At 41.5% G+C, this 72,089-nt stretch overlaps 1 protein-coding gene and 1 long non-coding RNA gene across 29 annotated transcripts; one reads left to right on the forward strand and one right to left on the reverse strand.

Moving 5' to 3' along the window:
* The first annotated feature begins 2,407 nt into the window (after window positions 1–2,407).
* LOC103345893 (zinc finger protein 809) lies at window positions 2,408–58,251 on the forward strand. Of its 28 annotated transcripts, XM_089315107.1 has the most exons (10): window positions 2,410–2,734; window positions 3,785–3,844; window positions 4,863–4,960; window positions 14,077–14,190; window positions 19,920–19,988; window positions 27,077–27,129; window positions 52,583–52,709; window positions 52,940–53,032; window positions 56,224–56,284; window positions 56,425–58,251. In XM_089315107.1, exons 7-10 carry the CDS (start codon window positions 52,583–52,585, stop codon window positions 56,510–56,512), a joined length of 369 nt encoding a protein of 122 aa, XP_089171233.1. In that variant the 5' UTR covers window positions 2,410–2,734; window positions 3,785–3,844; window positions 4,863–4,960; window positions 14,077–14,190; window positions 19,920–19,988; window positions 27,077–27,129; the 3' UTR covers window positions 56,513–58,251. The 28 variants fall into 28 exon arrangements, 18 of the variants coding, with proteins under 18 accessions (XP_089171232.1, XP_069915635.2, XP_089171233.1 ...); XM_089315109.1 differs by lacking the exon at window positions 27,077–27,129 and having other exon boundaries at window positions 2,411–2,734; XM_089315110.1 differs by lacking the exon at window positions 14,077–14,190 and having other exon boundaries at window positions 2,412–2,734.
* Window positions 5,681–8,320, reverse strand: LOC149121675 (uncharacterized). The gene is made up of 2 exons (XR_016222349.1): window positions 7,589–8,320; window positions 5,681–7,504 (listed from the first exon to the last, which is right to left on the reverse strand). It is a non-coding gene; the product is annotated as an uncharacterized LOC149121675 (long non-coding RNA).
* Window positions 58,252–72,089: the final 13,838 nt, after the last annotated feature.

Genomic DNA, 72,089 nt, shown 5'->3' on the forward strand with positions numbered 1-72,089 from the left:
ATCCTCCACTGCACTCCCGGGCCACAGCAGAGAGCTGGCCTGGAAGAGGGGCAACCAAGACAGAATCTGGCGCCCCGACTGGGACTAGAACCCAGGGTGTCGGCGGCACCGCAAGGCGGAGGATTAGCCTATTGAGCCACGGCGCCGGCCCACCTTTTATATCATTATTTATTCACTCAACTAAGAATCTAACTCTTTCAGGTGTTGAGGTTTTAATGTCAAATAAAGTAAACTTAGTTCTTACCCTCATGAAGTTCACAATTTGACAGAAAAGAGCAATGTCATCAATGAATGTTGCCTAACAAAGTAAATGCATAGTGTAAAGTGAATGGATAAAGATTTAAACATCCTTAATCAAGCAACTGTAATCCAAGGAACTGTAAGACACAGAAGTAGTCATATACACAGAATCCATTTGATCCAGTTAATCATTTATTTAGGGGCCTGTACTGAGGCATAGTAGGTAAAGCCACCATCTGCAATGCCAGTATCCTATATGGGCACTGGTTCTAGTCCTGGCTGCTTCATTTCTGATCCAATTCCCTGTTAATAGCCTGGGAAAAGCCATGGAAGATGGCCCAAGTACTTGGCTTTCTGCCACCCATGTGGGGGACTTGGATGAAGCTCCTGGCTCCTGGCTTCATCATGGCTCAGTGCTGGCCATTGTGGCCATCTGGGGAGTGAATCAATGGATTGAAGATCTCAATCTCTCTCTCACTCTCTCTCTCGATCTCTGTCACTGTAGCTCTGACTTTCAAATAAATAAATAATTTATTGAAAGTTTCTAAATAAAATTTAAAACACAAACAACACACATATACCTAAGAATTAATAATATTTAAATGTTACCTTAATATTAAACATATGAAAAATGATCATGGAATAATACCAAGAATGAGATTTTGAGTCTCGTTCTCTTTTTAGACAGTTTGTAACCCTACATAGTTCTCTGCAGTGTGGATTATTGTTATGGGTACTGTTCTTTCCAGATGAGAAATCTGAAGTGTTAGAACTTGGACCTCAAAAGATTAATTTTGGTTCCTTTTTTAAAAATATTTCATTTATTTTAGTGACAAAAGACTGATTTCCTTTTTTAAAAAAGATAGTTTCTTTTGAAAGGCAGTATTACAGAGACAGAGACACACCAAGAGGTCTTCCATCTGCTGGGCCATCCTCACCTACTTCACCAGGTGCATTAGCAGGGAGCTGGATAGGAATTGGAGCAGCTAGGACTAGAACTGGCACTCATATGGGATGTAGGCATTGCAGGCTCGGGCTTTACCCCTCTGAGCCAGAGCACTGGCCTCAAAATGATTGTTTTGTTAAATGAGGATTTTTATTTTGGTTGGCCTTTTTCCTAACCTTTTCAATGATATTTCCTAATAATAAAACCCTTTCCACCTCAGTTTTCTCTGTTTAAAGTAGTGATAATATTGTCTCCAGAATTAATCTGAGGGTTAAATGAAATGCAAGGCATTTAGTCCCTTAAACTGGTTCTTAGAAGATACACAGAAATATTAGTTCTCCATTCAATTCCCCTGTTAATCTTTCCATACTTGGTGAATTAAAGGATGAAGCAGAACAAACATCAATAAAACACGAATAAAATTTTTATTGTCAAATTCGTATGCTAAACTATGTCTTCTGCGCCGCCTCTAAAAATTATATTGTATTCACACTCATTTATTATTTGATTCTTATAGGCAAAAACCACAGAAGCCTTCCAGGAACAAAGGAGCATGTAAGATCTTATCTGTAAGAAGGCAGAGCTTATGAAGAAGCCAGGACTTGGGGATTAATTAGCAGCACTGAGTGTCACTCTTAAGAATTTGGGTTCTGGGGTCAGCGCTGTGGCACAGTGGGTTAACGCCCTGGCCTGCAGTGCCGGCATCCCATATGGGCGCTGGTTCGAGTCCCGGCTGCTTTATTTCCGATCCAGCTCTCTGCTTTGTCCTGGGAAAGCAGAAGATGGCCAAGTGCTTGGGCTCCTGCACCCGTGTGGGAGACCCAGAAGAAGCTCCTGGCTCCTGGTTTCGGATTGGAGCAGCTCCAGCCATTGTGGCCAATTGGGGAGTGAAACAGCAGATGGAAGACCTCTCTCTCTCTCTTTCTCTCTCTCTCTGTGGGTAACTCTGGCTTTCAAATAAATAAAATAAATCTTTTTTATAAAAAAGAATGTGGGCTCAAGAAAGGAAGAAGACTGCCAGCTGATGCTTGAGACTTTTTATTTTATTTCATTAATTTTATTTGAGGGATGTAAACAAGAGCAAAGACTCTGTGTTGCCACTTACCCTCAACCTGACCTAGACTTTCAAGCCCTCAGGGAGGGCCAGCAGATCTGCTCTCCAGGAATGCCATGACCTTGGACTCCATTTCCCAGAGTCCCTAGGTGCAGGAACGTGTTCCTAGCTGAGCGGGGCTGAGCGTGAGAGAATACGTGCGTGGGCGGGAACCCTCGGCTCAGAGTGAGTTCCCGGGCGGCTGGGTGCAGTGAGCCAAGCTGCAGCCTAGCGACACGTGTTCAGGCTGCCCACTCCTTGTCTCTTGCGCTGTTCCCTGCAGCCTCCTTGTGCGAGCGAGTTCCTGCCCGGTCTCAAGCTGCTTCCGCATTCGCTGCTGCTGCGGCGTCTGCCGCCCGGATCGCCGCGGGTTTTTTCCTGCCCCACACTCTCCACCTTGCTCCTTGCGTGTCCTGAGCAAGAGCTGCCGCGCTTCCCGGGAATTTCCAGGGCAGGTACGGAGCCGTGTGCGCATGGGACAGGGAAGGGTGCGCTTGCGGCTGTTGGCTCGGCTCACTTTCTGGGCGCACTTGCAGGCGATCCAGGTGGCGTCTCCGACCGCCGCCTCCCAACGCCCCGGCGGGCCCATGCACTACCTCGCTCCAGCTTTTCTTAATGGGTTTCGGGGGGGTGGGCACAGTGCAGGGACCAGGCGTGAGGACTGGAAAAGTTAGGACAGCGAAGGAAGGCAGCAGGGCTCTTGTTCTCCATGTTTTCCTCAGTTCCGTTCCCAACTTCGCAGGTGTCTAATGAGTGCCCTGTGCGGGACATCCCTGTGTATCCAGCGGTGGTTCCGGGGCGGGGTAGTGCTGAGCGGCTGTCAGCGGGGAGCCAGAGCCGGAGGCGGAAGGCGTGCAGATCTGCCTCTCTGCACCCACAACCCATACAGCAGGCTGGAGGGTTCCCGCGGACACACCGGACTCCTGGGGCCTGGCGTGCTCGGGGCTGTTTATTTTCCCAGCGGGAGCTGCAGGGAGAGTGTGCAGTGGCTTTGTGGATTGATTCCTTCTCTGGTTAATAGATTTTTGCGATCTGGAGTTTGAGGCTGTTTGTTAGTAAAATGGCGCAGTCTAATCTATGGCGCGATCTACACCCTGACACCATCCTAGCCTCTATACCCCCTCTCTGCGCGCCGCCATTGCTGGAAGCCCGGTAACCGCTTGGGCCCAACCACTGGTGTCAGCTCCATCCCCATCCTAATGGGATTCACGCTCCTACTTTCCTGCCGGCCCCCTGGCAAAGTTTTAAAGGACCTTTTCCGGAACACGTGTCTCTCTCTCTTTCTCTCCTGACCGCTGTCTCTGCCCCACTCTCTTACCCTCTCCTCCTTCTCTTTTTTTCTTAACCCCTTCCCTCCTGTCTGTCAGGTTTCCCCCAATAAGCCCTTTCCCTTACTCTGGTTTTTGGTGTGTTTTGTGGCGGCCTTACACTGTTTAAAAGTAGCTCAGGATTTATCTGGGTGCTTTTCCACTTCTGTCTTCAACCCTTGTTTCTTCTCCTTTTAGGAGTGATGTCAACTGCTGTACTTGCTACTGATCACTTTGCAAAATGAGAAGTGAACTGAGGTGAATGCAAGTCTACTGCTTGGGTCAATAACTGGAGCTATTTCCATGTGGATTTTCATGAAGTGCTCAGCTACACAACCATGCAGGCAGAAAAGCAACACGTTCTCCAAGCCAGATTCTTTGTAGTCACCGAAATGCTCCATCCAACTGATTATTTTATAGTCCATCTTGTTTGAATTAAGAAAGGCAATTAGTTTTCTTACTTTGGGTTCTGTGTTTAAGTCCATCACATTTTTCAGATTGGGAAATACAGTGTATAGATTTTCATAACGACTGTGGTCTGTAGAAGCTCCATAGAAGTTGTGAGTGTAAGGAGCCGTAAGAAAATGAAAAAGAAAACAGTGCCCTGCTACCTCCAAAGATGCCCACACAGTGTAGTGAACGAGATGTGGCCTTGAAAACTGTTGCTGACAATTTTCACTATATTGATGATTTCATATGAATAACCATGTTTGAGTGAATCACATGTTCTGTTAGCATGGTGCTGTCACTAGATTACTAATTTAGGAAACTCATTGAACATAATGAGGTCATCTAGGAAGTAAAAATAGAAAATGAATCTTAGGTAGTAGGGATCCAGTAAGTAGCAGCATTTCTCCTTTCAACCCCTGTATGTTATTTTTGCCCTTTTTTCCAGGATACTTCCTCTCATAGTGTTGTTGATAGAGAGGCAGTTATGTATTTTTTCTGTGAAGAGCTGTTTTAAACACTCTGTGAGCTGTAAGCTCACTTTCTGAGTAACCATGTTATGTGCCCATTTATCTGACTTGGAAACAGCCAAGAACAGGATTCTCAGACTTGTCAGGATGGGTGATTCTCCTCTATAGATAATTCCCTGCACTGCTATAAGTTATAAGCAAGTTATTTAAAATGGAGAAAAGAGAATTTCTAAAAAATATGAGATACATAACCTGGTAACTTAGCAATGATGTATTTAAGGAAAGGTCCCAGATGAGGTAGCAGTCTGATGGTGTCCATTCATCTTCCCTTTATTGAAAGTCATTGACGTCTTCTACAGGATGGGAGAAGGAAATCCTCTCTTTGAACTGCTTTAAGCCAGGGGAATTTATCTGCAGTGAATACTTCAGTGCATTTGTGGGGCTTTTAAAGAAGGAGGTAAGTTTTTTCCTCATATGACTCTCAATGTAAATTGTAATTTGAAGCAGGTGAGGATTTTTGCCAGCCCATCAGTGTATGTTTTGAAATGGAATCAGTGGCTGTTGAAATGTACAATCTAAATTTATAAAGGAAACAGAAGACTCAGAATTCTACCTCCAGTTGGTTTCAGGGGCATTTATTGGACATCAACTCTGGTCGAATAAGCAAAGCAAAAGAAGTAGAAATTGTGTTAATATTTTGCTGTAAGTCAGGGGTGGGAAACTTTCAGCCTGTGTGCCATGAACAGTCCATGAAATCGTTTGGTCTGGCCCTGCCAAGGCAACTGTAGGTGGAACTCAATATTCAATGACTCTATTTAATGATTCATTTATTTAAAAGATTCATTTTATTTATTTGAAAGGCAGAGTTACAGAGAAAGAGGGAGAGACACACAAAGAGATCTTCCACCCACTGGTTCCCTCCCCACATGGCTGCAATGTCCAGGGCTGGGCCAAATGGAAGCCAGGATCCAGGAGCTTCTTCGGGGTCTCCTATGTAGGTACAGGGAACCAAACACTTGGGCTATCTTTTGCTGTATTCTTAGGTGCATTAACAGGGAGCTGGATTGGAAGTGGAGCAGCCAGGACTTGAACTAGTATGCATATGGGATGCCTGCATCTCAGGCAGCAGATTTACCTGTTACGCCACAACACCAGCCCCAGCAAACTAATTTTTAAGTTGATAATTTTATATGGCCTATGAATGATATTATAAATATCCAGATAGACCTTGGCAGAACAAAGGTTCTCACTCTGCAAAATATTAATGGGAAACATGAGGCAGTTTAAGAATGAGTGAATTGGTAACTACAATTACCAAACTTCCAAGATAGATACTTCTAGAGAACACATCTGAAAGGCACCCATTATTTTATTTATTTATTTATTTATCTTTTTGACAGGCAGAGTTAGACAGTGAGAGAGAGAGACAGAGAGAAAGGTCTTCCTTCCGTTGGTTCGCTCCCCAAATGGCCGCTACAGCCAACGTGCTGCGCCGATCCGAAGCCAGGAGCCAGGTGCTTCCTCTTGGTCTCCCATGCTGGTGCAGGGCCCAAGCAGTTGGGCCATCCTCCACTGCCTTCCTGGGCCACTGCAGAGAGCTGGACTGGAAGAGGAGCAACTGGGACAGAACCAGCACCCCAGCCGGGACTAGAACCCAGGGTCCCTGTGCCACAGGCGGAGGATTAGCCAAGTGAGCCGTGGCGCAGATTAGCCAAGTAAGCCAAGGCGCCAGCCCCCATTATGTTTTTAAAATACTGTCAGAGGCCGGCGCCGCGGCTCACTAGGCTAATCCTCCGCCTAGCGGCGCCTGCACACCGGGTTCTAGTCCCGGTCGGGGCGCCGGATTCTGTCCCGGTTGCCCCTCTTCCAGGCCAGCCCTCTGCTGTGGCCAGGGAGTGCAGTGGAGGATGGCCCAGGTGCTTGGGCCCTGCACCCCATGGGAGACCAGGAAAAGCACCTGGCTCCTGGCTCCTGCCATCGGATCAGCGCGATGCGCCGGTTGCAGCGCGCCGGCCGCGGCGGCCAATGGAGGGTGAACCAATGGCAAAAGGAAGACCTTTCTCTCTGTCTCTCTCTCACTGTCCACTCTGTCAAAAAAAAAAAAATACTGTCAGAGATGCCAACTGTTTTGTTAAAAAGGCTTTATTCCTTAAATAGGAAATAATGAGAGAATGTGTATCAGAAATAATGTTGCTGTTGTTGGCTCACATAGAACCTGTTTCTGAAAACATGTGTCCTAGATGGCACAGGAAGATGAGTGTTTATGTCTATGTCAATGTGTATGAGGTATCCATGTGTATAGTTTGTACCAACTCATATATACAGATGTGAGAACATGTACAGATGCTCTTTTTCTAGATGTGCACAAGTGAGGATTTCTCAGTGTTTGGACTTTGTTAGGTGTGATGAAGAAAGAATGCATGTGAGGGGAACTTTCATAGCTGGAAACTGGTCTCTGAATATCAGGACCACCATGAATGATACCTTACGAAATTATTGACTTCCACCTGTTCTGCTGGGTGATTTGTCCTTACAAAACTTATTTTCTCAAAAAATAGTGTATTTGAATTTTTTTGTTGTTTTTGTTTGTTTTTTCTTTTCTTGGATTTGGTACATTTCACTGAGAATATATACAGACCCAAGTCAGTAATGTATAGATCGTGGAAAGTTGTCTGTGGATTTTCCTAAATGACAGTGGTCTGCTGCTGCTGCCCACTAGCTCCTAAAGCCTATGGTTGTTCTTAGCTGAGCATCTGTAAGCCAGAAACGTGGAGTCTAAACCACTTGGGGTTTCTGTTTTTCTCCCTCTGTCTTTGTTCTCCCCCTTTTTTTTTTTTTTTTTGTTTCTGCTGGTCTGCCAAGGAGTTGATTTCCCAGGAATACTCACTGCCTTAATCCACAATTCTGTTCAGCCTCGTTCCCTGGGAAGACTACTGTGACACTGGCCATTGACGAAGATGGACTTACACTGGGCACCTTCAAGATGGACAGTTTGTCCTACCTTCCAACCCTTTGGCTTTCATAGCCCAGATGGTTTTGGTATCCACGGTTCCCAGGGAACGAGGCGATGGACAGTTTGTCCTACCTTCCAACCCTTTGGCTTTCATAGCCCAGATGGTTTTGGTATCCACAGTTGAAGTCAGCTGTGATGCTCCCATCCTTTGTCAGCAGCCATGAGCCGTTGTTGTATCTGTCTTGGTAGATGGAGATGTGCATATTCTATTCACCAGTGGTTCCTACACCTTTGCTCCTTTGTACTATCAGCAAGGTGAGGTGCCAGGTACTTTTAGCACTTGTCATTTCCTACTTTATTACTGTACTTCTGCCCTCAGTTTGCTCCCCCAAATGTATACTGGCCTGCAGTCAGGATGCTGAGTCACAGTATAGGGGACTTCTATCTTTTCTTCCATTGAGGATCAGAATATCCATCTGCCAGCCTAGCTGCTTAAGATCTGCCATGATGGGGCTGGTGCTATAGCATAGCAGGTTAAGCCAGCCCTGTGCTGGCATTCCTTGTGGGTGCCAGTTCAAGTCCTTGCTTCTCCACTTCCCATGCAGCTCTCTGCTGGTGTATCTGGGAAAGCAGCGGAGGATGGCCCAGGTCTTAGGCTGCTGTACCACAGGAAGCTAGCTCCTGGCTCCTGGCTTCAGGTTGGCCCAGCTGCGGCCATTGCTGTCATTTGCAGAGTGAACCAGCAGATGGAAGATCTGTCTCTGTTTCTGTCTCTCTCTCTCTCTAACTGTGCCTTTCAAATACATAACTAAATCTTTAAAAACAAACTGCAATGACAGATTCTCCCATTTGTACTTCACAGATGCAGATGGCAAGGGATATGATTTGTGGTCACAGCTGCCATTTAGCTCCCTCTATTCACTTAACGTTGATGACACTGGGAAGATGATTCTTGCTGTTTTTTGGCCTGATTTTTAATGGGAAATCTTCATCTGGCTTAGAGGATTGGAATGTCAAATGTAAGAACCTTAGTTTGAGTGTTCTCTTTCTTCAAGTAAGCTTTGCCTAGCTGTCAGTTTGTCTCCCTCTGTTCCTCCCTCCCTCCCTCCCTTCCTTTCTTTTTTCTTTTAAAGATTTTGTTTATTTGAGAGGTGGAGTTACAGAGAGAGGGAGGAGACAGAGAGAAAGGTCCACTGGTTTAGTCCCCAAATGGCTGCAACTGCCAGAGTTGAGCTGATCCAAAGCCAGGAGCTTCTTACAGGTCTCCCACATGGATGCAGGGACCCAAGCACTTGGGCCATCTCCTGCTTTCCCAGGCCATGAGCAGGGAGCTTGGTTGGAAGAAGAGCAGTGGGACTTGAACCAGCGCCCATGTGGGATGCTGGCACCACAGGTGGAGGCTTAGCCTAATATGCCACAGCACTGGCCCCTGGCAGTCATTTTCAACATGTGAGTGTCATTGTGCATGTTCCTCGTCATGGGAAGGGCTAACTCCTTCCCTCCCAATAGCTATAGAATATTGACATTCACTTGTCTCTCATCAGTGAGCTTTGCTAGTTTTTCCAGGAAGTATTTTTCTAAAGATGGCCAAAGGCAAATTGGCTTCAGTGCTTTCTCCAAGGACATAGTTGGTTTATTCTCTGAGGACTCTGGTGTTAGAGGGGTATAGAGATGTCCTGGAGTGAATGCTACTGCATTAACAAGTATAGGTTCCTAGGGAATTTGGTAGGAGAGAAGGGATAAAGAAACTCACCCATCCCTCATTTCTTTTCTTCCTTTATTATTTTCTCTTACCTTTATATTATTTTCTAACTTTAGTCATTGGTTCACACTCAGAAGACTATATGATTCTGTTGTCCCAATTCTCAGCTGTTGTCCACATCAGGTTGTTTTTCAGAGAAGGACAAAAGTATCAGCGCATTTCAAGTAGCTGTGTTTTTCTTGTGACCACAAGGCTACAAAGCTGACTTCTCTTCAGACCTCACTTATTTGGTGGATGCTTATGTTGGGGCTCACTTGGAGGACTAGACGCAGCTGTTCTATGTTTCATGTTCACAACTATTATTAATTCCTGCGTATGAAATGGCCTTTTTAATGTTTTCTAACTCCATGGTTTGGTTCTGGGGACACCCACCTGTAATGGGAATGACACCTTTACTTGGCACTAGCAGTCTGGGAATGCTGATCCCTGAAATCTGCTTATTTTAATCAGAAAATAGTTCTTTTTGGAAATGATTGGGCTGTGGGTGACAGGGCACTTTTCTTCAACCCTGTTGAAAACTTATGGACTGAGGGTGTTTTTCCTTTTTTATAACCACCAGCATGAATACCCCTCTTTTTCTTCTCTTTATGATAAGGAGAAGAGTAATAGAGATGTTGTAGCTGCCTTCCTTCTCACTTGCTCAGTCAGTCTCCTGGAATTAGGCACTGTGTTAACTTTGTGCAGTAAAGGGCATCTGCCTAAACCCAATGTTACTTTTCAGTAAAACCCAACAAACCTTTTCAATAAGTCCTCGTAAAATCAGCTTACCTTGTGAGTCTCCCATCTTTGGTCTGAAATATGTTGTGAATGGGCCTTTTACGTCAGTGTCCATTAGCTCGAGACCTTCCCACTTAAGGCAGAAGGCTGCAGAGGGACAGCACAAATGCTACCATTGTCTGTCACTTTTGCTATGTCTCCTTTTTCACCCTTTTCATATGTATGTATGTATGTATATATATGTGTGTATATATAGGTAGATATAGATAGATATATATATATTTGAAAGGCAGAGTTACAGAAAGAGAGGGAAATGGTGAGAATGGTGAGAGGGGGAAGAGGGGAGATATTCCAACCATTGATTCACTCCCCAAATGGCTGCAATGAATAGGACTGAGCCAAGCCTAAACCAGGACACTGGAAGTCTAACTAGGTCTTCCATGTGGGTGTAGGGGCCCAAGTACTTGGGCCATCTTCCACTGTTTAGTAGGAAGCTGGATAAGATGTGGAGCAGCTGTGATTCGAACTGGCACTCATAAGGAATGCCAGCACCTTAGGTGGCAATAGCTTAACCCACTGCCACAGTGCCTGCTCTACCCTTTTTCTTTCTGATGAGTTGTATTTGTTCTGATCTTACTTCTTGGAGATAATGGTTGAACAGGTCTTGACATTCTGTTGGACTGTTCTGTTTTGTTTTGGTCATCATTTTTTGAGTGATGTAATAAGTAATCAAGCTGTACTATAGAAGTAGCCCAAGTCCTTGGGCCCCTGCACCCACGTGGGAGACCTGGAAGAAGCTCCTGGCTCCTGGCTTCGGATCGGTGCAGCCCGATTGTTGCAGCCAATTGGGTAGTGAACCATCAGATGGAAGACCTCTCTCTCTCTCTGCCTCTCCTTTCTCTGTGTAACTCTGACTTTCAAATAAATAAATAAATAAATCTTTAAAAAAAAGGGGGGGGGGCGTAGCTGTGATCTGGCAGGTGGTTAAAGCTGCCATGCATTAGGGTGGGACTGATTTTGCCTTTTTATTTCTCCAAATACAAGTGGAAAATGAAATCCTTTCAAAACTACAAAGTAACAACTAGAGATGAAGATTCTTTTCTTCTCATCTAACAAATCCAGCTTGTTTGTGTATTTCCATCTTTTTTTTTTAAGATTTAATTTATTTGAAAGACAGAGTTACAGAGAGAGGTAGAAACAGAGAGAGAGGTCTTCCATCCACTGGTTCACTCCCCAGATGGCTGCAATGGCCGGAGCTGCACTGACTCAAAGCTGGGAGCCAGCAGCTTCTTCCAGGTCTCCCACATGGGTGCAGGGGTCCAAGGACTTGGGCCATCTTCCACTGCCTTCCCAAGACATAGCAGAGAGCTGGATTGGAAGAGGAGCAGCCAGGACTAGAACTGGTACCCATATGGGATGCCAGCACTTCAGGCCAGGGCTTTAGCCTGCTGTGCCACAGCAGCCAGCCCCTGTATTTCCATTTTTTAACCCAAACGTGTCAGACTGCATTCTCTTCAGAGTGTCATGGCATATCTGCTATTTACATGGTTTGCATTATGTGGTGGCATCATCCCCCATGGAGATGGATCACTCACACAGGAATACAGCTGGCTGGAGAGAAATTCAGTGAGTCTGTCTACCAAAGTAAAATGGAATTCTGACCTGGAAATTCATGAAAATCTTAACAGAAGGGTGGGAAAAATTCTTTGTTTCAAGTTGCATGCTCTGTAAATTGGCATCCTTTCTTCTTTTGTTCCATGTATTCCTTTCTTATAGAGCTGTCTGTTCTCCTAGTGCATACACAGGGAGCCTGTGGCCGAGGGTGTTTGTGCATGGCCACAGTATCTGGAGTTGCCTTTGTAGGAAATAAGTCCACCACAGACCACTTTACTCATCAAAGGATGTACTCTGACAGATGAAGTCAGGGATAAGCGAGGCTTAGTTCACAGCCTTGCAAAGAAGGGGGACTGTTGACTAGACACATTCGTGATAGAAGAAATGATGCGTATATACCCTAGTGCACTGGTCCCTCCCCTCCTTTCCTCATTGGCTGAGTACTCAGAAATTCAGTCTCATGCTCAAGCTGACTTACCTCAAACGGTAGAGTTAGAAACATACCAGGGGATTCCAATTCAATCCCATCAAGGTGGCATGTACCAATGCCATCTCACTAGTCCCAGTGATCAATTTCTGTTCACAATTGATCATAATGATAGGACTAAGAACCAAAGGGATCACATAAACAAGACTAGTGTCTGCAAATACTAGCTGATAGAATAAAAAAGGGAGAGAATGATCTAACATGGGAAGTGAGATACACAGCAGACCCATAGAATGGCAGATGTCCTAAACAGCACTCTGGCCTCAGAATCAGCCCTTAAGGCATGCAGATCCGGCTGAAAAGCCCATGAGAGTATTTCAGGCATGGAAAGCCAAGACACTCTGGGGAAAAAAAAAAAAAAAACCTAAATGAAAGATCTCCACGAGTGAGATCCCAGTGGAAAGAACAGGTCATCAAAGAAGGAGGTACCTTTCTCTGAAGGGAGGAGAGAACTTCCACTTTGACCATGGCCTTGTCTAAATATGATCAGAGTCAGTGAACTCAGGGGGCTTCCATAGCCTTGGCAGCTCATGACAAGAGCCTAGGGTGATTACTGATGCCATAAACAAGAGTGTCAATTTGTTAAGTCAACAACAGGAGTCACTGTGCACTTACTCCTCATGTAGGATCTCTATCCTTAGTGTGCTGTACATTGAGATTTAATGCTGTAACTAGTACTCAAACAGTATTTTTCACTTTATGTTTCTGTGTGGGAGCAAACTGTTGAAATCTTTACTTAATGTATGCTAAACTGATCTTCTGTATATAAAGAGAATCGAAAATGAATCTTGATGTGAATGGAAGGGGAGAGGGAGTGGGAAAGGGGAGGTTTGCGGGTGGGAGGGACGTTATGGTGGGGAAGCCATTGTAATCCATAAGCTGTACTTTGGAAATTTATATTCATTAAATTAAAGTTTAAAAAAAAAAAAAAAGAAATTCAGTCTCCCCAGTGCCACCTAAAGAAGGCAAACCCCAGCTTTTCTACCTGTCTCCCTAAGTGTTTTTGTTTCTCAGAAATGGGCTGTTTGCTCTGCCAAGTCAGCGCTATTCCATTTTAACACACCAATTTCTGCCTCACTATAACTTCCTGTTCATATATGAGCTCTGCATTTGTAGCCAAATCTGCCAGTTAACTGTTAGTAATTTTCCAGTCAGAGCTAAGCACTTTATTCTTGTTTTAACAGAGAAGGGAAAGGCTAAAGCAGTATTAAAAATTATTTGTTTAAAAATGCTGGTTTAAAACAACTAGTTCAAAAACAGCCTGCTAACATGTATGAAATAAAGACCAACCTAGGCTCAACAGATGGAGAGGCAGCTAAAACTAATCTTGAGATGTCCAGGATTCTGGTGGGCTCTTCTTAATAATGATTCCCCATCACTTTTCTAAGCACTTTTTCTTTGAAAACGAACCATACATTTTTACTTCTTGTGCCTCTTACTCATTTCTGATTTTTTTTTAATTAATTTTTTTTTTTTGACAGGCAGAGTTAGACAGTGAGAGAGAGAGACAGAGAGAAAGGTCTTCCTTCCGTTGGTTCACCGCCCAAATGGCTGTTACGGCCGGCGCACTGCGCCAATCCGAAGCCAGGAGCCAGGTGCTTCCTCCTGGTCTCCCGTGCAGGTGCAGGGCCCAAGCACTTGGGCCATCCTCCACTGCCTTCCCAGGCCACAGCAAAGAACTGGACAGGAAGAGGAGCAACTGGGACAGAACCAGCACCCCAACCGGGACTAGAACCCGGAGTGCTTGTGCTGCGAGTGGAGGATTAGCCTAGTGTGGCGATGGCCCCATTTCTGTTTTAATTTCTTAACCATGTCAATAACTTTTACAAGAAGGACTTGGATAAAACTGTTTAGTCTTTGCTGTAACCATTGTTGTAGAAGGACCATCTGTGGTTAGGCTAAATATATATGAGCCCCTCAAGACTGAACACAATATCCTGTATGTGTTATCTGAATTCTGTGAGATGATGGATTGATAGAAGATGGAGTTACTCTGGTTACTTTTTTATTTATTTATTTTTATTTTTATTGTTTTGACAGGCAGAGTGGACAGCGAGAGAGAGAGAGAGAGAGAAAGGTCTTCCTTTACCATTGGTTCACCCTCCAATGGCCGCTGCGGTCGGCGCACCGCGCTGACCCAAAGCTGGAAGCCAGGTGCGTCTCCTGGTCTCCCATGCAGGTGCAGGGCCCAAGCACTTGGGCCATCCTCCACTGCACTCCCGAGCCACAGCAGAGAGCTGGACTGGGGCAACTGGGACAGAATCTGGTGCCCTGACCGGGACTAGAACCCGGTGTGCCGGCGCCGCAAGGCGGAGGATTAGCCTATTGAGCCGCGGCGCCGGCCTCTGGTTACTTTTTACGATCTGAAAGAGAATCAGTAAATATCTTCCCACACCTTTGTGTCCAGTCTCTAAGCAGAAGCAAAGGTGTAAAGTAAGGAGGAGACTGTCACTCTGTGGGCACCCTGTGTTTGTGGTCCTTGCTTCTCTTCTTTCCCAAGGTGCTGGAGCAGCCTTCACAAAGTTGTACTGGAAAGCATTTGTGCTTTGGATTTTGAATGTTTGGAAAGTGAGAGAAATATTTTTTCTATAGGAAAAGATTGAAAAGGTATTAGACAAAGTAGACAGCTGCTTTCTTGGCTCCTATAATATGACAAAATGTGTCAGAATATTTACGGCCTGTTTTATGTAAACATATATTTAAGGGACATTAGAAGGTCTGATTTTTCCCATTAGGTGCCATTTAGGTCTTCTCTACAGAACTACTTTCAAATAAGTGCTATTTTTCACATAATCAAGTGATAAGCCTGCTTTAAAAGGGAAAGACAGCTTCAGGGGCAGAGGAGAGAGTAATCTGGGGATGGGGCTTTAGGGGAGAAGAAGGATGGGGAGGCATAAACCTGGAGACCAATAAGCTGGATTTATTTGTGATTCAATTATCATTTTTCTGTAGAAATATAGCTATTAGGGTAAAGTATCCTCTTTCCTAGTAGATGACTCTAGTTGACTTACCTGTCCATTCATCTGCCATCACAGGTGATTCCCAAGGCAGGTGTTGAGCTCTATGGAAAAAAGAAGCCTCTAGAGGTGACATTTTCCTCCTGGAACATGGGAGAAGTGTTTTATGAAAAGCTGTTCATGGAAGATGTATAATTCCCTAGAAAGGCTCCTTGTCCAGGGAAAGGATGCTAATATTTCTGGAGTAATTACGAATAGTCCTTGAGTGTCTTACATATGAAGTGCCCACAGATATGTTCTCCAGGGCCTTGAAAATAAACATTTCCTCAGTAAGGAAACTTTATAACAAAAGAGAAAGTAGGCATTATCTGTTGCCTTGAGCTAGAATCCATGCATTTACTGCTCCTTAGCAATCTGGCTCCTGTCATGTGCATCTCCTGATGATCTGCTTTGGGCCACCCTGCTGTCCAGATTCCTGCCTGAGTGAGTTTCTGGCCAGTCGGCCAGTTTATCCATCTGCCTGAATTGGAGTTGGCTCACTCCAGGGTTGAGGGGCCGAGAACTGCCCATGACTATCCCTGCCTTCTGGCTCACCCAAGGAGGAACCCTGGGCACGGATCCTAAGTGATTTTGTTTGGTCTTCTTTGGTCTTCTTTCCTGGTCTTCCCTGTGGTCAGGGATATTCTCTACTTGGCTCACAGCAGTTTCTGGATTTCTGCTTTGCTGTCATCTGTGATACATTTGAAAGTTGTTTCTCAGGTCCTCTCCTAGAAGCCCTGAGTAGGGGGTGGTACTTTATACTGTGAGATGTGTCTTTTTTTTTTTTTTTTTTAAGATTGATTTACTTATTTGAAAGGCAAAGATACATAAAGGCAAAGGCAGAGAGACAGAACCATCCCCTGGTTCACTCCACAAATGGCTGCAAAGGCTGGAGTTGTGCTGATCTGAAGCCAGGAGCCAAGAGTTTTTTCCAGGTCTCCCATGAGGGGGGTGCAGGAGCCCAAAGACTTGGGCCATCTTCTACTATTTTCCTAGGCCATAGCAGAGAGCTGGATTGGAAGAGGAATAGCTGAGACTGCAACCAGTGCCCATATGTGATGCCGGCACTGCAGGTGGCTGCTTTACCCGCTAAGCCACAGCACCAGCCCCGAGATGTATCTTTATAAAGGCAAGTGCCTTAGAGGATCTTCTGTTCTAAGAACCAGATGAACCCATCCAGGTCATGGATCGATGGATGAACAGGGCCTGACTGACATCAGGCTGGTAATGCTGGGGAGTCAATGAATAATTTCCATGGACCCTGGGCCCAAAATGGGGGTAGGGACACTAGCCTTGGCTTTTAGGGGGATTGCTGTTACTGGGGATTATAGGGCAGTATGGAGGTTAGCAGGCTGCACCTCTGGATTGCACCTGGAGCAGATGGTCACTGTGATGGGTCAGCAATCACCATATGACATGGGGCATCACTCTGCCCTCAGCAGACCTATCCCTACTCTTGTTCAACTACTCATGCATCTTGCTGAGCCTCTTTTCTCCTCCCAGTCTGTCGGTGGCACAGACGCCTGTGATGTGTATGGTAGATTCTGGGTGTTCACTCTCAACAATCATGCAGATTCCTTTTCATGCTGCTATTTATGTCTTGTCAGGATGAGGAAATGTTTGTTCAGTTGATATAGGGCTGGGATGGACAGGATGAGCCTCTAGCTTGGCTTGACTCGACTGTGTGCTGCTGGCAGGAGGCTAGGCTTGCTCTGCCTAGGGGAATTTTGCCTGCTTAGCAATTGTGGAAAAGTGATCCCTGCTGTTGCTTGATCACAGTTGTCTGCTATCCTTGCTGTTCTGTATGAGGGTGGCTGGAAGTTGACCATTTCAAGAAGGGATCCCAGGGGCCCCAGGACCAGCTAGCATAGGCAAAGTTAAAGAGGGCTACCTTGTCTTCACCTGCCACCCCCCCTCACCCCCAGCTTCCACCCTGATGAGGCTTGCAAGTGCTTTCAGAGATGTTGGTGACCTTGCCGTCTCTCTGAGGGGCATGGAGCTTGGAAGAGAGTTCTCTGTGTGGAACCAGGGATGGTTGGGTCCCTGCCCCTTGTGTCCTGCATCCCTGTGCCCCAGGTCATCCTAAGGACTCAGCCTTGGGTTAGTTTCCTGTCTGTCCTTTGAGTGGAGGGTGGGGAATGGAGTGAGGGGCAGGAGATTGATTGGTGTAGAGGGCAGACAACAGGACCATGGGGTGATGGGGGATGGTGGGGTATGCAGGTGTTTCTGGGAGAAGGACGAGTGTGCGGGGGCATGGGGAGGGCCTTTGAGGTGCTGAGGGCTTAAGAAGCATGAGGGCATGTGCCCAGGGGCGTAGATTTGCAGACTTATGCATCAGGACTCAGCTTTTTCCTGGGTACCTGGGCACTTGCACAATTGTCCTTTCAGTCCAGAACTTTGCCCATCACCTTTTCAAGGCTGTGAAGCACTCTGGGAGCATTTCCAAAGCCCAGGCTTTGTGTCAGCCAACAGTGGTGTCCAGCCATGGCCTCCACAATCAGGCACACAGTGGACACTGCAGCATTCATTAGGGCCCTGGTGGTTTCTGGAACTCTTCCCCTGGGAAGCTTTCCAGATTCCTTCTGGTCAACCCAAGTTCATTGCTTGAAGGCCTTTCTTTGAAACAAAACACATATACTGTATTCAAATAACAAAAGGTGCATCACACCTCTCCCTTTGTGGGAGTGTGGAAAGGGAGTTAGGAAGATTTATTTATTTATTTATTTATTTTTTGACAGGCAGAGTGGACAGTGAGAGAGAGAGACAGAGAGAAAGGTCTTCCTTTTGCCGTTGGTTCACCCTCCAATGGCCGCCGTGGCCAGCGCGCTGCGGCCGGCGCACCGCGCTGATCCGATGGCAGGAGCCAGGAGCCAGGTGCTTTTCCTGGTCTCCCATGGGGTGCAGGGCCCAAGCACTTGGGCCATCCTCCACTGCACTCCCTGGCCACAGCAGAGAGCTGGCCTGGAAGAGGGGCAACCGGGACAGAATCCAGCGTCCCAACCGGGACTAGAACCTGGTGTGCCAGCACCGCAAGGCGGAGGATTAGAGTTAGGAAGATTTAAAAACCCTTTTCTATGCTTCTCCTGCCTTCATTATTATCCATCCACAAGGATGAGCCCTGGGTTTCTTTTGACCTCTTTGTCCTTTCATTGTATTTATATGCAAGAAACTGAGTTTCTGAGTCAGGAGGGAACTTGACTAGGGTGAGACATCTGCGTAATACCTGGGTTGGAGAACTCCCAATCTCAAGATGTTTTCTTTTTTTTTTAATAATTTTTTTTTTTATTTGACAGGTAGAGTTATAGACAGTGAGAGAGAGAGAAACAGAGAGAAAGGTCTTCCTTTCGTTGGTTCACTCCCCAAGTGGCCGCTACGGCTGGCACTGCGCCGATCTGAAGCCAGGAGCCAAGTGCTTCTTCCTGGTCTCCCATGCGGGTGCAGAGGCCCAAGCACCTGGGCCATCCTCCACTGCCTTCCCGGACCACAGCAGAGAGCTGGACTGGAAGAGGAGCAACCAGGACTAGAACCTGGTGCCACAGGTGGAGGATTTAACTAAGTGAGCCTCAGTGCCGGCCCCAAGATGTTTTCTTATTCCAGAAATTTCTATCATATTGATTGAAATTAAAGAGCTACTAGAAATTGTGAGTTGGAAATTGGGGCAATTTATAGTTAGATTCTCTATAACAATGTTTGAGTACTGTTCCCATTTGAAATCTTAGAGTTTCTGGTGTATGCTTAGACTGTAAGTTACAAGACACTGTTACCCTCTTGCCTAGATAAGACACATCTGCAACCCTTGCCCATGTGGTCATCTACTCTCATGTGAGGTTTAGGATAGGGACTTGAAGGGACCTTGTAGGTCAGGGGAAAAATACAGATTAGGGCTGAGGTAAGGACTTCTGGGCAGAGATTAACAGGGGAAAGAGAGGGAGGATGAGTAGGTAAAGGCCTCTTACTTAGAAGGATGGTGGGGGATGCCTCTTAAGTAGTGTCTGTGTGCATTCTTTTGGGGATTTTGAAAGAGGGCTGTCCATTACCTAGAGCACACAAATAAACCAGGTGTTTTTCTCTTCATAGAAAGGGAACCCCAAGGGCCTGGGAATATCAGAGAAGGGTTCTGGTTATCAGTGAGACAGGTAGGGAGTAGGAAGGTGGGAGTGGGAAACACTGAACCTCTCTCTAGACCTGGATTTGAGTCTTTTATTTAAATAGACTCATTTAAATGTGACTCATATTTGAAAAGTTTTCTGTTCATATGTATATAGCAGAAATACACATTGAAACACATGAAAAGTCACATGATAGCTCAACTCCTGTCAGCTCTTTTTGTGGTACCCTTTAAATTTAAGGGATGAGGTTCAGCTGACTACTGGGACAGAACCCCGCTATTGGTCATGAAACACCAAGTTCTGCTGTCCGGTACCCAGCACTTCTCATATAATATCAAAAAGGACATGGGAAACAGGAAGAGCAACATTGAAAATGGTATTTAGGGCCAAATGCCATGATCACAATGAAGAAGGAATTCTTCTGGCAGGTTGGAGTTAGAAGTAGGTAAACAGCATGGACAGCAGCCCAGGCGTGGAGGAAGAACCAACAGGCTGTAGTTAGGGCTTAGGCTTCAGCTTCCTTCCCGAACAGGAAAAAAAAAAAAAAAAAAAAGAAAAGAAAGAAAGAAAAGAAAGGAAAGAAAGAAAGGAAGAAAGGAAGGAAAGGAAGGAAGGAAGGAAAGAAAGAAAGAAAAAGAAAGAAAAAGAAAGAAAGAAAGAAAGAAAGAAAGAAAGAAAGAAAGAAAGAAAGAAAGAAAGAAAGAAAGAAAGAAAGAAGAAAGAAAGAAATAGGACAACCTCAGACTAACAAATCTCTGGATGCATTGCTTCCAAACAGACCCAATCTGCTGTGGCTTCATTTAGACTGAGCAAAAATCAAGGTTAACTTATACATGAAAGAACCCAGGTAGGTGGACTTAACTCTTTCCTAACAGTATTGATTGCAAATGCTGCCTCCTCCTTCTGATTTCTCAGCGTGGTGCTGATAGCTTTTATTGCGATTTTTCTTTCTTTGAAGAGAGCATCTTCTGCTGAAGGGCCTAGTACTTTCTTCATGGCAAAGCTGTTTATGAGAAGTTGAGTGGCTTGTAAGAGACTTTCTCATTAAGTCTGGGACAGAGCTGGCATTATGGCTCATAGCCAGTTCATACCCAGATTCTTGATGACATTATATTGATTTTGGAGCATTGAATCCCTCTTTGTTTTTTTTGTTTTGTTTTGTTTTGTTTTTTGACAGGCAGAGTGGACAGTGAGAGAGAGAGAGACAGAGAGAGAGAAAGGTCTTCTTTTGCCATTGGTTCACCCTCCAATGGCCACCGCGGCCGGCGCTGATCCGATGGCAGGAGCCAGGTGCTTATCCTGGTCTCCCATGGGGTGCAGGGCCCAAGCACTTGGGCCATCCTCCACTGCACTCCCTGGCCACAGCAGAGAGCTGGCCTGGAAGAGGGGCAACCGGGACAGAGTCTGGTGCCCTGACTGGGACTAGAACCCGGTGTGCCGGCGCCACTAGGTGGAGGATTAGCCTATTGAGCCGCGGCGCCGGCTGCATCCTTCTTTGGTAATGATACATGTGCCCTGGAGTCTGTTGGGGCATTCCTGTGATTCCCAGTTCTATCTCTATGAGATGCTGGAACTACAGGGCATAGTACTGTCTCATCTTAGGTGTTGATTGGTGGGAGTGGCTGAAAGCATAGCAGAGTACTTGGGGCATTACTCAGTTGTCATCCTAGGTAGGGAGTGCAATTCACTAATTTATACACCTAGCCAGGTGTACTGAGTACTTGGCATTTTCCAGGCAGTGGTCTAAGTACTGAGGAGGGATGCTGAACAAAGTAGATTAAACTTCCTGCTCTCTGGACCTTAAACTTTAGTTAGCAGTTGCAGGGTGTTGTGGAAAGTGCTCTAAAGAGGAAGTATAAAATGCCATAGGATTCAAAGTTATGAGCATCTAGTCTTGTCTAAGAGTCAAAGATTGGGACTGGCACTGTGGCATAGCAAATAAGGCTGCCACCTGTAGTGCTGGCATCCCATATGGGCTCCTGTTTGGGTCCTGGTTGCTCCACTTCTGATCCAGCTTCCTGCTAATGTGCCTGTGAAAGCTGCAGAGGATGTCCCAAGTGCTTGGGCCCCAGCATCCACGTGGGAGACCCAGAAGAAGCCTCTAGCTCGTGGCTTCAGACTGGCTAGCTCTGGCTGGTGTGTCCATTTGTGGAATGAACCAATAATTGGGAGATCTTTCTTTCTGTCTCTCTCCCCTTCTGTAACTCTGCCTTTCCAATAAATAAATACCTCTTTAAAAAAAAAAAAAGTTCAGGGATAACCTTCTGGAATGAAACATGTGACCTTTGTGTTGATTTCTCAAAATTAAGAAGGAGTTATTTATTCAAAGGATCTATGCAAAGCAGTTTGCTTTTTTGGACAATGCACAAAATGTAAGTGGAAGAAAGAACTCCAGAGCTGTCAAGGATTGCTTATGAGAAAGTAACAAAAAAAATTTCTTCCTGCTAGGGATGAGAGCTGACCTCCAACTGCCAGGCATGCTTCAGAGTCCATTTTGTGTTCATGTGGTTGTGAGGCCTGACATCATAGGTTGCCTTGCTTTTCAAGTAATTTTGTAAAGATGAGTCACTATCAAATACTTCTTAATGATGTGTAATCTGTTAGCCACCAGGAGACTAAAGAATACTCAGAAGCATGCCTAGCCCAGAGGAGACATTCAGGAAATACTTGTTGAATGAAAGAGAGCATTGCTCTGCTGATACTCGTTGAGGTGAACTAAGGGTCCTGTCTTTTTATTTATTTTTTTTTTTTTTAATTTATTTGACAGGTAGAGTTATAGACAGTGAGAGAGAGAGAGAGAATGGTCTTCCTTCCATTGGTTCACTCCCCAAATGGCTGTTACCGATGGCACCGTGCCAATCCGAAGCCAGGAGCCAGGTGCCTCTTCTGGTCTCCCATGCAGGTGCAGAGCCCAAGCACTTGGGCCATTCTCCACTGCCCTCCCCGGCCACAGCAGAGAGTTGGACTAGAAGAGGAGTAACAGGGACTAGAACCCGGCACCATATGGGATGCTGGCGCCGCAGGTGGAGGATTAACCAAGTAAGCTACGGTGCTGGCCCCCTGTCTTTTTATTGATGTCACGTTCAGCTCTCTGTTTTGCCTTCTGCAAAGGCATGCTAATTCTCCAGACCTAGAGTGCTATTGACCATTAGCTGAAGCCACAAAGTATCCAGGATTCTTTGCAGAATTCATGGGAGGTGCATTTCTCATGGGAGGTGCATCACTCAGCCTTGATGTTCATGAAGGAGCTTAAGTGTGTAGTGCCAACAGCAATGAAGAAGGAAAAAAGGAAGGCACAGGAAGCCATTGTTCCAGCATGGTGCGCACAGGCACACCAAAAATAGTTTATTCCAACTGAGTCCTTGGTGCTGTGCCAACATCATTGTGGTTTCCCTTCCCTGGCCTCTTCATCATTTCTCTAAACCTATGGACATTCCTTGGGTTCCTGTGTGTAGAGCACTGTCTACAGTGGTGTTTTCAGGGAAGTCAATAGAGGCACTGCTTCCTCTTCCTTGGGAGCCTTGTGGTCAAAGTGGATAGTTAGGATGCGTATGTGAAGAAGGAATGGCCATGTGAAGTAACAGACAGGAAGGGCTTGAGCATTTCAAGAGCAGGAGTCATCCTGTGATCTCAGGACTGCTAGCTTCAGATCATATGTGATAGTGGTTGTGAACTGGGTCCTCAAGTGTGGGGATTATCGTATATAATGCAGATTCCCTCGGTCTGCACTAGTCCTCCTGAGCAGAATCACAGGGAATGCTGCATAGGAGTCTGTCTTTAGCAAGCAGCCTCCAGAGATGATGCTTGTGGACCTTGTGGTTTCTGGGTCATTTGTCTATTGGGACAGCTTCAGAGGAAGGTTTTGTATATGACTTTGATCCTGAAGGAATGGAGTTAGGATTAGGAGAGTGGAGAGAAACAGGGTGCCATTGCACCAAAAAGTGGGAAGGAAATGAGTAAGAATATAGGTCTGCTCCCAATAGTGTCTTTCTTATACCCAGTCTCCTGTCCTGTGGAAGGAGCTGTCCAACTGCCTTGTGTTCCCCCTAATTTGCTTTGATCCTCCATTGGCAGTTTTCTGTTATTTATATTTACATGTTGCTGACAGGCTGACTGCTCCATCCTCCCCTTCTCAGGGAAATGGTTTATTTAGGACATGGCCAGGTGGAGTGGCTCGAGGTGCTTAGAAAGATGCAAGTGAGGCTCGGCACACGTTGGTGTGGCCTGGGTTTCCACCAGCTCATCTTCTTGCTATAGTTACCCTGCCTGGAGAGGCTTGAGATTTTTAATTTATTTTATTTTATTTCATTTCATTTCATTTTTTAATTTTTACTTTATTTTATTTTATTTATTTTTATTTTTTGCTAGCTTTTTCTTTTTGCCATTCTTTAAGTTTTCAAATGCTTGATTGTAAAGAAATACATGTTGGAGGGTTAGAAGTGGCTCTCAGAATTAGTCCCCAGCACATGCAGATTGGCCTTCAGTTTCAGGGCTTAACCCTTCTTGGGGCAGTGTCAGTGGAAGGTTAAATATACCACAAATTGGGCTTAGAGTGAGGTTCTGTTGGCTTTTGAAACCTGTGTACAAGAGAATGCACTCATCAAACTTGCTTTTAGACTTAGCAGTGGGGTTCTTCCTCGAAGTAATTTCCTGCCTCCTGTTAAAATGCTTACTTCATTTTATTGTCATTATTTGCTTAGTTTTTTTCTCTCCCATGCACCTGTGTCTTTTTGTATGTCACTGCATATAGTGGCAGGAACAAGAGGTAGTGGTTTTAAGAATAAATGAATCCTAGATCTTTCTTTCCTCTGCTGAGTTCTGCTGAGAGTTTCTTGTTAGCTCCATCCACTCTGACACAGCATGAAGGATGCCCAGGGTTGAGCACACCTCCTGGAACACTGACAAGTAGCAAGTGGTACACAGCAAAAGAGAAAAATTAAGAGACTGGGTAAAAACCCAGAGCCAAAGGCTCTGGGTTTGTCAGGTACTAGCTGTGTGACTCTTGGTAAATTTATTTTTCTGAGCTCCAGCTATTCATATATAAAATTAGAGGTCACAAATAATTCTTGCCATACTTCACAGAGTTGCTGAGAAAATATTTTTTTAAAAGATATATTTATTTATGTGAAAGAGTTACACAGAGAGAGGAGAGGCAGAGAGAGAGAGAGACAGGTCTTCCATCTGATGGTTCACTCCCCAATTGGCCACAACGGCTGGAGCCACGCCAATCCAAAGCCAGGAGCCAGGAGCTTCTTCTGGGTCTCCCACGTGGGTGCAGGGAACCAAGGACTTGGGCCATCTTTTACTGCTTTCCCAGGTCATAGCAGAGAGCTGGATCAGAAGTGGATCAGCTGGATCTCAAACTAGCGCCCATATGAGATGCCGGCGCTTCAGGCCAGGGTGTTAACCTGCTGTGCCATGGCGCCGGCCCCCGAGAAAACAGGTTTTAAAAAGCAATTTCTTAATTTGAAATACAGAGTTACAGAGAGACAGGGAGAGAATCAGACAAAGAAATTTTCCATCTGCTGGTTCAGTCACCAAATGGCTGCAATAATCAGGGCAAAGCCATAAGAACTCCATCTGGGTCTCCCACATGGGTGGCAAGGGTCAAAATACTTGGACCACTTCTGCTACCTTCCCAGGTAGAGTAGCAAGGAGGTAGATCAGAAGCAGAGCAGCTCATACTTGAACTAGTGCTGTGACATGGGACTGGCCACACAGGTGGTGGCTTAATATGGTGTATCACAGGCCCGACCCACAGGAATGTTTTGTAATCTACAAATAATCAAACAAATGCCATACATATACACCATATGTATGGATATTAATACACACACACACAAATGTTTGTCTAGGTAGGGGCTGGCATTATGATGTAGCAGGTTAAGCTGCTGCCTATAATGACAGAATCCCATACAGGTTTCAGTTCATGTCCCAGCTGCTCCACTTGCAATCCAGCTCCCTGCTAATGTGCCCAGAAACAAGTAGAAGATGTCCCAAGTACTTAGCCCCTATACCCATGTGGGAGACCTTGCTTCTGATTTCAGCCGGGCCCAGCTCTGAATGTTATGGTTGGGAGATCTCTCTCTTTCCTTCTCTATGGCTCTGCCTTTCAAATAAACAAATCTTAAAAAATGAAAAATTTGTAAAGAAAAAGCCAATATAGGGTACTAAAATAGCTTATGAAATACCTAAGTGTACAACTTAGAGGGAGCCCTCTAACATGCAGTTCTGTACTTGTAATTGGGCTATAGCAGAGTCCATTCCCTGATGCTGATTACAGCTTTCTTCCCCAGCTGGTTTGGGGCAAAATTTACCCAACTTTTATAGGACTCCTATGTTGTCTCAACTGGCATTTCAGCTTGCCATATCCATATTAGGAAATCACTGTTTTGCCATTTTTCTCAACAGAAATCACAGACCTTTATTTTTTTGTTTCCAGGGCCAGTGACTCTTTTCTTTTTCTGTGAAAGGAAACGTTCTGGCTCAGAGGCATAATACCTTGGCCTTGGGAATGATAGGCAGAGTTGAGGTTGAAGAGGTCTTTCTGCCCTAGAGATCTTTTTTAGGCTGCTAGCAATGCTGTGCTCTGTGCTAGGGTACTATGATGAGATGAAGAAGTCATGTCAGATTTGCAAGGATTTAGAAAGGTTTGTCCCTTAGGTGACGTCTTCAGAAATCAGAGCTGTCTAGGAGGATTGGGAAAGCCTTATCTGGTTTACTTGTGTGATTATTTAATAGACAAGCAGATTTATTATCAAGATCTTAACTAACAAGTCCAACTTCCAACTTATAAATCTTACTTCCCAGGGGAATTATTCTCCTATCCTCCTTAAGCTAATAGCCATGCCAGATGGATTGAAATTCAGTCTTTTGATTAGTATTAAAATGAGAGCTGGCCAAATGCAAAAACATGGTGCTACTCCTAGTAGTAATAGCATGCATCCTTTGAGCACCTGCTTGGTGTCAGACACTGTGCTAAGTGCTTTGAAGGTAATCTTTTTTTTCAATCTTTATAACACCTTTATGAGACAGATGCTATATATCTCCATTTACAGGTGAGGAGACTGAGCCCAAGTATTTTTAAGTGAAGTTCCCCTTGTCACCCAAGAAAGAAGTAGCATAGGTGAAAATCAAAGCCAGACAATGTAGCTATAGAGTCAATGAGAAGGAAGAAAACAGTAGGGAAGGGAGACCTATGGATATGATTCATGAGATAATCAGATTAAGAGTGATACTTCTGTTTCCTCATTGAGTGTATGACACTGTTCTTTTTAAATATTCTTTTTAAATATTTCTTCAAAAGGCAGAGTGACAGAAGGAGAGAGAAATTCTTCATCCACTGATTCACTAACCAAATGACTTCAACCACCAGGGCTGGGGCTAGGCTAAATCCAGGAGCCAGGAATTCCAACCACATCTCCCAAATAAGTGGCTGGGGTCCATGTACTTGGGCCATTTTCAGTAGATTTCCAGGTATCTTAGCAGGAATCTGAATTAGAAGCATGAAGTACCAGGAATCCATCTGGCAGTTTGATATGGAATGCCAGTGTTCTAGGGTGAGCCAGGATGAAGCCTGGTCCTGGGAACACCACCTGGGTCTCCCACATATATGGTAGGGATTCAACACATGGGCCATCTTCCACTGGTTTCCCAGGTTCACCAGCAGGAAACTGGATCAGAGGCCTTGTCATGGAATTCATTAGAATGTTTCATTGTGATCTACTCCTTTTTACATTGAATAACTTGGACTCTAGTACCTTAAAGGGATAAGGGGATTGGCCTAGCCCCCAGCTGTTGTGAGCATTTCAGAGTGAATAAGTATTTCAGAGATATCTTTGTGTCTATGTCTGCCTCTCTGCCTTTCAATTTTAAAATGTTAAAATATATTTAAAAACTATTGGGTGTGTAATAACCCCTATGTTCTACTTTCAGGGGTCGGGGAATGGACATGGTTACTGATGTGGGTCTACTGTCACTTGTTTTAGGTATGGAGAATAGTCTGATTTTGTGTCTTTTTAAATGGAAGCTAAAGGAAAGCTTTGACAATGCATATCATTTATGATAGTATTTATATATTTATTCTTATTTCAAAGTCATTTCCTTGTTTTTGATTTTCAATTTAATTTGATGGCTCTGCATCTATTTAAAGCCAAATTTTAGTTTTAGTTTCTGTAGAAAGAGCTAGGAGGGAATATGTACCCTACTTATTTCACTGAGTAATAGAAGAGTTTTTAAAGAAAATGAACTGAAAACACTCAGGTAACTGGAGACATCTCATAGTGCTGAGAGTGCAGAGGAGAGAATAGATGAATGCTAAATAGTACGCACTTTTATGCATTCCCATGTAAAAATTTGACTTCTAAATGTATTCATTTTGCTTTGCAGTCTTGATATTTTATTTATTTTGAACCTCAGGCAACTGTATCTTGTAGAATGAGAAAAAATATAATCACTACTCATGTGATCTCTGGTCTCCTACTATGTGACAGGTGATGTGAAGCCACAGAGATGCATGAGACTTAGAACTTTCCCCCAAGAGAACTTCAGATTTAGTTTAAGGAACAAGACATAAACACAAGACAAGTTAGGTAATTACATAGGATCTAAATAGCAAGGCATGACATGAGTAGTGGACAAGTAAATTTTGGATGCAGTATTCCTTAGAGAAGTTCAAAAGAAGTCATTTTTAGACTGGTGGGAAATGAAGGGTATGATTGTAAGGCTGCCACAAAACACACCAAACACCGATGTTAGAGGAGAGGTTTATTTTCAGGTGGAGAAGCCTGATGTGTCAGGGGAAAGGGTGAGAAAGTAAGAGAGAGGAGGAGAGCATAAGAGAGAGATCAAGAGAGAGTAGGTGTTCATGAACAGGTCCTTTCAAACCTTTGCTGGGGGCAGGGGAGTGGGTGGGCAAGGCAGAGAAATAGGAGCAGAGAATCCCATTAGGGTGGGGGTAGAGCTGACACTTGTGGTTGGACCATCTGGTCATTTGGCTTCCAGCAATGGCAGCAGGGGCCAAAGCCCAAGATGAAGTCTGGGGCATGGATGGCGCCGCAGATAAGACTGTGCCATTTTACTAACAATGATAACTTGAAAAAATTGGCAAGGGGAGAGAAAAGGCTTATGGAGAGGGAGTTAAACTTAGCAATTACTGAAGCCTTATTTTGAAACTTCTGCCTTAAGGCTGTCATACTGAGGCAGTGATTGGAAAGCTCTTTGCAAATAAGATCTCATCCCAAAGTGTTTAGCAGGTAAAAATTCCACACATGTGGAAGGCATGTGAGAATGAAGGTTACTAGGCTGTCATTGCTGCTCAACTATATTAAGTAAAGTGAAAAGTGGCATATTTGAAAAGTTTAGCTCCCACTCTTGCAGATGGAGGGATTCATAAAACCCTGAGGAAATTTTAAGCAAACTTTTAGATATTTCTTTGGGAAAAGTATTTCCATGACTATGTATCTTTCCTGATTTCTTTGCTTCGTTGAAAAAAATATAATTACTAATAAGGAAGCAAAAGATAACAGGAGCCAGATCCAAACTTAGGAAGAAAAATAGTTGAGTTACCCTGCTAACTTGGTCTCCCTTAGGAAGTTTATTGTAAATGGCAGTTTGCTAATGGCCCTCTTGGGTGAAACCAGCTTAGCACTGGCATTTTTGGAGATGAGGGCCTTCGAATTTATTGGTTTCCTACATATAAGGAAGTAGGCATTGGGCACTTCAACCTTATTAATTGATTTGGAAATGTGAATGATGTTCATTAAGCAAGCTGGTACCCAGGCTTTGTAATTAATGTGAAATCAGCATTTCTATATAAGAGGGCTTTATAAAGTCGATGGAAAATGCATATTTTTGAAAAACTTCATGGATTTTAATTTTTTTGCATCAAAGTAAAGTTTAAATTTTTTCATGATCTCTTTGAAGTCCCTTTTAAATCCATGTTTATATGTATATTAACACTTACAGCAATTGTGAAAGGCTTTGAGGCATTTGGGCTTCTTAAGGACCTTATTTTAATTACCTTATTGTAATGAAAACAGAACCTGAGAACTTTAAGCATCCCAGCTTTGAATCCTCTGAGTATACCTCCTTGTCTACATAGGCAGCTTTCAATGGGTTCCTCCCTTTTCTAAGATAGCATCAACGTGCACTAAATGGGTAGACATTTAGCTTAACAGTTAAGATGCTGCATGGAGGCTGCGTCTCATAACTGAAGTCTGAGTTTGAACGCTGGCTTCTTTCCATTCTTTCTGCTAATATGCATCCTTGGAGGCAGCAGGTAATGGTACAATCACCTGGGTCCTGGCTACTCATGTGGGAAACCCAGACTGAGTTCTGGGCTCCTGCTTCTACCTGGCTCAGCCCTGGTTGCTGCAGACATTTGGGAGTGATCTATCTATCTCTGTCTTCAAAATAAGAGTAATAATAGAGAAGCATTAAACCTGAGATTTCAGAAACAAATATTTAGATAAGTAAGGAAATGTATTTTCCTGAATCTGCCCACTTTTCCACATATCCCACTGTATATAGAATTTGTGGCCCAGAAGCATAAGACCTTTTTCCTACTTTGGTAGACTGGAAACCCAGAGGTAAGAGGAGGCAGAAGTCATAACAAAGAGCAGTGAGAGAGAGAGAGAGAGAGAGAGAGATGAAGAAAGGATGAATTGCAACCACAGAGGAGGAGCAGAGGCAGCTGGTAATCTTCCAAGGGCCAGGTGCCTAACTCTACTCTGATCTAAATGATTCAATGTGCTCAGAGGACACAGACTGAAAAATAGGAGAAGATGCTCCTCAGGTATGGTAAGCATATGTGTATCAGAGGTCAGACCTGTTACTAGTGCCTCTGAGGTGAGTGAGGTACTCTGGGTGACTCATGGCACAAAAGACACTTGTGAGATTCTCCTGGGTGCTGCTGTCATCTCATGGCTTTCTTATTTGCAGCAGCCTGGCACAGCAGGTGCTTGATAAAAGTGTGTTGGCTGGGCCGGCGCCGCGGCTCACTAGGCTAATCCTCCGCCTAGCGGCGCCGGCACACCGGGTTCTAGTCCCGGTCGGGGCGCCGGATTCTGTCCCGGTTGCCCTTCTTCCAGGCCAGCCCTCTGCTGTGGCCAGGGAGTGCAGTGGAGGATGGCCCAGGTGCTTGGGCCCTGCACCCCATGGGAGACCAGGAAAAGCACCTGGCTCCTGGCTCCTGCCATCGGATCAGCGCGGTGCGCCGGCCGCAGCGCGCCAGCCGCGGCGGCCATTGGAGGGTGAACCAACGGCAAAGGAAGACCTTTCTCTCTGTCTCTCTCTCTCACTGTCCACTCTGCCTGTCAAAAAAAAAAAAAAAAAAAAAAAGTGTGTTGGCTGAATATCTGAATGAATGCTGATGCGAGCCCCCTAACACTGACCCCTATTGTGGCTTCTGTGACCAGAAGGAGTGAGACTGCAAAGAGCTTATTTGTGTCCTATTGGTAACTTTCTTATAACAGCTATAAATAGCAGGCTATCCAGGTATACAATAGGTCCTTCATCTGGGGTTCATGAAATGGGATGCAAAGTTAGGATTATCCAGGTGGAAAGTCAGAAGTATCTATGCCACAGAATGGCTGAGAAGCACTGCTTTACCCGAGTCTGCTGCATGTTGTTGGACAGAACCAATTCCAGCGTTAGTTATGTGTTCCTGATAGTTGCAGCCTATGCTTTCCCTCATCCCTGTCAATTACCAGTACTTCTCTGAATCACCCCTTGCTACTAATGGAAGAGAAGCATGCTTCCAAGATCTTGAATTTGAGCCTGCATGTTTCCTGAGGGAGAAAGCAGCCTTCTCTCCTGCATGCTGGCTACTTCCTCTGAGGTCCCCTGTTACATCTCCAAGACAGGGAGATTGTAAGGGAAATCTTCCAATGCAGAATTGACTCCATATATGCCTTTGCCCAGCAGACAATGCTATTTTTGAAATAACAAAGGAGAAAGAAATGGGTGGGAGTGGAGGGCAGAGGGCTGATGCATATTTTGGCAACCCATGTGATTCTCCTGTAGGTAAGTCCCATGTGCAAAATTATGGCTTATACTGATTGCTTCCTCTCTTTCCAGACTGTGGTGCTAAAATGAGCCAATAACAGGAATGTGCTATGGATATTTGAATATTGTACAAATTTTTCCTTCTTGGTTTTGAATTTAAAACATAATTATGTTTGACTTTAAATTGTCATTTATTGCTAAAATAAACTAATCTAAAATATCCGAAGCAGCCTTTGAGCATCACGTTGTTGACACCCCAGACATAGCCAAATGTAATTGGTATTGATGTGGAATTGTTGGATGAATACTCATCCACACATACATATACACATTATTTTATTTAAATAATGTGCAGAAATCTAATATAAGTATACTTCAGAACATTCATGAAAGTGGAATTGAAAGATAAATTAATTTTACTGAAAAAAGGTTGAAATTCATGCATATTGGTTTATAACCTGCATTTTCCATATATGTTTTGTGTGTCAGGCACTCGTAAGCAACAACCCTTAGTCCATACTTTTTTCCATACCCCAGCAGTCTCCTTAGCCACTTGGTTTTAGGCCCTGTAAACCTTTTTTATCACATTTACTCTAAAGATTACTGATGCCATAAACAAGAGTGTCAATTTGTTAAGTTAACAACAGGAGTCACTGTGCACTTACTCCTCATGTAGGATCTCTGTCCTTAATGTGCTGTACATTGTGATTTGATGCTATAACTAGTACTCAAACAGTATTGCTCACTTTGTGTTTCTATGTGGGTGCAAACTGTTGAAATCTTTACTTAATATATACTAAACTGATCTTGTATATATGAAGAGAATTGAAAATGAATTTTTTTTTTTTTTTACAGGCAGAGTGGACAGGGAGAGAGAAAGGTCTTCCTTTGCCGTTGGTTCACCCTCCAATGGCCGCCGCAGCCGGTGTGCTGCGGCCAGCGCACCGCGCTGATCCGATGGCAGGAGCCAGGTGCTTCTCCTGGTCTCCCATGGGGTGCAGGGCCCAAGCACCTGGGCCATCCTCCACTGCACTCCCAGGCCACAGCAGAGAGCTGGCCTGGAAGAGGGGCAACCGGGACAGAATCCGGCGCCCTGACCGGGACTAGAACCCAGTGTGCCGGCACCGCAAGGCGGAGGATTAGCCTAGTGAGCCTGGACACCTGCCTGAAAATGAATCTTGATGTGAATGGAAGGGGAGGGGGAGCGGGAAAGGGGAGGGTTGCGGGTGGGAGGGAAGTTATGGGGGGGGAAAGCCATTGTAATCCATAAGCTGTTTTGAAAATTTATATTCATTAAATAAAAGTTAAAACAAAAAACAATTCTAGAATTTGTTGTGCAAAATTCACAATTGGTAAATGGTGTGCTCTTTAGATCTAGTTTGTAAATGTTTTCAGTCTACAAGGTGAAGACAAACTAAAGCCATGGGTCTTAGAGTGTAGCCTGCAGCAGCCTCAGCTAGAGGGTTTGTTAAAGGCTGGATTGCTGGGCACCATTCCTGAGTTTCTGTTGGAATCATCAGGTAGTGCCTGTTTCTCACTTCCCAGCTGATACTGATACTGCCAACCACCACTGCCTTAGAGATACTTCTTCAGACCAAAAGGCCTTGGCAGCTCTTTCCCTGAGAAATAGGTGTGTTGTTGTATCATGATAACTAATATTAGCCTTAGAAATACCGTTACTTTTAGCTTTGTTTCAGAAATTCAACTTCAAATATGTACCTCAGTTTTCATAAAATATCAATAATATCAGGCCGGCGCCGCGGCTCACTAGGCTAATCCTCCGCCTAGCGGCGCCGGCACACCAGGTTCTAGTCCCGGTTGGGGCGCCGGATTCTGTCCCGGTTGCCCCTCTTCCAGGCCAGCCCTCTGCTGTGGCCAGGGAGTGCAGTGGAGGATGGCCCAGGTGCTTGGGCCCTGCACCCCATGGGAGACCAGGAAAAGCACCTGGCTCCTGGCTCCTGCCATCGGATCAGCGTGGTGCGCCGGCTGCAGCGCGCCGGCCGCGGCGGCCATTGGAGGGTGAACCAACGGCAAAGGAAGACCTTTCTCTCTCTGTCTCTCTCTCTCACTGTCCACTCTGCCTGTCAAAAAAAAAAAAAAAATCAATAATATCCATTCACCTTTGTCTTACATTGGAGCTCCTATTCTTTTTTTCCTATTCTGATTTTCCATGTGTATTCATTACAAAGTTATTTGTTATACATATTCCTATTAGCTGTTTTATGGAATGTGATATATAGATATCTTTTCTTGGCATTTGACATTCAAATCAACTCTAAAATAGTCTGTATTTTAGATTGTTTTGTGCATTAGCTATGGGCATATTTACCCAGAAACTTTGACTAGAAACATCAAGTAACTAAATGATGGAAAACTAACAAAAAAATAAAAAGGAAGATGGTGACAGAAATGCTTAGTGAAAATCATATAATTATCTTAAGTAGCCAACACAGACAGCATCCTAAAAGTAGAAACATGTGTATAAGTGAATGTATATGGGCACATATTTATAGACTTAACATCTGTAGTCAGAAAGAAATCTTAAAGGTGTGAAAATCTGAAATTTTTTGAAAACAGACATGTTGCCATAAGTGGCAGGTTCTGCACCTGACCTCATCTGATGGGTTGCAGACAAAACATAAGTGCACTGAAAATATTGTAAAAGTCACTTTCATGCTCTGTGTATAAGGTACATGAAACGTAAGTGATTTTCATGTTTAAACTTGGGTCTCATTCTCAGGATATGTCGTTGTCTCTGCAAATATTCCAAACAGTGGGGAAAAAAAATCTGAAATCTAGAACAGTTGTCATCTAGGTACTTTGTGTAAGGGATACATGACCTGTGTACTTTTTAAAGCTGAGAATCCTAGTATCTAAAAGCAAACTAGACTCTTTAATTATTAAAGGGAAAGAGAAGGGTTGGATGGTGGTTCAAGAACAGAGAAGTGAAACTCTGATTGTAGTGGCTATTAAATGTGGGTGAACATCAAAGTCTTTTAGGAGTTTGTTATATTAGTTTTGAATTGTTAGACCTGGAGTAGGGCCTGCATTTGCAATCAGCATAGCTGGAGATTCTGGCAAGGGGAACTTGGTAAAGTCTTGGTAGTTTTACTCCCTTATCATTGGGGTGAAAATGAAAAGGCTGGGATTGTCTTTAAAAACAAAACAAAACAACTGTTCCCTTGTCTTTTTTTTTTTTAAATTTGTTTATTTATTTGAAATGTGGAGCTACAGAGGCAGAGATACAGACCGAAGTCTTCCATCCATTGGTTCACTCCCAGATGGTTGCAATGGTTACAGCTGGGCAGATCCAAATCAAGGAGCCCCAAGGACTTGGGCCATTTTCTGCTACTTTTCCAGGCCTTAGCAGAGAGCTGAATTGGAAGTAGAACAGCTGGAACTCAAACCAGCACCCATATGGGATGCCGGCACTGCAGGTAGAGGTTTTACCCACTATGCCACAGCACTGCCCCCCTCCCAGGTCTTTAAATGTCTTTTTGTTCATTTGTAGATTAGGAGTTCCTATTCAGATTTTCTGAAATTTTTCCTGAAATTGGATATGTAACAGATATGATATCATTTGTATTACTCTGCCAAAAGTACTCCTTAATGCAGATGTTTGCTGGAAGTAGCTCATAACTGAGCACAGAGAGCACACATAGAGATCTCCCACCAATTGTTTCACTCCTCAATTGCCTACAATAATCGAGCAGAGCCAGGCTGAAACCAGGAGCCAGGAACTCTACCCAGGTCTCTCATGTGTTAGTAGGATCTCAATTACTTGGTCATCATTTGCTATCTCTCAGTGCATCAGAAGGAAGCTGGAACATAAGCAGAGGTGGTTCCCAATCCCAGGCAGTTCAATATGGGATGCAGGCATTCCAAATGGGGTAGTGACATGTGATAGTGATTAAAGAACAGCTTTTTTAAAAGACATACTATTTTATGGGGAAAGCACCTAACAGCATTGTGAGGAAAATATAGGATCCCTAGGGTGTGTATCTTCAATTCACAAAGAGTTCTGTGTCAGTCATCCTGGTGACTGTGGTAGCCAAGGCACTGTTTTTGGCACTGAGGAAGACAAAGGTGGCTGCCCCTTTGTCCCACTGGCAAGCCTAAGTGAAGCTGAGGCTTATTGCCACAATTACTGTGACTAGGACTTTGGGATGTGGATGGGCCCTTCCTCAGGTCCTGCCAGGAGAGTACCAGTACCCTTATTACTGGAACTGTGGGATTTGAAGTGAACACTGCTCAAGTCCTACAGGATGACTATGAGGTGTACATGAAATTTTGCTCTGGCAGGTAAGAGTCCAGTAAAGTGGAACACAGGTAGATTATTCCTTAGATACATTAGTTAGATTTTAGTAAGGTTGAGAAAATTAGAACTATAGTCATGGTTCTGCAGCTTACAGGGGGGTCATTACCTAGATCTCTCAAGGTGGTAGCAGACTCTTTGATAGACTGCTGCTAGTGAGAGTCCCCAGAAGCTAAATGGGAACTGCCTGGCTCATGTAGAGTGAGTGCTTATAGTTCCCACTACAGGATGCAGGGCAACCTGTCCCACAAGTTGCCCTGGCTCTGGCTCTGGTTACTTTTGTTAGTAGTGGAACACAGTTCTCTATGACTTTTTGTGGCAGTCTGCACTCTGCAGAGTTGGATGAGTGGAGGGAGGCAGTATTGCTTTCCTTCTCAAATCAAGCTCAGACATTAGTCAGCTCCCAGGCTGCAATGAAGTCAGTGGGTTATAGTGGAAAACTCTCAACTAAAGCTCAGGTAGCAGGGCATGCAGCAGTTCTTCCTGCGTTGGCTTGGTAAGAGGGAGACTCCCAGTCTGCAGTTGGTTGCTTGGTGTGGCCAGTCACAGCAGCAAAGCTCATCTCTATCTTCCTTTCTCTCATCCTATTGAGTCTTTGTTATTTTGTCACTTCTCTATGGAAAATTTCCATCAGTCAGACTCCTGGAAATGTAGTCTTTTATTCTTTTTGTAGCCCAGGGTAACTGAAGTTATCTATTTGGCCATTTGATATCCTCTAATTGAAATAATTTCTTTTTCTTTTTATTTTTTTATCTGAATATTTTTATTTAAGGTGTACAAACTTCATTTCATGTGAAATAATTCTAATATTAAATTTTCTAAATATAACTTATTGCAGTGTTGCTTTTAATTCTTATTGACATGTAGAAATTGGAAGAGCAAATATGCAAAAACAAAAGAAAATTGAATAATACAATAAACTACCATATGGTCATCCAAAAGACTATTTAATAACAAGTGGAAATGAAAGATTATATTAAGTACATAATTTTGTAATTACATTTATCATAATGTTTTATAAAACAAATCTATTCAGATGAAAAAATATGAAAACATATGGGGATTGGCATTTAGCTGAGTGGTTAAGACCCCTGCTAAGATGCCCATGCCCTACCTCACAGTGTATGGGTTTGATTAATGTCTCTGGCCCCTGACTGGAGCATCCTGCTGATGTAGACTGGGAGGCGCCAGGTGACAGTTCAATTAATTGAATCCTTGTCTTTCCTGTAGGAGACCTAGACTGTATTACTGGTTGCCAGTTTCAGTGCAGTCTTTCCCCATCTGTTATGGGCATCTGGGGAGTAGGCCAACAGAAAGGAACTCTCTGTCTCTCTTGTACTCTAAAATGAATCAATAGTTTTTAAAAAAGAATAGGTGTATAATAGGTTATCTGTAAGTGATGGTCTTGTGGATAATTTTCATTTCCCACTTTTTCCTTTTACATATGTTTGAAATATTTTGTAATCAGAAACATCTTATTTTTATGTTAAGTGGTTAGTGCTTTAAAATATCAGCAACTTTTTTTTTTTAACAATGCAAAGTGACTTCCACAAGAATTTTCACAAATCTACCAGTGAATCCAGTAAGTGTGGTACTTTTCCGTTAAAATAGAAACATTTCCGGCATGTTTAGTTTGACATCCCAGAAACACTTAGCCTGAAAGGATTGAACAATATTCATCAGAAACAGTGTGTTCCATTTCAAGGTGATTTTGAGTATTTTTGTTTGCTAATTACACTTAGTAATGCTCCATTCCAACAGTAAGTGCCTCTAAAGTGTAGGGTGTAAATGATGTTAGTGTGCAATAAGCATTTTATCAGAGATACAGGCAGTAATGTACATATTCTGTTAAAACAGTGAAACTTTTTGAAAACTAGGAGGCAGGGCAGATGTTTGGTGTAGTGGTTATGATCCATTTGGGAAGCACACATTTCAGAGTGCCTGGGCTGAAGTTCCAGCTCTGATCCAAATTACAGCTTTCATCTGATATTTACCCTGGGAAGCAATATCACCTACTGCTCAAATATTTAGGTCCCTGCCACCCACATGTGGGATGGGACCATTGGAAAGAATTCTCAGATTCCTTGTTAGCATGGGCCAATTTGCCCATCCTGCCCTTTGCCAGGCCCTGTGACTCTTGATGTTGTTCCTTGAAGTAATGGATTCTGCTTCTCTAAAGCTTTCTCTAGGGAGAAAGATGTGTCTCATAGGTTATAGAGAGCCTTGGGGAGTGAGATATGTGTTTTCTCCTTGCTGGGAAAAGAATCATCCCTGGTTCTCAGGTAGGTGAGTTCCGTCATTGAGGCTTGAAGTACAGACTTCATCTGTGGAGGAGGCCACACTGGGACTGGATATTGAAGTGGGACCAGGAAAGGGGTACCAAGGGCTGTGCTTCAAATGATTACTTCTTCAGTGATGGATGCCTTGCCCGAAGGCAAGTGTGTTCTTCCTCATGTTCAGAAGCTGATTCTCAAATCTCTATAAATGTGATTAACGCATGATTGCAATGGGGAAAAGGGACTCTGCAGATTACATGAGTAGGGAAGTATTCAATATGAGTCTGATTTGAGGTCAGCAACTGACGTATCCTGTTCCTAACCTGTATCATCGGTTTATCCAAGAAGTCATATAGTAAGGCAAATAACTCCATTCTAAATTTGGAACTTAGACCATAGTAGGTAGTCTTAATTCATATCTTCAGATCTTTACTAATAATAAATCCTAAGCCTATTTTCTAGTCTTTGCTTTCCTTAAATCTTTGATCATATGAGAAAAGTTACTTATATAATTAAATGTAGAAAGACACAAAGGTAGACTAAGACACAAAAAAGAGAGCTCTTATCTACTGACTCAAGCCCAAAATACACAGAGCAGCCAGGGCTGGGCTAAGGTTGAAGCCAAGAGCCAGTAATGTAGCCCTGGCCACCCACGTGGGGGACAGAATCCCAATTACTTGAGTGATCACTATTCCCTTCCAGCATCTGCAGTAACAAGTAGCTGGAATCAAGAGCGAACGTTGGGAATCAAATCTAGGAAACTCAGAATTTGGATTAGGGTATTTTAATTGGCATCATAAACACTATGCTAAATGTCTGCCCTCCTTTTTAATTTTTCTCTGCAGCATTTAAAACTGTTAACATGCTATGCTCCTGAAAGTTCTTTTTTATTTCTATCATGACTTCACTGACAAGTTTCTTTCTCCTTGTGAATTCATCTGCCTGCTTCTTAATATTACTTATCTAAGTATTCCATGTGCTCTCCCATTTATTCGACTCTGCAATACTATTTTGCATAAAATTGATTTATTTGAAGGGTAGAACAACGCAAGGAATGTGGGGGTGAGAGGAAGAGAGAGACAGAGAGATAGATTTATTCCATCCATTGGTTAATTCCCTAGTAGCCACAAAAGCCAATTCTGGGCCAGGCTGAGGCTAGAATCCAGGAAGCCCATCATGGTCTCTCCTGTAGGTGACAGGAGTGCAAGTACATTGGCCATCTACTGTCTTCCAAGGCACATTTGCAGGAAGCTGGATAAGAAGTGGAGCAATTAGGACACAAAATTTGCTTTTATGGGATATCAGTGTCATAAGCAGTGGCTTAACCAGAAGCATTTAAAGACTTGCCCCCTTCTTTCTGTCAATATCCATCTTAGTGGCAACAGATGATGGCTAAAGTACCTGGGTGCCTGCCATTAACATGGGAGACCTAGTTTAAATTCCGGGCACTTGGTTACTCTGAATATTTAAGCAGTCTGTCTCTCTCAGTTTCTATACCTTTGAAATCAAATGAAAATTAAAAAAATTATATATATATATATCCCGTTGACTCACCTGAATCCCATATTGGGGTTTGAGTTTCATTCCTAACCTCTCCCAATTCTAGCTTCCTCCTAATCCATAATTTAGGAGGCAGTAAATGTCAGGATCTCCCCCTCCGGGAACTGGCCAGGTTGCCGCAAAGGAAGAGTCAAGGAGACTGAGGAAGGTCAAGCTAAATACACTTTATTGATACTCTAGTCGACTAGGAGGAGAGATCGCTCAAGCCTTCTCCTGCGGGCACTAGGCACTATGGACCAGGAGCTTCTCCCCACAGGCACTAGGCACTGTGGACTGGGGAGAGAGGCTGAGCAACCTCTGGTTTACAGCGTCTGAGTGTCCCCTTATATACAGTTTCTAGAGTCTAGCCCCGCCCACATTCTGACCTTCCAGGGTCCCGTAGTCATGGCAATGACAGTTTGTGGTTAGGCCATCTAGTTAGGCCGTCCCTTTTCAAATCTTACCAGCTAGCATGGTTACCTTTCTACTTTTCTTTCAAACTGCGCTACTGTGCAGTTACTTTCTTTCAAACGGCACTTCAGTTACTTTCTCCGTGAATGGTTCCCTAACAGTAGATGATGGCTCAGGTATTTGGGTCCCTGCCATCCACATGGGAAATGACATTGAATTGCAGGCATCTTGCTTCAGCCTGGCTCTGACCTGGCTATTGTTAGTGTTTAGAGAGTAAGTTAGCAGAAGTTCTATCTTTGACTCTCTTTCTCTTTGCCTTTCAAATAAAAGTAAGCAAATAGCTAAATAATATTAAAATAATTATACTTTTTGTTTATTTATGTTTATAATACTATCTTTGGTTTATACTCACACAAAACTGTATATTTTTAGTTTATACTAACATAAAACTGTATGTTTCCAGTCTAAAATGACTTATTCCTTCAAACTGTTTATACTTTCTGTTATTTCATGTAGTTACTTACAAATGAGTAATGAAAAATAGATGTATACATCAGTCACAGTGGTGATTATGGATGAGGATGCTGGTTCATGGTTTAAGCATTTCATTGTGAAAAATAAGTATCATAACATTGGACATTTCAACATACACATATCAGTGTTATTAAACATATACACATTACTATGCCTCCATCATCACTCTCTCCATACAGAATTTCAGATCTTTGCCAAGTCAAACTTTGTGTGCATCAAACACTAAATTCCTGTTGCCCTCCATCATGGACTTTGGTGATCACTGCTTTAGTTTCTGTCTCTATAAATTTGTCTCCACTAACAACTTCATATACATGAAATCACATAATATTTGCTCTCTTTTTTTCTGGCTTGTTTTATGAAGCATTTTGCCTTCAGGATTCACCGTTGTTAAAGCATTTGTCAAAAATATTCTTGTTAAACCTCCATAGTAATCCATTGTATGTTGTTATGATTTCAGTATTATTTGTTTGGAATAATTCCCAATATGAAATAGAAACCTAATCTGAATATGTTGTTTAGAGGTGGGGCCTTTGGGAGATGAGTAGGATTGAATGAGGTTATTAAAGGCCGGCGCCGCAGCTCAATAGACTAATCCTCCGCCTTGTGGCGCCGGCACACCGGGTTCTAGTCCTGGTCAGGGCACCAGATTCTGTCCCGGTTGGCCCTCTTCCAGGCCAGCTCTCTTCTGTGACCAGGGAGTGCAGTGGAGGATGGCCCAAGTGCTTGGGCCCTGCACCCCATGGGAGACCAGGAGAAGCACCTGGCTCCTGGCTTTGGATCAGCTTGGTGCACTGGCTGCTGCGCTCCGGCCGTGGCGGCCATTGGTGGGTGAACCAACGGCAAAGAAAGACCTTTCTCTCTGTCTCTCTCTCTCTCACTGTGCACTCTGCCTGTAAAAAAAAAAAAAAAAAAAAGAAAAGAAAAGAATGAGGTTATTAAAGTAGATCCTTCAGTATTGATTGAATACTGGTGAATTTTAAAGGAGACAGAGAACAAGAAGACACATGCCCTATGCTCTCTCTGGACTTTGACAATGAGAGGGCCTTCACCAGATGCAGCCCCTCACTACTGTCTTCCATTTTGGTTCCATTATTTTACATTCATACCAGCAGTGCATCAGAGTTTCAGTTTCTCTGGCCTTGCCAACACTTATTTATTTATTTTTTCTATAATAGATGTCGCAATGGATATAAAGCGGTATATCATTGACTTTGTCATTTGCCTTTACTAAATGATAAGTGATGTTGAGGATCTTTTCATGTGCTAATAAAGCATTGTATATTTTTGTTTATTTAAGCCTTTGCCCAATGCTAGTTTTTTATAGCTTTTGAGTTGTTAATTTTCTTGTATACCATATATTTAAATATTAATCTTTTGAGATATAATTTGCATATACATTTTCCATCAAATAAGTTGCCTTTTAACTCTGTTGAGTGTCTCTCTGACATACAAAGGATTTAAATTTTATATAGTCCCTCTTCTATTTTTTTAACCATGCAATATGCTAACACAGTTACCTTTTCCTTCTTGTTTCTTTTTAACATTACAAGTTCAAAATCATATCATAATATAAATGGAGGTGGTTGTTATTTATTTACAAATGTGTTCAATCTAAATTTAACATGCTTCAGGTATCGGATTGTCCTTTGTCCCTAATGTTTTTAATGTTTCAAATGAGCCAAGTTCTGTTTGTTAAAGAAGTTGCTAAATCCAGCCCACATTCTGAATGCATAAGATTCCACTTCCGTGGTTAAAATAATAATAATAATAAAAGGCCATCATTAATCTACCACAAATGTTATGATTATAGGACAATGATGTCTTCAACATATTTTCTAATTCACCTTGTAATTTCTTTTTTCAGTCAGATTAGTTAGAGATATATTACTTCATTTTAAAATATTGTTGACTCTTCTGGATTTCTTTCTTTTTTTTGGTGTTTAACTTAATTACATATGATCAGAGAGAAAACTGCATTATTTTATCCTTGATTTATGACTCAGCATATGTTCTCTTTGTGTCAGTATTCCAAAGAAGGGTCTGTGAATATTAATTAGGTCAGTATACTGTCAATTATGTTTATATTTGATGGAAGGTATTGAATTTCTTTGTAGCTATTATGAATGTGATAAATCTCTGAAGTTCCTTCTCAGCCATGACATTGTCTGGGTATGCAAAAGCTACTTATTTTTGTGTGTTAATTTTATATCTTGCTACTTTACCAAACTCTTTTATGAGTTCAAATAGTCTCTTAGTGGAATCTTTTGGATCACCTAAGGATAGAATCATGTCATCTGCACATAGGGATTGTTTGATATCCTCTTTCCCAATTTGTAACTCTTTGATTTCTTTTTCTTGCCTAATGGCCCTGGCTAACACTTCCAGGACTACATTGAATAGCATTGGTGAGAGTGGGCATCCTTGTCTGGTTCTGGATCTTAAGGGAATGCTTCCAAGTTTTCCCCATTCAATAGAACAGTGGCTGTGATTTTGTCATAAATTGCCTTGATTGTGCTGAGGAATGTTCCTTCTTTACCTAATTTGCTTAAGGTTTTCATCATGAAACAATGTTGTACTTTATCACATGCTTTTTGTGCATCTATTCAGATAATCATGATTTTTTTCTTCAGTTTGTTAATGTGATGTATTACATTGATTGATTTGTGAATGTTGAACCATCCCTGCATTCCAGGGATAAATTTCACTTTGTTTAGGTGAACGCTTTTTCTGATGTGTTGTTGGATTTGATTGGCTCAAATTTTTTTGAAGATTTTTGCATGTATGTTGGCATACAACTCTTTGTAGTAATTGGTGATTCTTTTTATTTCTGTGATATCTGTTGTTACATTTCCTTTTTCATTTCTGATTTAATTAATTTGGAATTAATTTGGGTCTTTTTTTGGCACTCATATGGGATGCCAGTGCCTCAGGCCAGGGTGCTAACCCACTGTGCCACAGTGCCAGCCCCTTCTGTTGATTTTTTTCTATGACCTACTGTTCATTCAGGACCCTGTTGTTCAGGCTCCATGTGTTTGCATATGTTCTAGAGATTCTTCAGTTGTCAATTTCCAGCTTCATTCACTTGTGGGCAGAGATGATGTATGATTTTGATTTTTTTTTATTTTAATTTTCTGAGACTTGCTTTGTGGCCTAGTATATTGTCTATTCTACAGAGAGTTCCTCATGCTGGTGAGAAGAATGTGTATTTTGCAACTGTAAGATGAAAAGTTCTGGGACCAGTGCTGTGGCGTAGCAGGTTAATGCCCTGGCCTGAAGCGCCAGCATCACATATGGACACCAGGTCTAATCCCAGCTGCTCCTCTTCTGATCCAGCTCTCTGCTGTGGCCTGGGAAAGCAGTAGAAGATGGCCCAAGTCCGCATGGGAGACCCGGAAGAAGCTCCTGGCTCCTGGCTTCAGATTGGAGCAGCTCTGGTCATTATGGCCATCTGAGGAGTGAACCATCAAATGGAAGACTTCTCTCTCTTTCTCTGCCTCTCCTCTCTCTGTGTAACTCTGACTTTCAAATAAATATCCATTATGTCCATTTGTAATGTAGTGTCAATTAACTCTATTGCTTCCTTGCTTGTTTTTTTGTTCATTGATCTGTCCATTGCTGAAAGTGTGGTTTTGAAGTCCTTCATTGCTATTCCTTTGGAATCTGTCTTCTTTAGATCCATAAACATTTATTTTATATAGCCAAGTAACCTGTAATTGGATGCTTATGCAGTTATGATAGTCATGTCTTCCTGTTGAAATGAATCCTTAATCATTCCATAGTGCCCTTCTTTGTCTCTTTTAACAGTTTTTGCAGTAGTCTATTTTGTCTAATATTATGATGGCTATACACACTTTTATTTTTGTTTTCTGTTTGCATGGAATATCCTTTTCCATTCTTTCACTTTCAGTCTTTGTGTATCTTTGTTGTTGAGATTTGTTTCTTGTAGGCAGCAAATAGATGGGTCTTATTTTTTGATCCATTCAGGCCATCCGTACAGTCAGTCTGTATCTTTTAACATGAGAGTGAGGCCATTACATTCCAGGTGACTATTGATAAATAATGATTTGGCTCTTCCATTTTCCCATAAATATTCCTATTGTTTACTTTCAATTTCCTTTGTATTTTACTGGCAGATTTTCTGCCTTCAGATTCTTTCATACTGATGACCGTGTTTCTGTGTGGGGCACATCCTTAAACATCTTTTGTAAGGCTGGATGAATGGTGACAAATTCTTTCAATTTCTGTTTATTATAGGAAGTCTTTATTTTACCTTCACTCATAAATGAGAGCTTTTCAGGGTATAGTATTATAGTTTGATAGTTTTTTACTCTTAAGCCTTGGAATATATCTCATTATTCTCTCTTAGCCTGTAGGGTTCCTGAGAAGTCAGCTGTGAATCTAATTGTCAGTCCTCTGAAAGTAATCTGGCATTTCTCTTGTGCACATTTTAGAATCTTTTCTTTATGTTTTACTGTGGAAAGTTTGATTACACTATGTGTTGTGATGAAGATTTTTTCTAGTAATGCTTATTAAGAGTTCTGTGTGCTTCCTGTATTTGGATGTCCGTTTCTTTCTCCAAATCAGGGCAGTTCTCTGTAATTTCACTAAAAAGGCCATTCTCTCCTTCCACGCCTTCAGGAACTCCTAAGTTCCAAATGTTGGGTTGTTTGACAGTATCCCATGAAGATCTACTAATCTCCAAAACTGTTTTTTAGTTTTCTAAGTTTTCTAATTTCTTTTTTTTGGTCTCACTATGGAATTTCTTGGGATTTGTCTTCTAACTCAGATATTCTTTCTTTTGCCTCATTATGTCTGTTGTTAAGGCATTACAATTCATTTTTTATTGACCTATTGAATTCTTCATGTCTAATAGTTCATTTTGATTTCTCTTTAAATTTCATGGGAAAAATTTTCATTCATGTTATGTATACCTTTCTTTAATTCATGGATTGCTTCTGATTACTTCTGAGTAAGCCTATGATGAATTTTTAAAATTCTATTTTTGGTATTTTTTAAATCTCTTCTTCACATTCTAGTATTGAAGTATTGTGTTCCTTTGGGGGTGCCATGTTGTCTTCATTATTCTTGTTGAATTGTTGCATTTATTTTTAGGCATTCATGAGGATACTTTTTTTTCCCTGTGATGGCTTTTATCTTTGGACTATGCCTCTGAGCTTTAGCGGAGTGTCTGCTCCTTCAGGGAATGCCTGAGGCATGTGCTGGGTTTGGCCAGGGAGCTCATAAGTGTTCCAGAATGAGTAGAGTACCCAAGATGACATGAAAGTTGGTCATTGTAAATGTCCTCTTTTTTTTTTTATCAGAGGGGAGGATTTGATCATGTTCTCTTGGCATAATCTCATCCTCACCCCTCTCCTCCAAGAAGGCCAATGTCTATGTGCTAGCCTCTGTGGCTGTGGTATTCATCTATGCAGCCAAAAGGACCATAGGAAGTATCCCTGCAGTCCTCAGTTTGAGTGTGATTCCCACAGCAATGACTGACCCCAGGCAGTTAGTGAGGCGTGATCATGTGGAGCCATCTGGAGCAACTGCCCAGAGACTCAGCCACACCCGATGCCCTCCCACTCAGCCTCAGTGTTTCCGCAATCCCAGCACACAAGGCTCCACAGGCACAGGCCTCCATGGATACAGTTCCTTGCCAGTCTGTCCATCCTCAGGTGAAGATGCTCCCAGAGCCAGCTGCCTGTGGATGCCCTGCCTAGACATCCTAAGCCCCATAGACAGTGATGTGCTGAGATTAATTGGTTGTATATGTGGATTAATTTCTTGAGTATCTAATCTGTGCCCTTGGTTCACATGTCTGTTCTTGTGCTTGTACTTGTCTGTTTTGATTCTGACTGCTTTGTTGTATGTCTTGAAATCTGGTATTGTGATGCCTCCGGCTTTTATTTTTGAGGATTATTGTGACTGCACATGAATTTTAAGGTCATTTTTTCCAGATCTGAGGAGAATGCCTCTGGTGTTTTGATTGTCATCACACTGGATCTGTAAGTTGCTTTGGGTTGTATGTATATTTTGATAATATTATTTCTTCCAAGCTATGAATATGGAAGATTTTTCCAGATTTTTCACATCCTTGGTTAAATTTATCCCAAGGTATTGAAAAATATTTATAGCTATTGTGAATGGGACTGATCTTACAACCTCTTTCTCAGCCATGGCATTGTTTGTGCATACAAATTCTATTAATTTTTCTGTGTTGATTCAACTTTGCCAAACTCTCTTTTGAGTTCTATTAAACTCAGTGGGATCTATGTATGGGATCATGTCATATTCAAACAGGAATAATTTAACTTCCTCCTTTCCATTTGTATCCCTTTGTGTGGTTTTTTGTTTTTTTGTTTTTTTTTTTTTTTTGTATTTGTGTTTTTGTATACTGGTTCTGGCTAAAACTTATAAAACTGTATTGAAGTAATAGTGAGAATGGGCATCCTTGTTCTGGATCTTAGTGGAAATTTAATATGATATTGGTTATAGATTTGTCATATTTCTTTGATTATGTTGAGGTATGTTTATTCTATACTCAGTTTGCTGAAGGTTTATCATGAAAAGATGTATTATGAAAAGAGCCTTTTTCTGCATCTACTGAAAAATCATGTGTTTTTTTTTTCCCCGATACATTTGCTAGTGTGTTGTATCACATTTATTGATTTGCATATGTTGTACCATCCCTACATACTAGGGATGAATCTCCCTTGGTCTTTGGTCTTTGTGATGCGCTTTTTGCATTTGATTGACTAGTATTTTCTTGAGGAATTTTCCATCTATGTTGATCAGGGATATTGGTGTATAGTTCTCTTTATATATTATAAGTTTTCTGGTTTGGAAATTAAGGTGAGGCTGGCCTCATAGAAAACACTTTGGGAGGATTGCTTCTCTTTCTACTGCTTTGAAAGTTTGAGACGAATTCAAATTCATTCTTCTTTAAAAGTTTGGTAAAATTCAGCAATGAAACCATCTGGTCCTGGAGATTTCTTTTTTGGGAGGGTCTTTATTACTCATCAGTCTCCATCTTGGTTATTGTTATGTTTAGGTTTTCTGTGTCTTCATGGTTCAACTTCAGTAAATTGTATGTGTCTAGAATCTATCCATTGTTTTTAGATTGTCCAATTTGTGGACATATAACTGTTGGTAGTAATTCTTGATGATTTTTTAAAAATTTCTGTGATATCTGATTTTATTAATTTAAATTTTCTCCATTTACCCTGGTTCATTTGGGCAAATGATTTATCAATTCTGTTTTTTTTTTTTTTTTGAAAAAAAAAAAAACAGCTCTTCATTTCACTGATCTTTCCTATTGTTTATTATCAAGTTTTTATAATTTCTTTCTTCCTGCTAATTTTGAGTTAGGTTTGTTCTTGTTTTCCAGATGCCTTAGATGCATTGTTAGAGCACTTATTTGATTTGATGTCTTTCTAATTTTTTGAAGTAGGCACTAATTGCTATGAACCTTCCTCTTACTACTTTTGCTGCAGTCCACAAGTTTTGATACATTGTATTGTCATCTTATTTCATTTTTAGAAATATTTTATTCTCTTTAATTTGGGGAGCATGTTGTTCAGTCTCAATGTGTTTGTTTACCCAGTGATTGCCCAAAGATCCAGTTATATCTCATGCTCTATAGCATAGTCACAGGGTGTAGGGCCCCCACAGTCATGCATCACTGGGGATCCACTCATCACCTTATGAGTCTCCCTGTCCATGTAGAGAACCATGGCATTCCCAGAACCATCTCCCTTCCAACTGAAGTCATACAGTGCTCCACCTTGGCCTGTTGAGTCTGGTCCCATATAGAATGAAGAGATTGGAGTGCTTCATGAGCCTAAATATGCACCCCTCCCTCCACCAACCCTCTAGGGCAGAGTACAGGTTGGTAGAAATTGTGGATTTATCTCTCCAGTAAATCCCCGTCTTTCTGTGCAGACCATAACAACCTCTATTTACCTTACTAAGCTGGCACTTCCTCCCTCAAAAATGTACTTGTATGTAAATATGTATTTATGATTCTAGCCAGGCTTTTGACATGTGATGTTTTTGTCTACTTATTTTTTGTATTATCTAAACCACATTTTTAGATGTACCCTGTTTTTTTCCTTTGAATGATTTTGAATAATTGAAAGAATTTGTTTGAATCTGGCTTCATCCATTTACAGGTTTAACAATAACTTCCATGATCATAACTTTAATTTTAGACCCACTATGCAATAGAATATGATTGTGCTGCATGTCCAAATGTTTCTTGCTCTGTTTTTTTGTTAAGAACTAGATTAATCATGAAATGCAATATGAGAATGCTTTGTTTTCTATTCCTATGCACCTCTAAATTTCTTGTTTCTTCCTATTCCCTTTCTCTCTTGTATTATTGAATTATTTGTGAGTTCAACATTTTCCTATAGTCCTGTAGTAGTGAAGAGTAATTGATATTTATTATTTATTACTTATTGTGTTTTCCAGCCTCTTTTTAAAGCTTTACATCTTTGAGGTAAACATGATTTGACTTACACTTAGGTTACATACTTAAGGTTGCCATTGTGTACAGACAACATTTTACAAAATAGTTAATGGAAAATGTGCATCAGGAAAAAAATGCATAAATTTCAAAAATGTGACAAAATAGATTTGTTTTCTAATTCCATTGTTTTCATAAACTGTTCAAATTACCTTCATAAATATAACTTCTGGATAACACAGATGGTCACTCTTTTTTTTTTTTAATTTTTTTTGACAGGCAGAGTGGACAGTGAGAGAGAGAGACAGAGAGAAAGGTCTTCCTTTGCCGTTGGTTCACCCTCCAATGGCCGCCACGGCCAGCGCGCTGCTACCAGCGCACCGCGCTGATCCGATGGCAAGAGCCAGATACTTATCCTGGTCTCCCATGGGGTGCAGGGCCCAAGCACCTGGGCCATCCTCCACTGCACTCCCTGGCCACAGCAGAGAGCTGGCCTGGAAGAGGGGCAACCGGGACAGAATGCGGCGCCCCGACCGGGACTAGAACCTGGTGTGCCAGCGGCGCAAGGTGGAGGATTAGCCTAGTGAGCTGCAGCGCCAGCCGGGATGGTCACTCTTGTTCTCATCATTATTCATGGTGGTGGTTCATCTGTTGATTCATTTACCAGTGAAATCAGTGGGTATTTCTGACCTATATTGCCCATCTGCAGTTATCAGATTTGTTTCCCTCAAAGTCCTATTGTTTTATTTTTCAAGAAAGGTATTTGAGAGGTAGAGAGTTCCATTTGCTAGGTTGCCCTCCAAATACCTGTGTTGACTGGGCCTGGTATGGCTTTAACCAGAAACTTGATTCATGTGTAGAGTGTGGGTGGAAAGAATCCAAATACTTGATACATTATCACTGTTAACCCAGGATCCATATCACCAGGCAACTACAGTCAGGTCTCAAAGAAGGAATCTAACCCAAATACTCTAATGCAGAAGAGCATGGTAACTACTGTACTAAATGCCCCCCCACCCCATTTTTTTCTAATCTTATTTTTGTGTGTGTGTTTTTTTTTTTTTAAGATTTATTTTTATTTATTTGAAAGAGTTACAGAAGGAGGTAGAGACAGAGAGAGTGAGAGCAAGCGAGAGAGAGAGGTCTTTCCTCCACTAGTTCACTCCCCAAATGGCCACAATAGCCAAAGCTGAGCTGATCCAAAGTCAGGACTGGGGGCTTCTTCTGGGTCTCCTATGTTAGCTCTGCCAGCCAAGAGCTGGGTCACTGGAAACAGAATTGCCCTGAGGTCAAATGATCCCCATTTCAGAGCTGCAGACCTTGTTGGCTCTTAGCTGAAAAGACCTTCACTCTACCTAGCTTTTCTTTTTCTTTAATATATTTTTTTTTATTTGAAAGAGTTACAGAGGAGGTAGAGAAAGAGAGAGAGGTCTTCCATCCATTGGTTCACTCCCCAGATGGCCACAATGGCCAGAGCTGCACCAATCTGAAGCCAGAAGCCAGGAGCTTCTTCTGGGTCTCCCACATGGGTGCAGGGGCCCAAGGATTTGGGCTGTCTTCTACTGCTATCCCAGACCATAGCAGAGAGCTACATTAGAAGAGGAACAGCTGGGACTAGAACCAGCACCCTTGTTACCAAGAGTCTGTCTCATAAAAGACATTTTTCTTGTATAAATTATCCTGGAGTTTTTTTTTCCCATAGAGGCATAAGAATAATGAAGTATACCAGATATTTTGAACATTTGTGGAAATGAAATAAAAATATGCTTGATAACAATATTTGAAGCACATATACACAATAGGTTTTCTTACTATTAAGCTTTTCCATGTCCTTAGGAAAAAAATTTTTTTAATCACTCTATTTTTTTGTGCTACTCCACTTTTATTTCCTCATTTTCTTCTCAGTGAATGTCAGTTTTTCATGAGATTTTGTGTTCCTTCTTTTTCTGATTTCTTTATTTTTGGTTCTCTCTGAGACATTTCAATCATTGTGATGGTATCATACATTCCTGAAATTCTGCTGCTTCTCAAACCATTGTTTGCAGCTTAGATTTCTCTCTTGACCTCTAGATCATATGTCCAGCTGTCAGTCGGACATCCCCTCATATTTGACACTGAAAGTGTCAGGCATGAGGTTACTAAGATCACTCTCACTTTTTTCTGTTATATTCTTGGTCCTTTTCCCCATTAGTTTGTAATGCCAGTTTCTATCTCACTCCTCATGTACATAGAATGGAATTAAAGTGCATTTCTCCCTCTGCAAATTAAATCAGTAGTGAATTCTGTTCTTACTTTTTTCCATTTTTTTTTTCTTACAGGTACTGAGTTTGCTGTTCTGTTGTCTTATTGCTTTGTGTCCTGATAGTCAATGGTCACATCTCACTCTTTTTTCTTCCCCTGTACAATTTAGTTCTTTCTCATTTGTCTCTATGGGAATGATATTTAAATTACACATCTATTCAAATAATTACATGTAATTGGTCTCCATTAGTTAAAACCTGTGTTTTTATGGGGCCGGTGCCATAGCTTACTTGGTTAATCCTCCACCTGCAGTGCCGGCATCCCATATGGGTGCCAAGTTCTAGTCATGGTTGCTCCTCTTCCAGTCCAGCTCTCTGCTGTGGCCCAGGAAGGCAGTGGAGGATGGCCCAAGTTCTTAGGTCCCTGCACCCTCATGGGAAACCAGGAGAAAACACCTGGTATCTGGCTTTGGATTGGCATAGCTCCAGCCATAGCAGCCATTTGGAGGGTGAACCAATGGAAGGAAGACCTTTCTGTGTGTCTCTCTCTCACTGTCTAACTCTGTCAAAAAAAAATTATTTAAAAAAAAAAACCCTGTGTTTTAGCAAGAAAACAATCATTTTCATGTACAAATAGATTATTTTGAGAGGAAATATTAGGATGTTTATGAAGATACTTTATAAATAATTTTATAAAAATAACAAAATCAAAAATTTTTATTGTTAGAATTAGGTCAAACATTTAAGGACCACTTCATTATTAGTTTCATAAACACCTCTACTGACATTATCTGTTCTCATAGCCCAGGACTACTTAACCAGAAATGGTAGAGTTCTTAGCCCTATTACTTGGCCTATGTTTTTTGTGCTTTACCAACTAACTGGTTTCATCATAATCATGTGAATAATTCATACACAAAATTTAACTTAGTTGGTATTTCAGTGAGCTGCTACCTGATAATAAAGAAAAACAATTTTAAAGATTTTTTTATTTGAATGGCAGAGTTACAGAGAAAAAGGAAGAAACAGAGAGAGACCGTCCATCTGCTGGTTCACTTTCCAAAAGGCTGTAATGAATGGGGCTGGGCCAGGCCCAAGACAAGAGCCAGGAACTTCTTCTTGGTCCCTCACATTGTTGCAGGGGTGCAAGAACTTGGGCCATCTTCTGCTGCAACAGTGCATTAACAGAGAGCTGGATTATAACTGGAGTAACTGGGACTTGAAGTGGCACCCAAATGGCATGCCAGTACTGCAGGCCATGGCTTTAACCTGTTGTACCACAGTGTTAGCCCTCAATGTGTTTTTTTTAAATAAAATTGTCTCCCTGATTATTGATGTTCTCCTATAGTTTGACTAATATACTAACTCAGCCATGTGTTTATACTAATGTCTGCAGATTACAACATGAGCTTGTTTCAGAATTGTAGAAGAAAGGTCAGTTCTAAAATAATAAGGAAAATCTATTGTCATAATTTGAGAATGATAAAATTATTTTAGGGGCAAGAGATTATCTTGTGATTTTTGCTTTCTGTTGCCATATATATTTCAAAGTAAGCTGCATCTTGTATAGAAAGTAAATAAGACATAAACAGTCTTCCCATCTAATGACCTTGAGGTGATATATTGAGTAAAAATGTGCTGTTACAACAGATGTTGGTATCATTTGAAGAACTGGCTGTGAACTTCACCCAGGAGGAGTGGCAGCACCTGGACAATGCTCAGAGGACCTTGTATAGGGATGTGATGCTGGAGACCTACAGCAGCCTGCTGTCCTTGGGTGAGTGAAACTCTCCTGTCATACAGAAGTGGAATGTATTTTTCCAATTTGACAAAACATTGAACACCTTACAAGGTTTAGTGGTAAGTATGTAGGATTTGAGACAATGAAGAGTGGAGAAAGGATTCAAATTGGCATTTTTGTTGCACAACTTATGGGACCAAGCTATTGTCCTTCAATGAGTCTAACTTAGTGGTTTAACTAAGTCCAGCATTACTTCCCATTAACAGGGTACTGTATTTCCAAACCTGAGGTGATCTTGAAGTTGGAGCAAGGAGCAGAGCCATGGATGGTGATAGAACCCCTAAACCAGAGTCTCTCAGGTCAGTCATTACACACTGAGCAGGGAGGCTGGGACAGAAAGGAGTTAAAGTAAGGTCTCAGCAGATGTTGATTGTGTAGAGCTCCTCTCAGACACAGGCATTCTGCAGACTGAAGGCAAGGTTTTCCTTCTGATTTTGGTGAATATTTTCATAAATGCTGTAAATGTCATTTCTTTCCGGCTCTAATTAGGCTGTTTTGTATGTTAGATTCATCCTCTAAATTCTAACTTGTTCTGGTCTTTTCTTTCACACCCTGCTTTTCTTCAGACATGTATTTATGTATTTATTAACTCTTCCACTGCTTATTTGGCCACTCACAGGCACTGGTTAGTTACTAATTGCAGAGATTCATGGTTTTGGCCAGGCACAAGCATTGGCTGGTGCACAAATTTAAGGACTGAATGAGTGAATGTGAGCTCTGTCTCTATCTCACTGTCTCTTCTTTATCTCTTTTTCTCTCTCAAATAAGAAAATCATGGGCTGTTGTGATAACTTGGAAAAGGAGATATGTTCTGTTTTGTCATTGTCTCATTCTGTGGCCCTCAAATGAATAAATAGAATCAATCAATAAGAACATAATGAATGGTGTCCAAAAGGAAGCCTCTTTAATATGATATTAAAAATCACAATGCTAAACAGGATCTGGCATAAGAATATGGCAATTGGTGGTCCTAAACTCCCCCCAAGAGAATCAGGAAATTCTGTTTCAAAAGGCTAAGTGAACTCCCAGATTCATGTTGAACAGGTCACATATGTTTGGGATGAGACTTTTACCTAGAATTCCCCCTTCTTTTTCTAAATATATATTTGATTTCCTTAAAAGGGAGAGTGACCAAGAGAAGTAGAGACAGAAACAGAAAGAGATCTTCCATCTGCTGATTCACTTCTCAAATAGTTGCTATGGCTAGGGTTCTTCCACATGGATGGCATGGATTGAAGTACTTGGGCTGTCTTCCACTGCTTCTCCACTGCTTTCCCAGGAGCAATAGCAAGGACCTAGGTCAGATACGAGCCACTGGAACTCAAACTAGCACTCCTGTATATGATGCCAGTGTCACGGGAAGTAGGTTAATCTTCTTTGCTACAATACTGCCCTGGTCTTTTTTATTATAATTGTAAAACAAGAAAGAGGTAAAGAAATGCAAAAATGTTGCATTTTCTATGAATAACAGAGACAAGTGCTCTTCCAACATAGAAATCAAATGATGGGGCTGGTGCTATGCCATAGCTGGTAAAGCTGCGGCCTGCAGTGATGGCATCCCATCTGGGCGCCAGTTTGAGTCCCGATTGCTCTGCTTCCAATCTCACTCTCTGCTATGGCCTGGGAAAGCAGTAAAAGATGGCCCAATTCCTTGGGCCCCTGTACCCATGTGGGAGACCTGGAAGAAGTTCCTGGCTCCTGGCTTTGGATTGGCATAGCCTCCGGCTGTTGTGGCCATCTGGGGAGTGAACCACAAATAGAAGACCTCTTTCTGTCTCTTTGCCTCTGCCTCTCTATAACTCTGCCTTTCAAATAAATAAATAATTTTTTTTAAAAGAAATCAAATGGTTTCAGAATTTTGATTTATCAAGCAGAAGTGTATATACTGTGGACGGGGTGAATACCAAGTGTGTTTATTTTAGAATGAGGTGGAAAACACTTTTCAAAAGAGAAAATGTGTTTCATAACCTGTTCCCTTAAGTCACTGTGTGTTTTGGAAATTTTCTGTCTATTTTCCAGTACCAAAAAGCTGAAGATATCAGGCTTTTTAGGAGTATGGGGGAAAGCTGTCATTCTAGATTGCAGATGAAAAGATATATTTCATATGAAAAACCCCACAGTTAACTTAGTCACTCTCCTTGAAAGAATTAATAAGAGATAGCATGGGTACAGATCATTCTGCTAAGTTATGGTGCTGATTAGAGGACAGACACATGTCTCTCCTGCACCTGCAAGAAAGTTATCCAATAAAGTTTTCCTATCTCTAAGACTGAATATTAGCAATGAAGTATAAAACACATCATTTTAATAAGAAGAAAATGAGAAAAAGAAAAAGGAAAACATGATTGCTGGAAAACACTAAGCTTCTTACTCTAGGAAAACAGTGGGTGAATATTTTTACCAAGTGTTTCCCTATTCTTAAAATGTTTACTGAATGATTTTAATCTACCTGTAGGCAAAGTGACAGAATATCTTGAAACTACTGGTTCACTCCCTAAATGCCTTGAACAGTTAGAAATAGGCAAGCTTACATCAAAGAAGGAGGTACCTTTCTTAGAAGGGAGGAGAGAACTTCCACTTTGACTAGGACCTTGTCTCAATATGATCAGAGTTGGCGAACTCAAAAGGCTTCCATAACCTTGGCAACAAGAGCCTAAGGTGATTACTGACACTATAATTTGTTAAGTTAACAACAGGAGTCACTGTGCACTTACTCCTCATGTAGGATCTCTGTCCTTAATGTGTTGTACAATGTGAATTAATGCTATAACTAGTACTCAAACAGTACCTTACACTTTTTGTTTCTGTGTGGGTGCAAACTGTTGAAATCCTTACTTAATATATACTAAATTGATCTTCTGTATATAAAGATAATTGAAAATGAATCTTGATGTGAATGGAATGGGAGAGGGAGCGGGAGATGGGAGGGTTGCGGGTGAGAGGGAAGTTATGGGAGGGGGGGAAGCCACTGTAATCCATAAGGTGTACTTTGGAAATTTATGCTTGTTAAATAAAAGTTAAAAAAAAAAAAAAAAAAGAAATAGGCCAGCTTAGAGCCAGAAGCCTGAAAGTCCATCTAGGCTTTTTGAATATATGGAAGGCTGTTAGTCATCTGAGCTATCGTCTGTTGCTTCCCTAGATAGACTAGCAGGAAGCTGTATAGGAAGCAGAATAGCCAAGGCTCAAACTGGGATTATTGTAAGATGCAGTCAATGCACAAACTGGCTTGATCCACTGCACCAAATCAGCTGCCCCACCCCCACACAGAAACTACTTGAAAGAAATCATTTAAGTTAATTAAAATAATTTAACATTGGAAAAGCTGGATTACTTACATTGAGGAGAAAAAAGTATATAATGTTCACAAATGAGCTTCTGCTAGTGTGTTAAAATGGGATCCACTAGGAGAGTTAGGAACTATTGTGTTAACATTCCAAAAGAAACTCTTAGATGTGGTTCATGGATTTGGTTACTTTTTTTCTCATTTCAGTTGCAAACAGAAAGAATGACCTGTTTGGAACCAGCCAGAAAAGTCAAGAAATAAATTTGAGGCAAGTTGTATTCACAAACAATAACATATTAACTCACAAGACAGTTGATTTAAGAAAACACTTAAGCTGTATTTGATAACTGGTTATAAAAAAGGGAAACCCCAGGCATATAATTTATTACAGAATGTGCTTCTCCTTAGGGTGCCTGATGAGATGCCAGTGGGAGAGAAACTGGATGGCCCTAATGTACCTGGAAACTCCTTCCAATGCTGGGAGCCTCATAGTTAGCATCATATGATTCAGACTGTGCAGCAGCCATTTGAGCACAATAGAAAAGGGACAACCTTCAGTGGGAAGTTACTTTTTAAAAAAAGTAAAAAAGTTCATTGTGGAGAGACCTCTAACAAGCTATATGTCATTGTAGAAAACACAACTCAGATTGAAGAAAAAACTGTCCAAAAATGTGTCTACATCCATGAACCTCAACAAACACACAGAGAGAAACTCTGTGAATCCTTTGGGCATGAGAAAACTCTCATTTGCAAATCAGATTTTAAATTAAATCAGGCAACACTTACAGGAAAAAAATATGTATGTAACTCCTGTGGGAAATCTTTCAGCTGTTCATCCTGCCTTACTATACATCACAGAACACACATGGGGGCAAGCCCCATGAGTACAATGAATGTGCAAAAACTATTTACCAGAATTCAGACTACATTAAAAGTCAGAGAATCCAGATGGCGGAGAAATCTTATGAATGTAATATATGTAGAAAAGCCTTTGCTGGAAGTCACAACTAATTACACATCAGAGAATTCACACGGGTGAGAAACCTTATGTATGTAACATATGTGGGAAAGCTTTTCGCCAGAAATCACCACTCACTGCACAGAGAATTCACACAGGGGAGAAACCTTATGAATGTAAAACATGCGGTAAAGCCTTCTGCCGGAAGTCACAACTCATCATACATCAGAGAATCCACACAGGGGAGAAACCTTATGAATGTAATACATGTGGAAAAGCCTTTTCCTGGAAGTCAGAACTTGTTAAACATCAGAAAATTCACACTGTTCGTGAAAGACCATATGAATGTAGTACATGTCAAAAAGCTTTTTGCCGGAAGTCACAACTTGTTCAACATCAGAGAATTCACACTGGGGAGAGACCTTATGTATGCAATTCATGTGGAAAAGCTTTTTGTCATAAGTCAGTTCTCGTTACACATCAGAGAATTCATACTGGTGAGAGACCTTATGAATGTAATACATGCGGAAAAACCTATTGCCATAGATCAACCCTCAGTATACATCATAGAATGCACACAGGGGAAAAACCTTGTTCTTGTACTACATGTGGAAAAGCCTTTTTCCGGAAGTCACAACTCATTACACATCAGAAGATTCACACAGGGGAAAAACCTTATGAATGTAATGAATGTAGAAAATGCTTTTCTAGGAGATCACACCTCAGTAGACATCATACAACTCACACATAATAGAAACTTCTTGAATTCAAGGAATGTGATGTCTTTTCCAAGAAGTTAGACCTCAGCCATCAAAAAAAATGGAATGAATGTGGGTAATCCTTTGCATGAAGTTTCAGAGGATTTTGAGACAGTATGTGAATGGGGGATAGCTTTCTACGATAAGCAAACTTTGACCATCATATAACTGGCACAGTTGAAAATCCATCTGAATGCAGTGGATGTGGAGTAACTTTTTAGTCTATGGCCAACTATAACATCCATTAGCGAATTCCATAAGGAAAACACTATAGAAGTGAAAGGGATGCGGAAAAACCTTTTGTTGAACATCACAGCACTGCAGGTATTAGAAAATTCACATGACAGAGCAATACTGAAAGACAGAGCAGGCTTTATGTTCTGCAAAATTCACTGTGACATACCATGTACATATTTCCCTTCACATATTGTGAGTGGACCATGTAAAAGGAGCTTTGCTTTTCACATGTATTTTGTTAACAAATAAATTTTCAGTCAATAAAACTTTTTTGAAATAACATTTTCATCAATTATGAAGTTTTTTTGTGTGTGTAACTGTTGTGCTGGTATAGGCATGTCACCTAACTCCTGTATCAAGCATAATTACATACTTCCAGGTCTGGATTATGAGTATTCTGTCAGTAGTAGGGAGTGAGTTTCTAGTGAGTTCTGTAGTCATGAGAACCCCAGACTTGTATTTCTGTAGGTCTTGCCCAAATTACCAGATGTGTGTTTATAGGGGTGAAGAGGGAGATATGAGCAGTGTTTTGCTGACTTAAAAGTTCAGGCAGTCTTCTTGGCTTTGATTCTGTTCCAATATTTAATTGTTCAAAGATTTATTTGTTTTGAAATTAAATTTTCTTCAGAAGAGCTAAGTGAGAGAGATGCAAAGAAAGACACTGACAGAGGTAGATCTTCCATTCAGGACTTTACTCTCCAAATGGGTGCAACAGCAAAGTCTAGGCCACACAAAAGTTAGGAGTCATTAATTCCATCCTGGTCTCCAAGGGCCCAAGCAATTGGGCCATTATTTGTTGTCTTGTGTGTATTAGTGGGGAGCTGCTTCAGAAGCAGAGTAGCCAGGACTCTAACCAGCACATCAGTATGGCATGGTGGCATTGTCTACAGCAGATTTATTGTGTCACATTGGTGGCCACATCCCTGTTTACATTTGCTTTTGTTCTTTGGATTGTTTTCCTTTCAATTTGTTGTGCTGGTTTAATCCTGTTTGTAATTGCATCCGGTCTAGATTAGATTCATCTGGCATGATTATGATCACTATTTTATTTCATTAAACTGTTTTGACATGATATGGAAGGTAGCTAGTGAGCATCAGGAACACACAGCCACCAGCAGCACTTTTAGTTGCAGCTCCACATTGCCCAAACCATAGCCTTTCCATGCAACTGTCAGAATTGTGCCAGCTAAAGGTATCCAATATGGCTGCAGATTTGGCAGACTCCCTACCCATCAGTAACCTGAGCCTTATTTTCCATCATGGTTCGTATGCCATGACATTTCCTCTATTTAAACATGTGTGTTCTAATCACAGGTGCACTAGATGCCATGACTGTACTGAGATTTTGAAAAAAAAAAAAAAAAAAGGAGAAACTTAAAAAGATCATGCAATGATTGGTGATTTCTTTAAAATCCCTGCCTCTTTTGCACTTAGTGTCTTGAATTTCTACCTCCTTTGATTCTTCACCATTTATCCAATTCTATTTAAGTTCTTCCAAGAGCTGGACAAAATTCACATTATGGTGACACCTGCTGTGGGCCTTCACGATATGTTCTGTAGCTGTCAGACATCTCTCTTCAGCAATTCTGTGTTGACTGCTAAACACCAGCAGATGTGAGGTACCACATGGAATTGCCACTAAGTGTGAACCCCATGTGAAAGACTGAGGTAGCTCTTGACAACAGTGTATATATGTGCCTGGTGAGGGGTTGAAGAATGTGCCATGGAAATAGATCTTTAAAAATGATTATTATCTGATTGATAACAGGAAGCAAATTAGCTAAATAATTACACTTATTGTAGCAGAAATGTCATATTTATCATTTGTTTTTAAAGAAAAATGTGGGATGCATGTTTGGCACAGGGGTTAAGATACAGCTTGGGAAGCCCACATGTCATCTATGTCTGGGATCAAGTGATTTGGCTTCCAATTCCAGCTTCCTGCTAATGCACATCATGAGATGCAGCAAGGTGATGGTTCAAGTACTTGAGTGCCTGCCATCCACATGGGAGACTGGAATTGGTCTCCAAGCTCTGGGCTTTACCCTGATGTAGCATTGGTCTTTCATGGTGTTATGCTCAATAGATGTTGAAAGAGAATCTAGCAAATACTACAGCTTAGTCTTTGGAGCATCACTGTAACTTACAGATAGAACATGACTTTGTAATACAGTGGATGTTCTAAATACCATTTTTCATACACCTAGAAATGCTCCTTATGCATCTCTATAATTTTTTGTCTCAACACCTATTGGTTTACAATAACACTGGGTATATTATTTCAGCCATTTTATTATAACAGGGTAAGGAATGTTTTGTTGCCATTTGTAAATAAGTATTAAATGAAGTAAATATTAAATGAAGCTCTTAGTATTTTCATTAAATTTTAGTAAAATTTTGTAAACTACTTGGTTAAATATGTCTTTAAACACTGCAAAAATGAAAAAGTACATAAGTAATTTTTAAATAAATTGCACTTTTTACACGTTTTATGATCCTATATGTAGTTTGTGCTAATATGAAATTGTATGTTTGTAGTCCCCAAATTACTTGACATTCTTTCAAACTCATTTAATTGGCATATTCTATATTCTGTTGTCTTGTGCTCTGCTCTTAAAAATTAGTAGTGAAAAATAGATTTCTGGGGGCTGGTTCTGTGATGTAGAATGTTAAGCCTCCACTTTTGGTGCTGGCTTCCCATATGGTCACCACTTCATGTCCCAGCTGCTCCTTTTCCAATCCAGCTCTCTGCTTATGACCTGGGAACACAATGGAAGATGACCCATCTGGGGTCTTGCACCTAGGTGGGAGATCTGGAGGAAGCTCTTGGATCTTGGCTTCAGTTCATCTTAGCTTTGACCATTGTGGTCATTTGGAAAATGAGCCAGTGGATGGAAGATGCCACTCTGTCTCTCCCTCTCTCTGTAACTCTGCCTCTCAAATAAATAAATCTTAAAAAAATAGATGTATGAATCTATCATTAAAGTGATTATGGACTAGAACTGTGATTCATAGTTGGTAGAAAGCATTTTATTGTAATAAAATACATAACTAAATATTGGATATATTAAGTGTACATTTTAGTGGTATTAAATATTTTTGTATTACACAGCAACAATTACCATCCATCTACAGAATTTTTTAAATTCCCCCAAGTAACATTTTGAGTGCATCAAAACTAATTCCCTGTTCCCTTCCATTAGAGACCCTGGCAATCACTACTTACTTTCTTTATTGTGTTTGTCTACTTAAGAAACCTCATATAAGTGGAATCATACTATATTTGTATTCTTCCTACTGGGCCATTTCTAGTCTTTGAGGCATATCCTTATTTTAGTATGTGTAAAAATTATCTTACTCTTCAATTCCAGGTATATTTAATTGTATGTTGCTCTCATTTGAATATCACTTTGGGGTTAATTTCCCATTGAGAGGCATTAAGGGTGGAAAATTAATCTGAGAGCTGGGACTTTTGGGAGGTGATTAGGATTAGAGGAGATCATCAAGGTGGAACTTTCATGTCATGTCTTTAAAAGAATACAAGGAGATACCGAAAGAGACTCATACATGTTCCCTGTTACCATGTGATGATGCCCTGTGCTTCCTCCAGAACTTGCCAGTGAGGTCATCACCAGATGCAGCTCCTTACCCTTCAACCAGAACTGTCAGCAAAAATAATCTTTTCTGTTTGTAACTTGGTCTTTCTTAATGCAACATTAGCAACAGAAATTAAACTAATACATTTGTATATACCACACATTCTATTTTCATTTATCTTTTCCTAGAAAGCTGGGTTTCTTCTATGTTTATTGTTAATAATGTTGCTGTGAACACCTGTGTATAAATATCTGTTCTAGTCCCTGCTTTCACCTATTTTGATTGGATACTCAGTAGTGTGGTAACAGATAATATGGAGATTTCAGTACCACCTTGACTGCCTATTAACCTTTCTGACTCCTCACATTCCCTCCCCCAGAAGAATGGACCCTAACTTTTGTTAGGAGGTATGGGACAATGACCACTCTGGATTCTACAAGCTGAGTAAGGGCAGTGTAGGGGATGGCAGTCAAGTAAGGGTTCCAACGGGAGGTGGCCTATGGAGGGGGACGCAGTGCCAGCTTGCAGAAACTGCCTCCATCCAAGGTTTTGTGTGCCTGGCCATCTAGAATTTCACTGTTTCAAGTCCGGAGAAAATGAAAGGAGATTAAACACAGGGTCTAAAACAAAGAGAAGTTACTAGAGGACCTAAGAAAGGTTCTGTCTAATCCAGGAGGAAGGTTTCCTGTTTAGAGGCAAATAACACCAGAAAGGAGAGGGATCCTGTATTTATGTTTCACTGTGTCATGAAGAGTGAGAAGAAAGCAGATCTGGATTCAAATAGCACCAAGTCTCTTTGCTGTTACTGAATCTTAAACTTTCTGTGGTATTTTACTTCTTGTATGTCTTTGAGACTAAAGAATAGATTCTTATTTTGATTTTAAGTAATTCTCATCAATTTTACTTAAAAAATTGTCCCTGTTGCTACTCACTGTCAAGCATAAATTCAATAAATAATTCAATTTTAATGCTTACATACTTAATATTTAATTATGTTTGTAATTGCCACAAATCTCATAAAAGATTCATGGTTTTGTTTGTGTGATTTGGAAGCTTTGGAGATGTTGATTACATGTGCCATTAGAATGCAATTTTTTAAAATCCTGTAACAGGTAACTCAATGCTCACTAAAATGGAAAAATCCAGTGCATGTGTTGAAAAACACCAACTGATAAATTTGGAAAAGCTGTTAAGTACTGTAAGTGGTTGTCAAAGAGGTGAAAAACCCATGAAGACTCACGTTGTCATTAATTCAGTAGCCAATGTTGAGAAAATCAGAAGTATTTGTTAAAATTTCTGCTTTATACTCTGGCCTCACAATCAGCCCTTAAGGCATTAGGATCTGGCTGAAGAGCCCATGAGAGTATTTTAGGCATGGAAAGCCAAGACACTCTGGAAAAAAAAAAAAGAGGACCTTAATGAAAGATCTCTGCAAGTGAGATCCCAGTGGAAAGAACAGGCCATCAAAGAAGGAGGTACCTTTCTCTGAAGGGAGGCATGAACCTCCACTTTGACTATGACCTTGTCTGAATAAGATCAAAGTCAGCGAACTCAAAAGGCTTCCATAGCCTTGGCAACTCATGACAAGAGCTTAGGGAAATTACTGACGCCATATACAAAAGTGTCATTTTGTTAAGTCAACAACAGGAGTCACTGTGCACTTACTCCTCATGTAGGATCTCTGTCCTTAATGTGCTGTACAGTGTGAGTTAATGCTATAACTAGTACTGAAACAGTATTTTTCACTTTTTGTTTCTGTGTGGGTGCAAACTGTTGAAATCTTTACTTAATATATACTAAATTGATCTTCTGTATATAAAGAGAATTGAAAACGAATCTTGATGTGAATGGAAGGGAAGAGGGAGTGGAAAAGGGGAGGGTTGCGGGTGGGAGGGAAGTTATGGGGGGGAGGGAAGCCATTGTAATTCATAAGCTGTACTTTGGAAATTTATATTTGCTAAATAAAAGTTTAAAAAATGAATGGTTAAACATACACCCTGAATCTTATGTAGCAATAAAAAGGAATTAATTATTGATATACACAACAATTTAGTTGAATCTCAAATTATGCTGAGTGTAAAAATAAAATCCCAAAAGGGTATACACCTCAAGTTTTTTTAATAAAACATGGTGACAAGTCATAATTAAAGAGGAGAACAGATCAGTGATTTCTGAGATATAGATATGGAGGTGGAAATACATGTATGTGGGTATGAAGTTACAGCATGAGGGAGTCTTGTGATGGTGTATTTAATTATCACTATTGTGGAGGTGGTAACTCATTGCTACACAACAATAAAATTACATTGAGTTACACACACAAAAAATTTCTGCTATAATGCACTAGATTTAAGATTTTTAGAATGTATCTTTCCTATGTATAATGTAGTCCCATGCTAGTTTTGAGTAACAGAAATTAAAATCTGAAAGGTTTTTCCATTGTATTTTAAAGATTTATTTGAGATGTAAAGTTACAGACATACAGAGGGAGAGACAAAGAGAGGGGTGTTCTATCCACTGGTGCACCTCAAATGGTCACAACAGCTGTAACTGGGCCAAGCTGAAGCCAGGAGCTCCCTCTGGGTCTCCCACATGGGTTCAGGGTCCCAAGTATGTAGGTCATCTTTCACTGCTTTCCCAGGCCATTATCAAGGAGCTGGATCAGACATGCAGCAGCAGGGACTTGAATTAGCAGCTATATGTGATGCCAGTGCTGCAGGTAGAGGTTTAACCTACTATACCACAGCATCAGCCCAGTGCAAGTTTTTAGGAAGACATCCTTCATGTAGATTAGTCTATAATATTGTAAGGTAAGGTTTAGATTTTATTTTCCACACATCAGTATTTATCTTTCATCAACTAAAAATTGAATATCATGTGTGTGTGTGCGTGCATATACAGTAACTGAAAATTTTGTTATTTTTTCTAACTCTCTTTTTAATACCTGCTAATATGCTATCTGACAGATTATTCTAGTCATGCTACCTGTACATAACCATCAGGCTTTTCCACTGTTATGTGTGTTTATGCATACAAGTATTTTTGTGTATCTGTGTGTGCATATATCCACAACTCTTGATGGAGACAGTATTGAACGTAATACTTCGAGAAATCCCAACACTCATTTCAGAATCTCTGTCCTCCCCAAAGATGGCTATCCATGAGGCAGAGCACAAGACTGATTTTAGTGTTATAGACTGCAATATACCTACCTAAGTCTCATACTTTGAAGTGCTAACCACTAACATTTTACCTGCAAAAAGTGCTTTTAAGGAGTTCAAATGATATCCAGTTCCACTGGGAGAAAGGCCTCTGGAAAAATCAAGCATTTTGAGTCATGAAGACACATAGAAAAGTGTAACAGACCAAAAGCCAAGACAGATTCAATCAGTCCAGAACCAGATAGCTTCATTGCTGAATTCCACAAGATTTTTTTTAAAAAGAACTAATTTCAATTCTTCTCAAGCTATTCAAAAATATTGTAATGGAAGTTTCCTCCCAAGCTCCTTCTATGAGGCCAGCATCACCTAACCAGAAAAAGATACAATGGGAAAAGACCAATATCCCTGATGAACATAAATGCAAAAATCTTCATCAAAATACAGGCTAATCAAATCCAATAACATCAGAAAGATCACTCATACAGACCATGTGGGGTTTTTCCCTGGTTTGCAGGAATGGTTCAACAGTAACAAATCAATAAATGTGATACCTCACATTAACAAACTGAAGAACAAAAAGCATGTGATGATCTCAGTAGATGCAGAGAAAGCATTTGATAAAATACAACATACTTTGATTATGAAAACCTTAAGATTGAACTGAAGAGAGGACTCCAAGATGGCAGAATAGGGAGGGAGCTCACTGATAGTCTGGGAAAAGATAGTTTAATAAAAGTAGAGATACTGTAGTCTCAGGGAAGAGTTAGGGGAAAAACTGCAGAAGAAGCTCTTCCAGAATTAGTGGGACATGGTGGACCTACATGGAGGACACGATGGACCTACGTGGAGGGCACAGGCGCCCATGGCATGGGATGCCAGTGGCTGAGTCTACACACCAGCGCTGGAAAGGAAGGTGAGGCAAAACCACAGTAGCCCGAGACACTGCTGGAAAAGCTGCAGGAAGAGCCTAGAGCGAATGAGGCTTGAAGCCCCATGGGGGAAAGTACACCAGCCTAACAATAGGAGAGGAAAAAAAAATAAAAGGGACTGGTATGGACATGATTCTCTCTCTCTACTCACCTTACAAAGGCTAGCAAGACAATAGAGCAGGTGCCATTTTGGACATACATAACAGCTGTGCCAGCTCAGGGCTACACCCATGCACAGCCAAGCAGAAAAACCTGGCTGCAGTGGGGAGAAATAACAGGAGACTAAGACCTAGTGAGTGTGTGGAGCTTATGAACCAGGACTGTGAAAAAAACAAAAACTGATGGTTTGTGGGAGAACTTACAGTGTGGCTGAGATGTGAGTAGACTTAGTGGGAGACACCACAAATTTGAGCAGCTTTGGCTATGAGGTGAGAGACATTGCAGGAGAATCTGAGCTTGCAGTACTGAGGACTGCACGGATCCGTTGTGTGGTCGTTGGGACGAGCAGACAAATATTATACCGACTGGGGTGAGCACTCAGGCACTGATTGCCATCAAGGAGAAGAGCTCAGGTGAGTGGAATTACTTACTTTCAGAATAAAAATTAAAAGAGAGAGAGAAGATTTATCATGCCAAACCTGGGTGTGTCACTTTTGACACACCCTAAACCTTGAAGAACTGAACAGAACTCTCTGACCATACCCACCACAAGCCTCTAGAGATCCACCAAAAGCAGACAGTACACTTAATCTAGATTAATAGTACAATGAGAAAAGCCTGGCCGGCGCCATGGCTCAATAGGCTAATCCTCTGCCTGCGGTGCCGGCACATGGGGTTCTAGTCCCAGTCGGGGCACCGGATTCTGTCCTGGTTGCCCCTCTTCCAGTCCAGCTCTCTTCTGTGGCCTGGGAGTGCAGTGGAGGATGGCCCAAGTGCTTGGGCCCTGCACCCGCATGGGAGACCAGGAGAAGCACCTGGCTCCTGGCTTCAGATCAGCACGGTGCGCCAGACTCAGCGTGCCGGCCATGGCGGCCACTGGAGGGTGAACCAACAGTAAAGGAAGACCTTTCTCTCTGCCTCTCTCTCTCTCTCACTGTCCACTCTGCCTGTCAAAAAACAAAACAAAACAAAAAAAGCCACCACAGTGAGAAAAAAAAGAGAAAAAAAAAAAAAAAACAAAGAATATCTCCACAATGCCAAAAAACAAACACAGAAACTGAGGAAACAAGAACAAGGAAGACATCATGATGCTCCCAAATGAACATGACACTCCAATATAAGATTATGAAGATGATGAGATAGAAGAAATGTAAGATACGAATTTCAAAAAATTTATGATAACAACATTTAGAAGTTATCAAAAACAAATGCATGATTACAGAAACCCATACAGGACAGGACAGAAAATCTCTCTCGTGAAAATGAAATCTTAAGGAGAAATCAAAATGAAATGAAGAATTCAATAGAATAAATTTAAAAATGTAGTTGAGAGCCTTAACAACAGAATCAGTGAGGCAAAAGAGAGAATATGGGACTTAGAAGACAGAGCACAGAAAAGTATACAGTCAAACCAAAGAAAAGAAAAGGAAATTAGAATTCTAAAATATATTATAGGGAATCTACAGGATACTATTTAAAAAACCAACATTCGTGTTCTAGGAGTTTCTGAAGGCATGGAGAGAGATGAAGGATTAGAAGGCCTTTTTAGTGAAATACTAGGAGAAAAGTTCCCAGGTTTGGAGAAGGAAACAGACATCCAAATACAGGAAGCACATAGAACCCCTAATAAACGTGACAAGAAGAAATCCTCAGCACAACACATTCAAACTCATCACAGTGAAACATAAAGAAAAGATTCTAAAATGTCAAGAGAGAACTGTCAGACTACTCTCAGAGGATCTCCAATTAGACTCACAGCAGACTTCTCATCAGAAACCCTACAGGCTAGGAGGGAATGGCGAGATATAGCCCAGGTACTAAGAGAAAAAAAACTGCCAGCCCAGAATATTATATCCTGCTAAGCTCTCATTTGTGAATGAAGGTGAAATAAAGACCTTTCATAGCAAACAGAAATGGAAAGAATTTGTTGTCACTCATCCAGCCCTGCAAAACATGCTTAAAGATATGCTACACACAGAAACACAGAAACATGGCCATCAATACGAAAGAAGGTAAAGGAAGAAAATTTCCCAGTAAAGGATCACAGAAAGTTCAAAGCATATATTAGAAATATCTTTGGGGCCAGCACCACAACTCACTTGGCTAATCCTCTGCCTGTGGCACCAGCACCCCAGGCTCTAGTCCAGTTGGGGTGCTGGATTCTGTCCCGGTTGCTTCTCTTCCAGTCCAGCTTTCTGCTGTGGACCCGGAAGGTAGTGGAGGATGGCCCAAGTGCTTAGGCCCTGCACCCACATGAGAGACCAGGAGGAAGCACCTGGCTCCTGGCTTCAGATTGGTGCAGCGCGCTGGCCATAGCAGCCATTTGGGAGGTGAACCAATGGAAAAGGAATACCTTTCTCTCTGTCTCTCTCTCACTGTCTAACTGTGCCTGTCAAAAAAAAAAATAAAGAAAGAAAGAAAGAAATATCTTTGGGAAAATGGCATAGCAAAATCACTACTTATCAATAATGACATTGAATGTAAATGGCCTCAACTCACCAGTTAAGAGGCACTGACTGCCTGAATGGATTAAAAAACAAAACCTATTTGCTGCTTACAAGAAACATGTATTTCCAACAAACATGCATGCAGACTGAATGTGAAAGGTTGGGAAAAGATGTTCCATGCCAACAGAAATAAAAAAGAGCTGGCATAGCCATCTTAATATCAGACAAAATAAACTCTAACACAAAAACTGTTAAAGAGAGACAAAGAGGGGCACTATATAATGATTAAGGGTTCAATTCAACAGGAAGATGTAACTATTATAAATGCATATACACCTAATTACAGGGCACTGGTTTATTTAAAAGATATGTTAAGGAACTCAAAGGGAGACGTAGACTCCAATACAATAGTACTGGGGGACTTCCATACTCCACTTTCGGAAATAGACAGATCAACCGGGCAGAAAATCAGCGAGGAAATAGCAGATTTAATCGACACTATAGACCACATGGATCTAGCAGATATCTACAGAACTTTTCATGCTACATTTGAAGAATACACATTTTTCTCAACAGTACATGGAATGTACTCTAGGATTGACCACATACTAGGCCACAAAGGAAGTCTCAGCAAATTCAAAATAATTAGAATCATACCATGCATCTTCTTAGACCACAGTGGAATGAAGCTGGAAATTAGCAACTCAGGAATCCCTGGAGTGTATGTAAACACATGGAGACTGAACAACATGCTCCTGAATGAGCACTAGGTCATAGAAGAAATCAAAAGAGAAATCAAAACTTTCTGGAAGTAAATGAGGATAACAACACAACATACCAAAACTTCTGAGATACAGCAAAAGCAGTGTTAAGAGGAACGTTTATAGCAATAGGTGCCAACATCAAAAAATTGGAAAGGCACCAAATAAATGAACTATCAATGCATCTCAAGAATCTAGAAAAATTGCAGCAAACCAGACCCAAAACTAGTAGGAGAAGAGAAATAATTAAAATTAAAGAAGAAATAAAAAGAATTGAATCCAAAAAAACATTACAAAAGATCAGCCAAACGAAGAGCTTGTTTTTTGAAAAAATAAACAAAATTGACACCCCACTGGCCAACTAAGTAAAAAAAGGAGAGAAAAGACCCAAAACAATAAAATAAGAGATGAAAAAGGGAATGCAACAACAGACACCACAGAAATAAAAAGAATCATCAGAAATTACTACAAAGAGTTGTATGTCAGCAAACAGGGAAGTCTGTCAGAAATGGACAGATTCCTGAACACATGCAACCTACCTAAATTAAACCATGAAGACATAGAAAATCTAAACAGACCCATAACTGAGACAGAAACTGAATCAGTAATAAAGGCCCTCCCAATAAAGAAAAGCCCAGGAGAGGATGGATTCACTGATGAATTCTACCAGACACTTCAAGATGAACTACCTCCAATTTTTCTCAAACTATTCAGAACAAATGAAAAAGAGGGGCCGGCGCCTTGGCTCAACAGGCTAATCCTCCACCTTTTGGCACCAGCACACCGGGTTCTAGTCCCGGTAGGGGCGCTGGATTCTGTTCTGGTTGCCCCTCTTCCAGTCCAGCTCTCTGCTGTGGCCAGGGAGTGCAGTGGAGGATGGCCCAAGTGCTTGGGCCTTGCACCCCATGGGAGACCAGGATAAGCACCTGGCTCCTGCCTTCAGATCAGCTTGGTGCGCCGGCCGCAGTGTGCCAGCTGCGGCAGCCAATGGAGGGTGAACCAATGGCAAAGGAAGACTTTTCTCTCTGTCTCGCTCTCACTGTCCACTCTGCCTGTCAAAAAAAATAAATAAATAAAAAAGAAAAAGAGGGAATCCTCCCAAATTCTTTCTATGAAGCCAGCCTCACCTTAATTCCTAAACCTGAAAAAGATGCAACAGAGAAAGAGAATTACATACCAATTTCCCTGGTTAACATAGACGCAAAAAACCTCCATAAAATTTTGGCCAATAGAATGTAACTACACATCAGAAAGATCATCCATCCAGATCAAGTGGGATATCCCAGGTATGCAGGGATGGTTCAATATTTTCAAATCAATCAATGTGATATATCACATTAACAACTACTGAAAAAAACACATATCATTATCTCAATAGATGCAGAGAAAGCATTTGATAAAATACCACACCCTTTCATGATGAAAACTCTAAGCAAATTGGGTATAGAAGGAACATTCCTCAATATACTCAAAGCAATTTATGAAAAACCCATGGCCAACATCATATTGAATGGGGAAAAGTTGGAAGCACTTCCACTGAGATCTGGTACCAGACAGGGATGCCCACTCTCACCACTGCTAGTCAACATAGTTCTGGAAGTTTTAGCCAGAGCCATCAGGCCAGAAAAATAAATTACAGGGATACAAATTGGGAAGGAAGAACTCAAACTATCCCTCTTTGCAGATGATATGATTCTTTATTTAGGGGACCCAAAGAACTCTATTAAGAGACTATTGGAACTCATAGAAGAGTTTGGCAAAGTAGCAGGATATAAAATCAATGCACAAAAATCAACAGCCTTTGTATACACAGGCAGTGCCACAGCTGAGAAAGAACTGCTAAGATCAATCTCATTCACAATAGCTACAAAAACAATCAAATACCTTGGAATAAACTTAACCAAGGACGTTCAAGATCTCTACGATGAGAATTACAAAACCTTAAAGAAAGAAATAGAAGAGGATACCAAGAAATGGAAAAATCTTCCATGCTCATGGATTGGAAGAATCATTATCATCAAAATGTCCATTCTCCAAAAAGCAATTTACAGATTCAATGTTACACCAATCAAGATACCGAAGACCTTCTCAGATCTAGAAAAAATGATGTTGAAATTCATATGGAATCACAGGAGACCTTGAATAGCTAAAGCAATTTTGTACAACAAAAACAAAGCCGGAGGCATCACAATACCAGATTTCAAGACATACTACAGGGCAGTTGTAATCAAAACAGAAACAGATGTACAGAAACAGATGGATAGACCAATGGAACAGAATAGAAACACCAGAAATCAATCCAAACATCTACAGCCAAGTTATATTTGATCAAGGATCTAAAACCAATTCCTGGAGCAAGGACAGTCTATTCAATAAATGGTGCTGGGAATACTGGAATTCTACATGCATTAGCATGAAGAAAGACCCCTACCTTACACCTTACACAAAAATCCACTCAACGTGGATTGAAGACCTAAATCTATGACCCAACACCTTCAAATTATTAGAGAAATTTGGAGAAACCCTGCAAGATATAGGTATCGGCAAAGACTTCTTGGAAAAGACCCCGGACACACAGGCAGTCAAAGCCAAAATTAACTATTGGGATTGCATCAAATTGAGTAGTTTCTGTACTGCAAAAGAAACAGGAAAGTGAAGAGGTAACCAACAGAATGGGAAAAATATTTGCAAACTGCAACAGATAAAGTATTAATAACCAGAATCTACAAAGAGATCAAGAAACTCCACAACAAAAGAAATAACCCATTTAAGAGATGGGCCATGGACCTCAATAGACGTTTTTCAAAAGAGGAAATCCAAATGACCAACAGACACATGAAAAAATTTCAGGGTCACTAGCAATCAGGGAAATGCAAATCAAAACCACAATGAGGTTTCACCTCACCCCAGTTAGAATGGCTTACATACAGAAATCTACCAACAACAGATGCTGGAAAGGATGTGGGGAAAAAGGGACACTAACCCACTGTTGGTAGAAATGCAAACTGGTAAAACCACTATGGAAGTCAGTCTGGAGATTCCTCAGAAACCTGAATATAATCCTAC

The sequence above is a fragment of the Oryctolagus cuniculus genome, chromosome 16 (assembly GCF_051225735.1).
Source record: "Oryctolagus cuniculus isolate XC-2025 breed Fujian yellow rabbit chromosome 16, ASM5122573v1, whole genome shotgun sequence".
Taxonomy (NCBI): Eukaryota; Metazoa; Chordata; class Mammalia; order Lagomorpha; family Leporidae; genus Oryctolagus; species Oryctolagus cuniculus.

What these genes read in the sequence shown, in the direction of transcription:
- LOC103345893 (XM_089315105.1), top strand. Translation starts at nt 22,145, where the DNA reads ATGGGATGCTGGCGCCGCAGGTGGAGGATTAACCAA. An exon ending in GCAGGTGGAGGATTAACCAA is followed by an intron (nt 22,181 to 52,582) that starts GTAAGCTACGGT and finishes CTGTTACAACAG; the next exon opens with ATGTTGGTATCATTTGAAGA. An exon ending in CCTAAACCAGAGTCTCTCAG is followed by an intron (nt 53,033 to 56,223) that starts GTCAGTCATTAC and finishes TTCTCATTTCAG; the next exon opens with TTGCAAACAGAAAGAATGAC.